The sequence below is a fragment of the Nelumbo lutea genome, chromosome 2 (assembly GCF_056320005.1).
Source record: "Nelumbo lutea isolate HS-2025 chromosome 2, American lotus-T2T, whole genome shotgun sequence".
NCBI classification, from domain to species: Eukaryota; Viridiplantae; Streptophyta; class Magnoliopsida; order Proteales; family Nelumbonaceae; genus Nelumbo; species Nelumbo lutea.
The window spans coordinates 84,147,750-84,219,838 of NC_142685.1; the positions used below are offsets into that span (position 1 = coordinate 84,147,750).

At 36.6% G+C, this 72,089-nt stretch overlaps 1 protein-coding gene across 1 annotated transcript; it reads left to right on the forward strand.

Annotated features, from left to right (window-relative positions):
• Positions 1 to 19,449: 19,449 nt before the first annotated feature.
• On the forward strand, positions 19,450 to 51,541 carry LOC148871669 (CDPK-related kinase 1-like). The gene is made up of 11 exons (XM_088970536.1): positions 19,450 to 20,743; positions 27,714 to 27,844; positions 28,916 to 28,957; positions 29,048 to 29,156; positions 38,551 to 38,629; positions 38,716 to 39,012; positions 39,104 to 39,216; positions 47,500 to 47,607; positions 47,746 to 47,808; positions 47,943 to 48,110; positions 50,972 to 51,541. The coding sequence occupies exons 1-11, from the start codon at positions 20,261 to 20,263 to the stop codon at positions 51,107 to 51,109; spliced, it is 1,731 nt and encodes a 576-aa protein (XP_088826662.1). The 5' UTR covers positions 19,450 to 20,260; the 3' UTR covers positions 51,110 to 51,541.
• Positions 51,542 to 72,089: the final 20,548 nt, after the last annotated feature.

The following is a 72,089-nucleotide window of genomic DNA, read 5'->3' on the forward strand; positions in this document are numbered from 1 at the left end:
TATCACCAAGGCCCAGGGCACGTGACCGATAGGTGTTGGCAACTCAAGTATGCGGTTCAGAGGTTGATTGACGATGGACACATCACCTTTCAAGTAAAGCAATCGAAGCAACAACCAATGGGGATCACCAGAAATCCTATGCCACCACTGGGAGCAGGACCAAGCAATAACATTCATTGCATCGAAGAAGATAGGTAGTTCATGGACCCAACAGTGTTGATTGTTCCTATAGGGACCCTACCTACAGTAACAGTGCCATGCATTCAACTACCTTTCAACACCATTTGCACTACTAGACCTCCCTTCTACATCGTAGTCCCTTCTACACAGTCTACCAATCACACTTTTACCCCTTCCATTGTATCCAATGACAACTTCCCACAAAAACCCTTTGTCATTCCCTACCCGAAACTTTGTGGAGAAAATTCATCCAAGGTCCCATGGAATTATTACATTGAGCCTATGGTAGCACAAGAAGATCAAATTGACCTAGAATGTGGAGCCCGATTAAGATATAGAAGGTTCTTGCCCCCAAGGCAAGTGACTGGGGCAGTGGATAAAGGAAAGGGCAAGATAGGGGAAGAGCTAGATGAAGAAAGAAAAGTCAAGGAGAATGATGATTTCCTAAAGGCCATCGAAAAGTCCCGATACAATGTAGTGGATTAACTAGCGAAAATACCTGCACAAATTTCAATACTTGGGTTGTTACTGTCTTTAAAACATTATAGGAACCAAGTTATGGAAATTTTCAAGAGGGCTTTTGTCCTCCCAAGCATGGAACCAGAAAGGCTAGCACAGATGGTCGACATGATTCTGGCACCTCGAGTTATAACCTTTTCAGATGATGATATCCTAGTAGATAGTGTTACTCACAATCTTTTGTTGTATATCACAGTGACTTGTAAAGGAATGAGGGTCCCTATTGTCTTGGTGGATAATGGGTTTGGTTTAAATGTTTTCACTCTTGAAACACTACAAGCACTCGGGATGGGTAAACATGATGTGAAGAAGAGATCCATTGTGGTAAGGGCCTTTGACAATTCAGTTAGGACAAATTTGGGAGATGTAACACTTAATGTGACTATTAGAAAGGTTACTTATTAGATTTAGTTCCAAGTTCTAGACATTCAAGCATCTTTCACCCTTTTACTAGGGAAACCTTGGCTTCATTCTACTGGAGTTGTGCCATCTTCCCTCCACCAGAGATTAAAGTTGGTCCATGATAATGAACCCATCACAATCCTTGGGGACAGTTAGATTGCACCAACTACAGAATCATCAGTTCAGCACCTTGAGGAAGGTATAGGTTTCTTCAGTTTGAAGAAGTGAATTCCATCGAGAAGGTTCAAGAGGAAAGGAAAGTTCAAGGGAGAATAGCGCCACCCCTCCAAATGATGGGTCATATGAAGTTCGACCCTAGCAAAGGGTTACGTATCAAGCAACAAGTGAGATTGAACCCTATTAAGGCTAAGGGATCTCTCCCTTAATTTGGAGTGGGCTATAAACCTGATGAACATGACTTGTTTGGCCCACGAGGCGAGAAGAAGAAAGGTGTACCTGTTTCAACACCACTCCATTTTGTCAAGTCTAGTAACCCAGCAACCATGCTTGAGCCAACACCAACCCTTCAAGTCAACCCTAAAACCCTCTTGGCATCCCAGACATTTTACTACTTTTTCTTGAAGACCAAGAAGACCAGAAGGACATTGGCTCATCATCAAAGGCCCAAGAAGAAAAGGATACTGAGGTAGCCTACATGCCTTGTTGTCCCATCAATTGGGGCAAGGTGGAAATCCCTATCGGACCAAAGGTAGCTAACTAGCTCAAGGATTGTGCCATTTGGGAATCCTTGGATGAGGATGTTTGCACGATAGGAGGTGAATTCATGGAAGGCCCTACCCAATCAAATGTCCATTTGCAAGAGCCTGTTCGTCACTAGATGTCTTCTCCAACTGCCTTGGGCCTAGAGGCCCTTTCACTTAAGGTTTGTTAAGTTGTAATTCTCAGACCAGAGGGTCAATGCCTTCTACCTTGTGTCTCAATCCTGAAAGTAGTTTTTGTACTCTATTGATCCAAATGAAATGAAAATCCTTTTGTTGAACTATGAATGGCCTGATCCCCCTCAAAAGGGTACGTAGGCAGCCCTAGTTCACAGCTTGGACCCAGCCACTTTTTTTGAAAACTGTCTTTTGGTCCAATTCCAATTCCCGTGTTTATTCTTCATTTTCATCTTACAGGAATCCAAACCCATCTCACTAGCTTATGACTTCGACTTTGAGTTAGACTTTGCTCTCATGGGAATAGAGAAGGAACCTCCTAAGGAGGAGATCCCTCAAAGTATCCTTGATCAAATTGAACAGAAAGAGGAAAAAAGACTAGAAACTGACTCAGAGGAAGTTAATCTAGGAACTGACGATGACCGAAAGTTGAACATAATAGAATTGTTGAAAGAATATAGGGATGTGTTTAGTTGGTCATACAAAGGCATGCCAGGATTGGGCACCGACTTGGTGGTACATAAGACTCCCAGTGGTCTCTAAAGATTCAAGAAGAGGTTAAATAGTTTGAAACAGGATTTCTAGAAGTGGCAACCTACCCTGAATGGTTAGCCAACATCGTGCTAGTGCCTAAAAAGGATGGAAATGTTAGGATGTGTGTGGATTTCCAAGATTTAAACAGAACTAGTCACAAGGATGATTTTCCCTTGCCAAACATTGACATTCTTGTTGATGACACGGCAGGACATGAAATGTTCTCTTTCATGGATGGATTTTCATGTATAACCAGATCAAAATGGCAAAAGAGGACAAAGGAAAGACGGTTTCATAACACCATGGGGAACCTTTTGCTACAAGGTCATGTCGTTTGGGCTTAAGAATGCTGGGGCATCTTATTAGAGAGCAATGATAACACTGTTTCATGACATGATTCATAGAGAATTGGAGGTATACGTTGATGACATGATTGCCAAGACCAAGAAGGCAAAGAATCATTTAAAGGACTTCCAGAAGCTCTTTGAAAGACTCATGAAATTCCACCTCAGGTTAAACCCCCAGAAACGCATATTTGGGGCATCATCAAGAAAGCTATTAGGCTTTATCAATGGTAAAAAAGGGATTGAAATTGACCCTACTAAGGTCAAAGCCATTGTTGATATGCCTTATCTCCAAACAAAAAAGGAAGTTATAAGTTTTTTGGGAAGATTGCAATATATTCGTAGATTCATAATGCAACTCACACCAATATGCGAGCCAGTTTTTAGGTTGCTAAGGAAGAATACCCCAGTGAAATGGAATGAAGACTATCAAGAGGCATTTAACAAAATTAAGGAGTACTTGACCAACCCACTAGTATTAGCTCCCCTTAGGCCTATGGAACCCTTTCTTATGTATTTTTCAGTACAAGAAGATTCCATTGGATGAATATTGGGGCAACATGATGAGGCAGGTAAAAAGAAAACAACCATTTACTACCTAAGTCGAAAATTCTATGACTACGAGACAAGGTACATTATGCTAGAAAAAACATGTCTAGCCCTTGTTTGGGCCTGCCAGAAGCTACGCCATTACCTGTTAGCTCATTCAGTGTTGCTCATTTCTAGAATGGACCCCATCAAGTATTTGTTTGAGAGACCAGCAGTTACTAGTCGAGTCTCCTGTTGGATCATGCTCATTTCTGAATCTGACATCAAGTATGTGACCTAAAAGGCAATCAAAGGGCAAGCCATTGCAAACCATTTAGCTGATAACCCCAACTCAGAGTATAAGGCAATCTTAACAAGTTTCCTGGATGAAACCATTTTGGAAATACAAATGAGGAAAAGGTAGAAGGCATATTTTGATGGAGCATCAAACTAAAGCGGATGGGGAACGGGAATGGTCCTTGTGGACCCCTGAGGCACTCACTTTCCTTTATTTATCTGTTTGGACTTTCCCAACACCAATAATACATGTGAATGGGAAGCATGCCTAAGAACAGTTAGAATTGCACTAGATTGGGGCATCGATGAATTGGAAATTTATGGAAACTCTTTCTTGGTCATTAGTCAAGCCAAGGGCGATTGGAAAGTATGAGTTGAGCGACTAGCATTGTTTCATAACTATCTCAAGAAGTTGAATAAAATGTTTAAGTGCATTTCCTTCAATTACCTGCCTAGAGAGGACAACTGCTTTGCGGATGCTTTGGCCTCCCTTGGATCAGCCATGCGTTTACCTCCCAACATGGTAGTATAACCATTTGATTTAAGTTGGGATAGTGAGCCTGCCTACATGAGTAGCATACTAGCAATCACAATAGAAGAAGAGTCAGATGGTAAACCATGGTTCTATAACATAAAAAATTTCTTGGAGCGCCAAACATTTCCAAAAGGGGCAAATCCCAAAGTGAGAAGAACTATATCCAGGCTAGCAGAGCATTTCATCTTAGTAGGGGGAATATTGTATTGAAACTCTCCTAGATTACCTTGGTTGAGATGTTTAGATGAAGAAGTGCAAAGAAAGATGGAGGAGGTACATGGTGGCATATGTGGCCCTCACATGAATGGGCATATGTTGGCCAAAAAGTTGCTCTGAATGGGATTTTATTGGATGACAATGGATGATGATTGTTGTCGACATGTGCAGAGATGTTATGCTTGTCAAGTCTTTGATCGAAAGACAAATGCACCCCCCTCAGAGCTATATTGCTTCACTACACCTTGGCCTTTCTTAGTATGGGGAATTGACACGGTCGGTCCGCTGCAACCTACAACAAATGGGCATAAGTTCATCTTAGTTGCCACTGATTATTTCACTAAGTGGGAAGAGGCAATGTCCATAACCCACCCAACAATGACCAAGATAGTTCAATTCATTAAGGGTAACATCATTGCCAGATATGGAGCACCTTGCGAGATTATCTCAAATAATGGAAAGAATTTCATTGGAAAGAAAGTCATTGCCCTTTGCAATCATTTCAAGATTAAGCAGTTGCGTACATCCCCTTATCGACCTCAAGTGAATGGAGTAGTAAAGGCTGCAAACAAGAACATTAAAAAAAAAAAAAAACTGAAGAAGATGTCTCTTACCTACAAGTCTTAGCATGACATGTTACCATATGCTCCCTTGGCTTACCGCACATAAGTTAGGGCATCAACTGGGGCAACAACATATTCTTTAGTGTATGGCATGTAGGCAGTCCTACCAGCAGAAGTGGAAGTGCCATCTTTGCATGTGATACTAGAGTCAGAGATCCCAAAGACAAATTGGGTCTGAGCATATTATGAGTAGTTGGCATTCTTAGATGAAGCATGGTTGAGAGCTATGGCCCATACTCAAGCCTATCAAAGGCAAATGACATGTGCATTCAACAAGAGGGTATGACCCCAAGACGTGCAACTAGGTGAATTAGTGATCAGAAGAACCATTCGAATCAGCCAGAGACAAGGGGCAAGTTCACTCCCACCTATGAGGGCCCTTACATTGTTAAAAATAGGTTATCTGGAAGAGCACTAATACTCAGCAAAATGGATAATGAAGACCTCAAAGAGCTAGTCAACTTAGATCAAGTGAAAAAGTACTATGCTTAAATTGTAATCCATTCCATGTACCAATTTTTATCAATGAAATGAAGGGAGGCCATTTTTGGCCGTTTTTTGTTTATTACCTTTCCTCTTGACTAGCACAATTTTAGTAATTCACTAGTTAAACAATTGAACTTTGTGACCTTTTCTTTAAATGTCTCAATATGCGGATACTAGCACTCCTCGAAGATAATGCAAAATAAGTGAAAAGGGAAGGAGAAAATAAAGGCAAAAGCAAAAAAAAAAAAAGAAAAAAGAAAAGAAAATGAAGAAAAGGGAAAAATCAAGAAGGTTTTAAGAATTTTAGCTTCCTCATAACCCATGAGCCAAGTTGTACTAGTGCCTCACATACCCTTGAGCCTTAGCCACATTTCGTCCTAGTTTAAGACCTCCCTATTCAAAGATAAAAATAGGAACATGGAATCAGATGACAAAGAAAGCATATCCCCTTCCCCTTGTGGCAATGATGGGAGGAGTGAGTGAAGAGAGAAGAAGAGAGCAAATTCCAAAAAAAAAAATCAAATACCAATATCAAATTCATCAAAATCAAAATATCAAATTCATCAAATATCAAATCAAATTATCAAATTCATCAAATCATCAAATAATCAAGTATAAAATTTCAAAATCAAATTATCAAATTCATCAAATATCAAAATCAAATTATCAAATTCATCAAATTCATCAAAATCAAACTGTCAAATTCATCAAATCATCAATCAAAATCAAATTATCAAATTCATCAAATATCAAACTCAATTCATAAAATATCAAAGTCATCAAATTCATCGAAATCAAGTTATCAAGTTCATCAAATATCAAAATTATCAAATCATCAAGTAATCAAATTCATCAAATATCAAAGTTATCAAATTCATCGAATATCAAAATTATTAAATCATCAAATTCATCAAATATCAAAATTAATTCATCAAACATCAAATCAAAATCAAATCATTAAATATCAAATATCAAATTATCAAATCCATCAAATATCTAAATTATCAAATCATCAAATATCAGATGTCAAATTCATCAAATACCAAATCAAAATCAAATCATCACATATCAAATATCAAACATCAAATATCGAATGTCGAATATCAAAATCAAATAATCAAATTCATCAAATATCAAATCATTAGATATCAAATTCATCAAATATCAAGTCAAAATCAAATCATCAAATATCGAATATCAAATATCAAATTCATCAAATATCAAAATTGTTAAATCATCAAATAATCAAATATCAAATCAAAATCGAAACTTCAAATATCAAAATTATCAAATCATCAGATCGTCAAATACCAAATATCAAATCATCAAAATCATCAAATTATCAAATAAAAAATCAAATCATCGAATATCAAAGTCATCAAATATCAAATATCAAATTATCAATTTCTCAAATTCGTCAAATATCAAATTATCAAATCATCAAATATCAAATAACAAATTCAACAAACATCAAATCAAAATCAAATATCAAATTCATCAAAATTATAAACTATCAAATCATCAAATCATTAAGTATCAAATATCAAACGTCAAAATCAATAATATATCAAAACTATCTATTTCATTAAATCATCAAACACCAAAATACCAAATATAAAAAATCAAAATCAAATAATCAAATTCATAACAAATTCATCTAATACCCAAGCTATTAAGATTGAAATTATCAAATCAAATTCATTAAATAACAAACCTCGAAATTATCAAATATAAAAAAAATCGAGAATAAGACACATCAAATACAAAATCCGTTAGATGATAAATTTTAAACCAAGTTTCCCAAAGTCACAAATATTCAAATCGTCAAATTCAAATCCAGTTAACAAAGATAAAAATTATTAATGACTTCTTATGGGATGACACCATTTTAACGTTTTTGTGATGGTTGCATTTTTCTACAAAGGTTTGGGATGGTATTGTGCCTTCCAGGCGAGGGTAGTGCACTATATCAACTTCGATCTTGATTAAAATTCTAGCAGCAAAATCTCCTCCCCTAACCTCTTGTCCCTCACAAAAACCTCTAGGTGCTTCTTTTTCCTTTGTTGTTCAGCAGCTCGCTACCTCTAACAAAGAGGGGCAGTTGTTAATGCCCAATTTTTGCTCGGTTCCTTCTTTAACCCTTCTCTTACATTCTGGATGCCTTACCAGACCACACCAATCACTTTAAAACATGCTTAAACCCTAAGAAACCAAAGTTTAGCCCAAATGCCCATAAATCCACCGCCCAATCTACTTGATTCCCTTTTGATGGTCGTGATTATGCCACATCACCATACCTGATCCCCGATCAAAATCTATCACGTGAAACAAAATCCTCAAACAACCAACCACACAAAAATTCCAACCCCAAATTCTTGGATTTAGCTAATCATCCATCAGAGATCCCATTACGATGCTCCTTGAACCTAAAACTCATGACCTGTACACATCTAACATGATCAAACCCTTCCAAAAGCCTCATAATCTCAATCCATACCTATCCACCAAATTTTATCCCAAAATTCCCTCGTTTGACTTAACGTCAAGCCTAGATTTTGTTTTGACGAATCTTATTGATCAAAAGCTCACCTGTCACAAACCCCATTATCCAAGCCCTATCTGACCAATCAGACCCCACCACCATGTTTAGTGGCCCAAAGAATCCCAGCACGTCAAATTTCACAACTAAACACCTCCATTTGACCGTTGAAAAAGCAAGATCCCATTCCGGGCCCTCTCGTTTATTGAAAAACCATAAGCCAAGACTATGATCTGAACTAAATCAGTCAATCCACACCTATGATCAAATATCAGTCACTTCCATCAAATTTGGGATGTTTGAAAATGCATACCCTCCAAATTTCATTCCAAAATTCTCTCGTTCGACCCTCCATCAAACAAAGATTCTATTTCAACAAATCTTATTGATCCGAACTTTTCAGCCACAGATCTCAATCTTCCCAACCTTGTTTGTCTGATCAGACCTCACCACTGTGTTAGAGACCCAAAAAACCATAACACACCAAATTTCATTACTAGATTCATCTATTTGACCATTAAACTAGAGAGATACCTTTTTGACGCACCTGATTAAACCAATACATCAGCTGTCCAACCTAGGATCCTAATTGGGTGGGGACTGACGTCAGACCCTTACTTAACCCCATTAAAACACATGGACCAGTGATTTTGAGCCTAATAGGCTTAAAAAACCCAAAATGCCAAAATGGCATTTAAAAGTTATTCAAATTTAAGTATTTTGCTACTATCAACCCCCAATATGGGGCTGCAACGTTTAGCATGCCCCAATCCCTCATTGGATGCACGACCCATGAAAAACCACCCAAAACTGAGAAGATTTGTTGCACAAAGAAGGAAGGGTCAGCTGCAAGCCCTTTTCTCTCAAAAATCCTTACCCATTTCTGTGAAAAAACTCTGTTGAGCTACAGGCACTATAGTTGGACGAGCTTTAGACCCATCTCCCTCCATTTTCTCTATAAATAGAGCCTCAACTCGAGCTTTAGGTGGGGAGGGGGGAGAGCTTTCCAACTCCTGTAACACACCCAGCTTGCTTGAAATCTCGATATCCTTGTAGCCGAGCTCAAGCCTCATCCTCTGTTTTCCAGTCTTAACTCCAGAAATGCCTAGCCTAGCTCCTACCTTGTTTAAGTTTCATTTGAAGTCCTTTCGGCTACTGGAAAGCTTGTTTCACGGTCGTACACGAGAGGTAAACCTCTCATTCCATCATCTCTTTGCTTTTAGTTTTGCTTTAGGTTGCTTAAAGCTTTGAAATCTTGGGAAATCTGCATTCCCATCTTCCTCCGGATTGAGAAAAAGAGGTAGAGAAGTAAGGGCCTTAGGGAAAATAGTACCTAATTCCTTATAACATCACCTCAAATCAATTGTGGGCGAAGTTGGGAACATTTTCACCAGATTTCAGGAGCTTTGGACAATCTTGTTAATGCATGTTTATGCCAGAATTTGAGCCTAAATTACTCCCGTAGTGGGCTACTATAACAGTTTGGAGAGAGGGGTGCCTAACACCTTCCCTCTCCCAATCTTTTGAGCCCAAAGTCTTTTGGTTCTGTGTCTTTCCTTGGCGGAGAACGGAGTTGCTATCAAGGCCAATAAACTGTTTTTCAAACTCGAAAGTGAGGGCCCATTTTCTTAAAAAAATGGGTGGCGGCTCCTACTCCTTTGAGCGAGCCATGAGCTTCCCAAAGCCCACAGATGTAACATAGGTGGAATTTAACATAATATTTGTTAGAAATTTGTATATCATATAAAGATGTGTTAACAAGTTTTATAATGAAAAAATGCCAAATGATTCCATAATGGATGAAGATTGGGAAATATCAGTTTGTATAAATATTTTTTACAAACTTTTTATGATGTAACTAATTTATTTTCAGGAGTTTATTATCCTACTTCATGTGTATTAGTTAATCAATTATTTATAATTAATGATGATTTTTCAAAATATAGAAATACTCAACAATTTCAATCAATTTTTAAATTATGGAAATAAAAAAAAAATTATTGGAAAACATTTATCTTTTACATTGTTTAGCTGCAACTTTTGACCCTAGAATTAAAAAATTAGGTTTAGATGTTTTACTTGATCTTTATCATACAAATATGATAACTCAAATTAGAACAATAAAACGAAGTTAATAATTTATTATTTCCAATGCATGAAATGTATGAATCTCAAAGTTCATTAAGAAATAAAGTTCAACAACCATACCACTTGAAAGTGGTGGTGGAAGTAAAATTTAGTCAATAATAAGCAATGGAAGGCAACAATCAATTACCACCTCTTCATCAAGTTCATCATTTAGTGAACTTCAATTTTATTTACAACAATCAAGTATGTATGACTACCTCGGCTCAAAGGAAGCAGACAAAGTTGATATTTTAGCTTGGTGGAGAGAAAATGGGAAAAATTATCCAATTCTTTTTTCCATGGCATGCGATATACAAACCCCTTCGGGGTCAATAATTGCATTGGAATCTTGTTTTTCTACAAGTAATCGGGTTTTGGACGAGAAGATGAACAACTTGAATGATCAATTTTGGATATGTGCATCTATTTGAAGGATTGGCTAGATGTAGAAAATAGGCTAGAAGACAAAAGAGGACATGGTGACACTTCAACTGATAGTTCACCAGATGTATATGATGGAGGTGGAACTTGAAAAAAAAACGTTGAATCCAATATTTTTATACTTTGTAATTTTTTATTTTTTATTTTATTTAAGAATTATTTGTAATAATTTCCAATAATCCGATCTAATTCTAAATTTTATCTTCAATTTTATCATTTTATTAATTTAAATTCATTGTATTATTTTTAATTTTTTTTAACTTTTTGCACACATTAAATTTGAAATGAAATAAAATTTTCCTGACTTATTGTCTACTATTCATGTTAATCTTTTGCTATTATATGATTTTTTTAGTTTTTTTTCTAATTTTTAATAGTTCAGAATAATTGGAAAATAAAAAAAGGCCCAGCTCGCAATGGCTCAGTTCCTTAGGCATGTGGCGGCACAACACGACCTAGATGGAAACTGTGTCGTAGACCGTACTAGGCCTGGCCTGTTAGAGGGACCAGGTTGCCCAGCATGGCCTGCCAAGGCTCGAGGCCCAGCACGACAAGGCATGGATGGCGTCCAGGCCACCTTCAGTCCATGTCGTGCCGGCTCGACCAACATCACAAGTATACAAATGAGAACTCACTAGGGGTACTCACGGTACCGAAACGTGGGGTGATTTTTTGGATCAAACTGAACTATTCGGTTTTTCAATTTAACCAAACCGAAATCGAATCGATGCAACCAGTTAACCGGTCGGTTAACTGTGGTTTAGTTTTTTGGGTTTTTTTATGCCTTCAATATTAAAAAAAGGGGAAATGAAAGATTGAGACTGAGAGAGAAGAGATTGAGTGTCAGTGAGCCTGAGTATCGAGTGAGAGAGAGAGACTAAGAAATGAAAGATTGAGATTTGAGAAGAGGCGCCAGATGCCGGCCTGAGAGAGAGTGAAGGTTGAACCTAAGAGGAGACACCAGACGTCGATCGGAGGCTCGCACGTCAGTAGGTCTGGCTCGTTGGGGAAGAAGAAGAGTATGAGAGGGAGAACACAAAATAGAGAGTGAGGTGAGACAAACACAGTTGGTCGGAGTGTCGAACGTCGATGACTCAACAGTCAGAGGCTGCTAGTGATTCAGTTGGAGGCCGTTAGTCCGTTGGGGAAGAAGAGAACTGACTATTGAGAGTTTGATTCGAAGAGTAAGGATGTAAGAGAAAAGATTGAGAGAGTGAGAGAAGGTTTAGTTTAGGTTTCTAATTCGAGAGAAGAAAGGCTTGAAATTTTTACTAAGAGACTGGTAGTCTCCAGTCTAGTAGTCTAGCACTCTGGCAGAGGCAGACTGCTGAACTTTCAATTTTCAAATTAAAACTTTCAAAGAGAAAATTTAAAAGTCTCTTAGACTGTCGAAATTGTTTATTCGATTTTCAAAAAAAAAAATATATATATATATATATATAATATTATATAAATATATATTACTGTATATATCGATCGATTCAGTCAATTTTTTTAAATGGTTAACTGAAATCAAACCAAAACCGAACCAACCGGTTCAGTTTCGATCGGTTTTTCCGTTTTTTTTTGTTTTTCACCCCTAGCACTCACCCAACCTTAATCGTGTTTATTCCATCCGGCATTTCCCCAAATATACAAATGAGCACTCACCCTCACCCGAAGTTAAGTTTTTGGGATAATACAAAGAGCATCTCAAATCCCTAGAAAGTCCAACAAGCAATCTTCCGGCAAATACGCAAAGAAAGGACCAAGTAACGGAATGTTCACTATGTGGCAATCGACAATTGGCCCCACCGTGCAGTATAAAATGGCATAGAAGGTGGAAGATTCAAGGATCAGACCCCCAAGATGGTGGTCCCTCATGATATGAACCGGCCTAGAAAGTGAGAATTGACCCTTAGCCTTACCTGTTGCGGGTTAGCACCAAACAACGTTAACAGTGTAGAGAGGATAAAGTGGGGCTGCCCCAAGTAAGAGAGGACAACAATTAGGAAAAGTGGTCAAAGAGCTAAACCACTTCTTTCTTTAGTTTTGATTCATCTTTTCAAATTAATTAGTTGTGTGGAAAAAAGTTTGGCAACCAAGTTACATGAGAGATTAGTTTATCTCCAAGTCACATTTTCCTTCTCTTGTTTCTTAAAAGATCACTTTCAAGGTATATCTCTCTCTAAGGGCCCATTTGGGAAGGTTGAACTGAAGATTAAGCTAATTAAGCTGCTTTGAAGTGCTCCGGATAAAGCTTATGTTTGATAAAAAAAGCTTGAGATGACTCCAAATCAGCTATCACTTATTTGAAGGGATGTCCGCTTCAGCTTTAAATTGCTTATCTGGAGTCTTCAAAGTGGCTGAACTAGCTTAGCTGAATGTCAGCTCAGCCCTCCCAAATAGGCCCTAAATTGAATTTTGGATTTATTACATAAAAATCAGAAAATGCATTGAAATATATTCAGTCAACTGTATATATTTTAAATTTATTCTGACTTGTGTTTTTATATCCCTTTTTTTGGTTCTCAAGTAATCAAATTATGGTTGTATAATTGTATATTGATGCATCCAACTTTGTTATTTAACTTATATAAATTAATTAATTATAACATTTAGCTTCTTTTGTTTTTATTTTTTCCATACATGTTTTCGGGTTTCTGCTGGTAAAGAAATTATTAAAAACAACTGGTGAGGAAAAAAAAACATTAAGCACATGGCCTATGGAGGATTAGAAATATGTCCTAATCACTTAATATTTTCTTCAAAGTGACATTGCTCAGCCCAAGAAGTCTCCCTTGGTAACCCTAAAAGCTTTTTTTTTCCATGAAATTTCAGAACTTAAGAAGCTGCTACTGTTAGAGCAAGAGTCTAAAACACCATAGCCTCAGGGCCTAGGGTTGTTATGGACTGCATTGAAGTTTGAACATACCAACAAGGTCATTATCAGATTAACAGTCAAGATTTCCAATTCATCAAGAAAAATGGGTTCAGAGAGAGAGAGAGAGAGAGATACTTAACTTTGACAAAACAGGATTGGCTAAGTCAAGTATTCCTTTCAGGGAGCACTGAAACACCTGTAAACCATGTTCTTGCATGTTCACATTCAATTTTCTTTTTAATTCTCTATCAGTTGTATAACAAAAAGTGGATTCTCTTCCTTTATGCCCTACTAGCTTTTGTTTATTAGCTTTATTCCATGGACGAAAGGAAAAGATGTGGAGGGAAGAGGAATGAAAGAATTTGAAATCCCTTGTCTCACACAATGGCCCTATCTTCATAAAAGGGCATCATTTGGTAGGCCTTAGCTTTGCTTTTCTTAGGTTGGGACCTCTGATTTTGGCTGCCAAATAGACCTAATTGAAATCTTTATTTCAGTTTTGTGGTTCAGAGTTTAGAAGCTCTCTTGCCCATCAATTTGTCACCACTCAGAGGGTCACAATGAGTGTTTCCATTTTACTTTTTTTTTTTTTTTTTTTATTTACCTTGTTTGTCTGCAAATAATTGACTCTTTTAGGTACAAAGGCCACGGAGGGAGAGATTTAGAGACCAGAAAATACCAAATACCAACTTTTCCATTTCTTCACTTCATCCAATAGCACTTGTGATTCTTTGCACTCCAATTAAAATATTTTCATAACGTTGGGATTATCAAGAATATTTGAACTATTTTTGTTTTTTGGGCTCAGTTTGGAAGAAGTATAAATACAAATATGTAGAAAGCAAAACTTTGTATTTTTCATTTTTTTATATGAATTTGCACCATATATTTGTATTTATACTCTTTCCAAACTGAGCCTTGTTACAAAATTCATTTGCGCTGGTATAGATATGTGAAAGTGCAATTATGTTGAGCATAAATTCTGATTTACTTTTGCTTCGGATTTGGCTTTCTCTTATTTGTTTGTGATAAACAATTAAAATGATGTGATTCCTACCTCATATGAAAGAGAACGGAAGTAAGAGAAGGGTTATTTGTTTGTAGGGCTGCAACTTGAGCAACATGGGTTGGGGTTTGTCAAAATTTGAATGGGCCTGATTTCAAGGTTCAAAGTATCAACATATTGGTCCGTATTGGCCAATACGTATCGTTCCGGGACTCTTTCGATACGCCCTTATAGTGGATGTATTGGGGATAGCTGACCGGTTCGGGGGTGGAGGAGCCCTAAACCAGTTTCAGAAAAAAAAGTAAAAAAACAGTATTGATTCTCCCGATATGCCCCTACCGACGTATCGGGCATATTGATATTTTGAACCTTGCCTGGTTTGAAGGCCCAAAACCAAAACTGAGTAAAATGATAACTCCGACCAACCCGAGTTGCACCCCTATTTATTTGGTAGTGAGATAAGAAGCAAGATAATGTGGTCCCCACTTTAAAGGAGAGAGAATTGACGTAAGAGGAACCGAGGAAGGTGGTGAAGTTTTTCAGTTTTTTGAAGCAAAATCTGCATTGCAAGTGAGTACAAATGAGAAAGAAAATAAAGATTTTGTATGAGATATGAGTACAAACCATATAATTATAATTTACAAACAAACAAATGCAAAACTGTACGAAGTACATAATTTGCCACAACAAATAAAAAGAGCCTAAATAGCATTAATCATCTCTAACTGCTAGCCAATATTGATTTTTTTTAAACATTTGATATTTAAATCAAGGAAAAAAAACACAACCCAGAATTAAGGGGATACTCACACAGTCAGAACCTAATTAATTGACTGCAGATTTTTTCTACTGATTATAATAGAAATCATTAGCTAAAAAATGTTCCAAATGTTTCCAGTTTGCCATGATTTCCTGCACCTACTCTTCCAACCATGTGACAAACTATTTAGGGTATCTTGATGGATAAACCACTTCATGCTTAGAAGGTTCATTATTGGTCATTTTCTTTTGTTGACCAAGGCATTCTTCAGTAGGAGCAGCAATTATTGACCTCTCAAGATGTTCAATTCCTCTTTTTTTTTTTTTCTCTCTTCTTCTTCTTCTTCTTTTTTTTTCATTCAAGGGTCTGAGTTGACCTACACTAAAAATAGGTTTAATATTTGATTAAGTAGTTGATTACTGAACTACTTGAGCCTCCTATTCATTTCCAGGTGGCTTGCTCCAATCAGTTTCGTACTAAGGTCAGAGTAAATTAAATCCCCTGTCTCTAAAGAATAATGATGGCTATTTTTTGTTAATACCGGTGATGATCATTACTAAATATTAAGGGTAAATTGTTGAAAGTTGAAACCTTCTCTCCCTCAAGTTTTTGAACATTGCTAAAACCTTTAGTTTAATAATTGCAATAATTTCATTTGGACTTTTTAATATAATTATAAGTAAATCTTTTCTGTTAGAATTTTCTAAAAACATAATTACAAGTAAATCCCTTTTGTTAGAATCTTCTAAAAAAAGTATGCAAATGTCTAAAATATTCATGCAGTTAGTTTTTACCAAAATGTTTATTTTTCAATATTTTTCTCATATGACTGGTTAGCCTAAACCTTTTCAATCTTTTTTCTAAAATTAATTTATTTTTCAAAATTTCCCTTCATATCAATAGCTCAAGGGGAAAGCTGTAACTTTAGATTCTCTATTTTTTTGTTATAAAGGTTATTTTGTTTTCCTTTTTCTATATAAACTAACCTCAATAATAATTGTATGGGTATTTTGAACATTTTTATGCCTCTTGTTAGAAGATTCTAATAAATAGGGTCTACTTGCAACTGTCAAAAAGTTTAGGGGAAGTAATTGTAATTACCAAACTTCAAGAAAAGTTTCAACAATGGTTAAAAACTTCAGAAAAGGTTTTAACAATTTACCCCAATATTAATAATTATTATAAGATTAAAAGGTGGTGGGTACACTTGTACCAGTACTTCTGATACAAAGTGTTGTATGATTGTATGTTTTTAATTAATTTTTGAAATTACAATCTCAAACTGTTTCAAATTCTAGCCTTGCTGGTTTAGATCGATCTAGTTTTGTTCAACTAAAAGTTGTTAGATGTGACAAGAAGTAAAGCCAGGAAGTTAAGAGACTGTATCTGCTCCTCACAAATGGGTGCCTCATATGCATATCCACTCTACATTGGTAACATCTCCCATGAATAATAATTAATAAGTACGAGAGATGTTCCTAATGCATGGTAGGATGTGCATGTGAGGCGCCTAATTAATAAGTACGAGAGATGTTCCCAATACATGGTAGGATGTGCGTGTGAGGTGCCTGTGAGGCACCAGGTGTGAGGAGCAGATCTGGTCTCGAAAGTTCATTGGGTCACAATTTTAGTGAATTTTTTGTTAAGCCCATAAATAAAAACCCTATATCCGTGTTTGGTTTGAAAGAAAAGATAGGAAAATAAAGAACACTACCTTTTTTTTGGTTTTTTTAACATTGTTTAACGGTTTTCTGGATTTTTAAGCTATGTAACGAGAGAAGCCGCTGTATGAAAGCCCTCCCAAGAGGTCACAAGCTATGTAACGAGAGAAGCCGCTGTATGAAAGCCCTCCCAAGAGGTCACTTTATATAAAGTCATAACTCGTTGGATCACCGGATATATATATTTGAAAAAAAAAACAGTAAAGGTGCATAGTTTAAAGTACAGCTACACCTCTACTGTATCAAAGGTTCAAAATATCATTACTTATCATCCGATAGAACTGATACGTATCGTATCAGGGCCTTCCCGATATGCCCCTATAAGGGATGTTTTGGGTCGACGAGTGATTCAGGGGGTAGACCGGCCTGCCCCTCTGAACCAGATTTAAAAAATAAAATAAAATAAAATAAAAATAGTACCAATACAGGCTGATATGCCCTACTGGTGTATCACCCTGTATCGATATTTTGAACCTTGGGTGTATCGATACTTTGAACCTTGGTTTTAGAAACTGACAGAGAAATGAAATTGTTTCTTTTCTGAGTGATGGTCAGTAAATTCAACCATTGCAATTAAATGGGTTAACCTTGCTGAAACCCCCCTGAAGTTTAATAATTGCAATTACTTCTTTTCAATTTTTTTTTTTAAACACTTGCAAGTAGAACCCCTCTATTACAATCCTCTAACAAGAGTCACAAAAATATCCAAACTACCTATGCAATTACTTTTCTAAAATTAATTTATTTTTCAAATTTGTCATTCATATCAATTATTCAACTGTAAAGTTGCAAGCCTGTAACTTTTAAACTCTCTTTTTGTTGTTCATAACATGTATATTGTTTTTCTTTTTTCAATAGAAACCAGCCTCAATAATAATTGATGAATATTTTGGACATTTCTGTGCTTCTTGTTAGAGGATTTAAATAAAAGGGGTCTACTTGCAATTATATTGAAAAATTCAGAAGACACATTTGCAATTACCAAACTCCAGGGAAAGTTTCAACAAGATTAAACACGTTAGGGGAGAATTTATCAATTTACCCTTTCTTTTATTGGTGGGGCTCACGGAGAGACCGAGACCACCACAAGAAACTCGGATTCATAATTAAAGAGGCAAAGAGAGGGACATCATGGTTGAACCGGCGGCGATTCACATGAGATGCACCAGCAAGGTAGCAACTTATTGAAAACACTTGAAAAGCTACCAAGTACCAATTCCGTAACATTTGAACCCAAGTCTAGATATATGAGGCTACAGTTCGTTGTTCAAAATAGTCAGTGGTCTGGCCCAGTGCTCAACTCAAATGGGATGGGTTGATCCGATAAAACCAAGCTGACTGAACCGGTTATATCATTCCGGTTCTGAGTTTTGTGTATCCACTATAGAAAGGGTGAGACCGGTTGTTTCTGTTCAAAATTGATTAAGATCTGGGCTGATTTTATAATTAATAATATATGAAGGTTTCCTTGTTATCTTGCATTTTTATTATATTTTGTCTAAAGGATGATTTTATACACAATATTTTGGTTAAAAGGGTCAGACCCAATTGTATTGATCAATACTTAAACAGTTCTAGATCTATTTTGCTGCCATTTGACAAGTCTGTAGGAACATCTTCCGATGGTTCATAGGTTCAAAAAGACATACTGAATTTTTAGGGTTTTCTCTTTAAACATCACAGTTTGAGAAGTATCCTAGCGTATTGTGTTCTATTGGGCTGTTGAACAAATTTAGGCTAATAGGCTTCATTTGAAGCTTCCTAATTTTTTGTCATTTGACTTTCAAGTTTTAAAAAGATTGAAAAACCACATGAAAAGATTTGTCATATACTTCCTTATAAAATCCATTAATAATTGGTTGAGGACTGATTCATCCAATGTCGAATCATACTGGATTTAGACTAAACTCTATATTAGCAGGTAAGGTTCAAAATATCGATACACGCTGATATGCCGGTAGGGGTGTATCGGGCTGTATCAACCCTCGTTCTTTTCTCTTCTTTTTTTTTTCCTCTTTTAGAACCTGGTTCAGAGGGGTCGATCTAAAGCCCTTCTATCCTTTGAACCAAGTTAAACCCCGAAATATATATAATATATTATAAATATATATAATGCCTATTTATTCATTTATAATATATATAAAATATATATATATATATATAATATAAAAATATATGTATACAGGTCAATTCGATTAACCATGATTTTTTATATTGGTTAACTAAAATCAAACCAATACCTTCAGTCTTGAAATCGAAACCGAACCGTCGGTCGGTTCGGTTTTTTTCTCACCCCTAGCTGAAACCTCAGCACAGAGCCACAGAGACTCAAGCACCGATAAAGGGAGAAGAAAGCTTTTCAAACCCCAAAGCAAGTCAAACTTCAATCCAATAAAAAGTATTAAAAGGTGATTATAATTTATAGATGTAAAATGACCAGCACAATTCCTCTGACGTGCGCATATAAAACGCGTTTCCATGGAGTTTCTCTGGGATCAAATTATCAAAAGAGACAGCCTGTAACCAAAGAATCCACAGTTCCTCTCTCACGCTTCCCTTAGAGGGCTCTGTAATAAAGCTAATTTTCCATCAAAACCCCTTCAGAAAAAAAGCTAAAAAGCAGAAAAAAAAGGGAGGGGGAGTGGGGAGTTTGGGTTTTCTTTTCTTTTCTTTTTTTTTTTTTTTTTTTCTTGCAGCCCCTTCTAAGCATCTTTTGTTTATGGTCTTCTCCCTCCTTCCCTTCTTTCCCTTCTTGTTGGACTTTTCTTTGCTGTTTTTCTTTTATTTTTTATTTTTTGTTTTCCGATTAGATTGAACTGGTTGAGAATTTTCCTAATTCGGTATTCTTCTGTTTCTTGGTTTGATCAGTTGAACAGCACAAATTCTTTCTCTTCATTTTCTTGTAAATTTGCCATCTTTTCTTCTGTTCTATTTTATATTTCTTGGTTCTTTCTTCTGATTTGAGGCTTTTGAGCTCTCTTTACTTTGTTTGATTTAAAATATAAGTTTTTAACTTGGTTTTCTGTTTCCTTTTTGAGTTTATGTGCCTCTCTCTTTTTCCTTCTTGTTGCTTTAGTTCCCGACTGTTTTAGCACGTTGGGCTAGTAAACTCTCGAGTTCTTTTCCTTGTTCGGGTTTTTCGATTTGCCTAGCATTTCGATTTTCCTTCTTCGGCTCCTTACAAATTTCTCAGTTTTTTGGTATTTTTTTTTTCGCGACTTCTGTGATTACATTCTTGATTCCATGGGACTCTGTCATGGAAAGCCGATCGAAGTCCCTTCAAGCAATGCAGAGAATTCTGTGGTTCCGGGCAATAGCGAACATGCAGCGAATTCGGATGCCACTAAACCTTCGAACTTTCCATTCTACAGCCCCAGTCCGTTACCGAGTGGTTTCAAGAACTCGCCAGCCAATTCAAGTGTGACCTCGACCCCTCTGCGCTTCTTCAAGCGACCATTTCCACCACCTTCCCCTGCAAAGCACATCAAGGCATTGCTTGCTCGCAGGCATGGCGCCGTGAAGCCAAATGAGGCCACGATTCCTGAGGGAAGCGAATGTGAAGTTGGATTGGATAAGTCTTTTGGATTCTCAAAGCATTTCCTCCAGAAGTTTGAGCTTGGTGAGGAGGTGGGACGTGGGCATTTCGGATATACCTGTTTGGCAAAGGCGAAGAAAGGGGAATTGAAGGGACACGAATTGGCTGTCAAGGTTATTCCCAAAGCAAAGGTTCGTTTTTTTGCTTGTTTATACTGATCTTCCATCTATTCTGCTAATATGTTGTTTCAGAAATTCTTTCAAATTTAAACTATCAGTCTTTGCTTTTTCGTGCGAGTTTTATTTTTTGGGTTTTCTGTTTCTTCTGCATTTTTTTTTTCATAAACTTTGTTCTAAAAGGCTCAGTTTGGAAAGAGTACAAATGCAAATATGTACAGTGTAAATACATACAAAATAATACAAATATAAGGTTTTGCACTCTACACATTTACATTTGTACTCCTTCTAAACTGAGCCAAATTTGCAATGCACATTTTCAAATTGATGTGGTATCACTGCTCTTTTTGCAAATCTCATCTGGGACTTTTTTTCCTGTCTGTAGTAAATATTTTGCATTAAATGCCCTCATCCGGTGTTTATGTGGATTATCGCAATGGGGGTTATGGCTCTGTTGAAAGAGTGCAATCTTGGAATTAGGTTGTTGATTGCACATTGGATCTCTAATTTTTGAGGTGTTAATGATGGCATCTTGTACCTAAACCCATGTTTTACCTTCTCTGCATTATGGGGAAGAAAACTGAAACCTGTAACTAGTTGTCAGAGGTATTTCCCTTCCGTGAGATGGGGAAAGATCCTTGTGTAGCCAGGTATGTTACAGGAGAATGTGTGAGACTCTCAGCATGTTTCAAGGTGGTGGGTCCTTGTGCTAAGTCATTTTTTTTGGATAAGTTCATTTGAGAAAGTTGAAGTTTGTGGATGATTTCATTCTTTTTTGTGAGGGAGGCAATTATGAAAATCTCACAAAATTTGAAAGAGCTTATTAACTCCTTCGAAGCCATCTCAAAATTGAAGGTAAATTGGGGAAAGAGTTGTATAGCAGGTATCAATGTGGAGGAGGAAGAGGTTAGTAGTTTGGCAGAGATATTAGGGTGTGCGATTAGACAATGGCATATGGAGTATCTAGGACTACCCCTAAGAGGAACCTGAGATCTGAAGTGTTTTGGAAATTGGTGGTTGAGAGATTCACTAAGAAGCTGGCCCTTTGGAAGAGGAACTACATTTTGATGGGTGGGAGGATTACTCTGATTAGAGCAACTTTAGCCAATCATCCAATTTGTTTCCTGTCCACCTTTAGAATTCCATCTAGGTTAGCAAGTCAACTAGAAAAACTTATGAGGGATTTTCTGTGGGAGTCTGGGGATGAGAAGGGGGACCATCTAGTGAAGTGGGAACAAGTTAGAAAAGCAAAGGAGAAGGAAAGACTAGGTATAAGGAACCTAATTATTAGGAATACATCTTTTCTAGGAGCGTGGATCTGGAGGTTCTTATTGGAAAGAGATGGGTTGTGGCACAAGGTCATTGAAAGCATTCACAAGATGATGGACAATGGTTGGGATGTAAGGGTGGCCATTTCTTCAACCTCAAGTTCCCCTTGGAAACAAATTCAAAAGGTATACCCAACCTTTATTAATTTTATCAGGTATGATGTGGGGTGTGGGTCGAGGTCTCTCTTTTGGGAAGACATTTGGCTGGCTGATACTCCTCTTAGTTCCCTTTTCTTGGGCCTTTATTCAGTGTCTGACTGCAAGTACCAACCAATTTTGAGACTTGTCACTTTCTCTTCTCTGGGTGTGAGTTGGGATTTTGGCTTCAGAAGGGGATGAGAGATAGTGACTGTGAGATCCCTATTCAGTTATTGGTTAAATTCCAGTCTGTTTTCTTGGTTCAAACCATGGAGGACACTAGAGCTTGGACTACCTCCCCCGATGGTATTTTCACTTGTGCCTCATTTGTCAATTCACTTTTGCAACCATTAGAGGTGGGAGAGAATTTCCCAGTGAAAGAAATTTGGAGTAAGCCCATACCACCTAAAGTTCAAGCACTGTGTTGGGAGGTATTTCTTGGAAAGGTGAACACCTATGATTTGCTTCAAAAAAGGAGGCTGAATAGATGTCTTTCCCCACACGTGTGCTTTCTTTGTTTTGCAAATGGTGTATCCTTACCCCATTTATTAATCTCTTGTCCCTTTGTTGTTTATTTGGGAGTCTTTTTGTTCTCTTTTTGGTTGCAAGTGGATAGCTCCTCAGGATGTAGTGAGTCTTTTCAGTCCAAATTTCCTAAGATAGCTAACAAAAAGAGGAAGAACAGTGTGGAAGGTAGTTAGAGCTGCTGTGGTGTGGTTCATTTGGGAGGAGAGGAATGCAAGAGTATTTAAAGAGAAGCTCAGGTCAAAGGAGGAGTTAGTGGATTTAATAAAACTTAGGGTAGGGTGCGTTTGGTTCGCGGACAGGACCGGAATTGGAATCCCCAGGAATCAGAATCAGAATCACCTATTCCTGGCATCCATTTGGTTCAGTCAGGAATCGAATTGGATTCCGATTCCTGCTGTTTGGCTCAACTAGAAGCTGGAATCGGAATCAGCCAAAAATTCCAATGCTGCCCCTGTTAAAAGAACCTCAAAGATTACTAGTACATCTTTAAGCGTAATACTGGTTTACCATTTGCTTGTTGGGAAACTTTTGCAGATATAAGCTTTTGCCATCTCTAGTGCCTCATCTGGACTTTTGCAGATATAACCTCAAAAAAAAAAGAAAAAAAAATCTTGTGGCATAGTTGGTGGTCAGCATCATCTTGATCATGAGATCATCATATTCCCAAATCCAGGTTATTCTCCATCCAACTTCAAGGCTCCAGCTCTGGCTAAATGGGGTTGCAACCACATTGCAATAAAGATATATGTCCCAGTCCAGGCAACCAAAAAAAAATAAAAAAATAAAAGATAAAAAGCAAAAGAATACGGTAGAAGAAGACCTAACCTTCAATCATTGTTTCAGCCTCATAAACATTAGATTGTGGCTTCAGCTGAATAAAGTCTTTCATCACAGCTTCTATCTGATTAAGAAAGATAACATGTCAAAAAAAAAGGTATATGTGTTAATTTTCAAGATTAAGTACCACTCCTAAACCACGGATTAAAACTTTAGTGGTTATCGTTGAAAACTGTCTTAGCAAAGTCATAGATGATGTACAAAGTTCAGACCAACGCCACAATTTTCACTTATTATGTGCTATAAGGTGCTTGAAGTTCTACTCTTTTACTGCTTTAACAAGTGTTCCCAAAATGTAACTAATTCAATGTACTATGCTTGAAATATATAATTATTTGCTTTCTGGGGATGAACCAGAAATTAGATGTCTTTTAAACCAGGGCATTCAGAGTCCTTGTTCTCTAAAAGAGGTTTATTTCCAATGGGATTTTTCAGAACAAACCATCTGCCAGAACAAACTGGCAGAAGAATCCAAATTAGAGCCAGTGATGCTACAGTAGGAAAGTAACTACAAGGATTGCCAAAATAAATTCCATCAAGATGATTATTATGTCTTGGAAACTTCGTTTTATTCCCTAAAATTCACATTCAATTTCTTATCATTCATATAGTCTTAGCAATAGAATACAAACAAACAACAAATTAATTTCTTCTGTTTTTTATTGGTAACAAGATGAAAGAGATTTTATTTAAAATTAAAGGTGGCAACCCTTCTCAAAAGTCTGTGGTAGAAAAAGAGATTTTATTAAGAAAAGAAATGAAATGTAGGCAAAAGGAAAAACGTCTCAAACTAAATTTATTTTTTGGATCAGTATATTTCAAACTAGAATTTGCTTTCTATGTATCAGGTGACTTGAAACTAAATCTCTTTGTATCAGTAAAAGGAATGCATTGATCAGGAAGAAAATGAGAAGGTTGAGACCAGTGCATCCTATTAGTTTTGAAATTGGAAATGTATAAATTGGGAAAGGCTTGGAGGAGTTTCAGACCAGGTAATTCATTGATACACCTTTGCTTCAGCCTGACCAAAGCTAACCTGAACAAGGAGAGTTCAGTGTAAATTGTTACCAATATAATCATTTTCTAAACACAGACAATTCATGTAAGCTTTTCTTAATATATAAGTAATAAAAATTTTGAGAGTACAAACCGGGAAAGCCCCGCCTTGCCTTTCCACCCATTTGGAAATGGAGTCTTTGGAAGCCCATTCTTGGAGAAGAATTTGCTCTCCTTTCATAACACAAATATTGAAATTAACTTCAGTCCACTTGTTCACTTCTTGTCTTAGAAAAGAAAAATTTTAACTAAAACCCAATCAACAGAAGAAACTTCTGAAACTCTTTTTATGTATATATATATACATACACATATTCTTTCTAACTGCCTAAGAACTCTTGACTTTTTTCTGAGCATCAAAACAACCCAAAATGGGAATGAAAACTAGAAAGAATCTAGTAATACATATATTCTTTCTAACTGCCTAAGAACTCTTGACTTTTTTCTGAGCATCAAAACAACCCAAAATGGGAATGAAAACTAGGAAGAATCTAGTAACAGAAATCTGACTTCCAGAGCTGTCAAACAGATCCAAAATGGAAAAGAAAATAAGGGCATCTTCTCACCTGAAGCCAAGAAGGGACGTTGCTGCGGTACCCAGTTGCCAGAACAACTGAATCAACATCAAGTTTTTCTCCATCGACAAGCTCCACACTATCACGATTGAACCTTTTGATTCCAGTGATGATATTAATGTCACTGGATTTGATCTTCGACAGTGCACCAATATCCAGAACAGGGGTCTTTCCAGCAGAGTTCTTGAGCTGTAAAGGACCCACTGAAGGTCGTTTCAGCCCGTATTTCTCAATGTTTCCAAGCACTGACCATGCCAGAATCAACAACAGCTTATCAACCAGCCACAGAGGCAACCATTTCATCATCAGAACCGTCAATTCGAATGTTGATTTTCCGAGAACCTCCCTCGGCAAGACATGAACCTGTAGATTGAAGTCAAATTCATCCTCAGTTAGAAACAAGTGTTTGAATTGAACAAGACGAGTGGGAGTGAGTGAGTGATATGTCATGGATTACTCACCGAGCTTCGAACCACCATGGATGGGAAGGCCTCGTGGTTGCAGGGATCAAGAGAGACTTCCATGCCGGAATTGCCACACCCAACAACTAGTACTCGCTTTCCACGGTAGTCCTCGCCGGACCTGTAATGACAGGAATGAAAAAGTGTGTGAGAGAGAGAGGAGAGGAAGAAGAAGAATAGGAGAGGAGAGAGAGCAAAATCGACGGTGACTTACCTTGCCGTCGCTGGAGCTTCAGTCCAAATCTGTTCTTCTTCAGCTGCAAGGAGAGAGAGACGAAAGATGAGTGAGAGAGGGGTTTGGAACTGGGTAGTGAAAAGGGTTTGAGGGCTTCCAATGTAATTTTGCTTTTTGTTATTTTAAGAAACGGGAATGGGATTCCGATTCCTGGGGGGTGGGTCGGGAATGGCCATTCCCTCAGATGGGGGATTGCCATTCCGCTCAGAATGGGAATTGGATTCCGATTCCACCCAACGAAACGCCTGGAATCGGAATGATCCGATTCCGACTCCGGACCCTTATTCCTGCGAACCAAATGGACCCTTAAAGTGGCTAGATAAAAACCCTTGACATCTTCCAATGCTTTACAACAACTGATATAATAAGGGCTTGGAATGAGGTGGCACACTCTTCAAAACAAAAGGAAAGAGAGATGATGGAATGGAAGCCACTAGCAAGGGGTAAGGTAAAGTGAAATTTTGATTGGAGTTCAATGGGAAATCTGGGGATGGTAGGTATTGGTGGTATGTTTAGAGACTCCTTACATAAAGTGCTGGCTATGTACTCAGGACCCATAGGAGAAGGGGACTCATTAAAGGCTGAACTGATGGTGCTGTTACAAGGCTTAAACTTGCTAAGCTATCCAATTTTAGAAAATTGGAAGTTGAAGGAGACTCAAAAGTGGTTATTTCTTGGATCACTTTTATTTACAATGTACCTTGGGCTTATAGACATGCCTTAAGGGAGATAGACAGTCAGAAAGGGGACCTGAATGCTTCCTTTACTTGGACATGCAGGACGACTAATGGGATGGTCAACCTGGTCAACACTTTGGCTAAGAAAGAGGTACTGGGGTAGTGCTTATTCTGGTCTCTATTGTAAATTAGTTATATGGACCTTGTTGTTTTCTGTATTTTTGGGTGAATGGATACCCTGTCTGTTGTAATTTCTACCCTCCCACTAATAAAATCAATCCTATTTGCTGATTAAAAAAATGTTAAAGTTTTGAACTACGTGATGTTTTTTATTGCTTTAAAAACTTAATTTTTCGATACTATAATTAGGTTTATTATATGAGTTTGACATCCAGTGAAAATTGTGGGTGGCACTAGTTTCTATCATAATGAAGACTACTCTATTGGGTACTAGTTTCATCCGCAATTATATTGGGCCAGTGCTATAACGAATGCATGACCAACAAAATAGGATTGCTGCTGAAAACTCAATTTGTGTTCCTTAATTAATTATTGCCTGATGTTTCTTTTAGCTTGCTCCATCTTGACTATGTCTACATCAGAGTTCCATATGAAATGACAAGATTTCACAATATTTCCGTTTTCTCTTGGTAGAAGTATCACATTAATTACCAAACTCATGTTATCATAATTGGTAATTACTAATTAGGTTCAGTTTGGGAAGAGTACAAATACAAATATGTGCAGTGCAATTTTGAAATACAAAATACAAGGATTTGCATTGTACATATTTGTATTTGCACTCCTTCCAAACTGAGCCTTAGGCTGTGTTTGGTTGCAATAGAAATAAATTTGTACTGATGCAAAACCATGGCAGTGCAAATGATTTGAGTGTAAATTCTGACCTATTTTTGTTTCAAATTTTAGCTTATTTTGTTTGATTACAGTACAAATGAAGTAAATTAAGACATGAAGTAGAATAAAGTAAAATCCAAAAACAAAATTAAACAAGAATTTTCATTTTTTACATTCGCACTCCCATGCATTTGTACTAGTGCAAATAAAATTGCACTGCAACCAAACACTGCCTTAGGCAAAAAGTTTGTGTCAGGTCTCTTTTGTTCTTATAAGATTGATGGTGTCTTGACAGATGACCACAGCAATTGCTATTGAGGATGCAAGAAGGGAAGTGAAAATACTGCATGCTATAACAGGACATAAAAACTTGGTGCAGTTCTATGATGCTTATGAAGATGATGATAATGTGTATATAGTGATGGAGTAAGTTTAATTTTCTCCACTTCTTTTGTTGAACTCGTTGTGTTACATTTGATGCTGTTGCTGCAGGAGTTTTTAGCCTTCTGCACAATAATGATGGTCAATAATTGCTAGGACTATTTCTAGGTGAGGCACACATATGACTCTCTCTCTCTCTGAAGGACAAACTTAGTGCCATTCTGTGACTTGGCCAACACTTAGAGGCTATTTGATAACGATGAATTGGCTGAATTTAATTGCACGTCACTTTGTCTTTTGGTGAATAAGCTATTAAGTGGGGTGTGAGGTCCTTAATTGCTGAATGACATGTTGGGTTGTTTACTTCATCACTAAATATTTCACTTTATGACTGTTATAAAACAGTCACTTGAGCTGATACTGGTTGATGTGATGAATGACAAAAGCTAATTATCAAAATAAGAAAAATAATGGCAAAAGCTCTGGGTATATTGACTGAAAAGTATATGAAATCAAAATTTATGGTTCGTACTAGGTTCAGGGCCTTCAGGCATGCTGGGCTTTACATGTTTTAATGTCTGATGGATAAGAGATGAGGGAGGGAAGGATTTGTGGGGCCTTTACCATGCATACCTCTACCTGAATTAACAGGTCTCGACTTTAGGTCCTTAAGCTAGTCCTCTCATGACATCATATGACACCCATGTGTCAGAGTTTCTTGTGACTTGTTCAATGGTAAACATTTTATGAAATTTAATGTGATAGAATTAAATCACTTTTGGAACTGACTCTTGGTTAAAGTATGTACCCTTGAATATAGTATACCATTTGAATGCCCATCCATGGAATCTCTTGTGTTGGAAATTGGCTAATTTGAATCGCCCATCTATTAATGTCAGAATTCTATAATCTGTAGATTCTCCTAGATGTTCACCCTTATCGTTATCTCGTCTTCCAAAGGATTATTGGGGATCATTTGAATGCTTGAAGTCTTGAAGATTTTGAATTTATCTCACACACACATACACACAAACATATATGTATTCAGGAAGTTGGAAAAATTAAATCACATTTAGATCTTAACTCTGTTATTTCCTATACTCTTCACTTTTCCAGGTTATGCAAGGGAGGAGAACTTTTAGACAGGATACTCTCAAGGTACTTTGATTTGGTATATGTTTAAATTTTTCCTGAAATCTACCGTAAGTATCACTTTCTAACTTGGGAGATTTTCATTTATGATTTTAGGGGTGGAAAATACTCAGAAGAGGATGCCAAAGCTGTTATGGTCCAGATTTTAAGTGCTGTTGCTTTCTGTCATCTCCAAGGCGTGGTTCACCGTGACCTCAAGCCAGAGGTAATCATCCTTTTTTTAAATGACTGAAAGTCTCCATATTGGAATCCATATAATGATCATCATCGATAACCGTGGATGCAGAAAATCCAGTTAATTCTTCTATCCTCTTTTTTTTTGATATTGTCTCTTGTTGGTTGTTCTTGTAGTTTTGTTATATTGTTTGTTAGCTGTCCTTATAGTTTTGTTATATTTAGAAGACTTTATTGTTTAAAGTTTCTATTCAAGGTTTCTCTAAGTTGTAAGGTTTAGAGATGTTGAAGAAGAAGAAGTGTCGAGAATGCCTGGTGTGGCACTGTTCACACCAAGAGACTTTTCATTTTTTCTTCACAAGCAAAATTACAAAGGTGCCCTTGAATAGGCACCCAAATATAAAAATTCACAAAAGGACAGAAATGCCTTCACACTCTTAAACACTCCCCCGCAAGCTGAGCATAGATATTTATCATGCCCAACTTGTTCAAATTGTTGTCGAACTTTGACTTGGGAGCACTTTTAGTAAGACAATCAGCCAACTAGTTTTCAAACCTCACAAGGTAGACAAATCTCTCCACTGGCAACTCTTTCTCTAATGAAATGTCGATCAAGTATGATCATGTTGAACAAGGTTGTGGGCTATGTTTATGGCAGCTTGATTGTTACAATATAATATCATTGGAGTATCGATTTGCACTCCCATTTCTGTTAAGAAGTTCTTCAATTGCAATAATTTTGAGACTCCATGTGCCATAGCTCTGCATTGCCTCTGCACTAGATCGAGCCACAACTGATTGCTTCTTACTTCTCCAAGATACAACATTACCACCTAGAGGTGTAAAGTGGGCCGTGCTGTCTTCTCCGGTGGAAATTTTGGGGGTCGGCCCGGCACGGCCCATGGCCCAGGCCCAAGCGGGCCCGTACCGTGCCGTACCGGCACACGGACCTGGGCCGAGCCAGGCTGCAAGCCGTGCCATGGGCTTAGACCGTGTTGGGCTGGGCCATAGGGCGGGCCTTGAGCCTAGGCCGAATCGGGCTGCATTATTTATTTATTTATTTTTTATTTTTTTTGAAAATTTTGATTTCTTTTCTAAGTAAAATTGTAAAACTAAAATATTTAACTTTCCTATGAACTTTGGGAATTGGGAACTATTTAAAAAATTAAGAAATGAGAAATCTAAGTTATTTAATACATAAATGAAAAAAAATACTTAACCAAATTGAAATAAGAATGATGGAATAACAAATTGGAAGAAAAATAGGAATTTTATTTCATTTAAATTTGAATGGTACAAATTAGTGAATTACAAATACAATGATTGGATCATTGCATACTTGGATAAATGAAATATAAAAATGGAATAAATTAACAAAATATAAAAAATACAATATGGTTACAAATTGAAAATACAAAATTACATTGTTAAAAAATTAAAAATTATATCAAATAAATTAAATAAAATTTAAAAAATTTACAATAATTTGAAAAAATGAAAAATTCTACAAATCAAATTCAAGAATCATCATTCATTACTTTCATCATCTGCTTCGGGTGAAATGTTCGGTGTTGTATCATTCCCTCCCTTGTCTTGTAATCTATCTTCTGCATCTAGCCAATCCTTGAAGTAGATGCACATCTCTATGCTCTCATCGTTCATGCAACTTCTTTTGTCATCCATCACCCTGGTACCTGCACTAAAACAAGACTCCGATGGAATTGTAGACACCGGAGGGGTTAGTAGATCACGTGCCATGGCTGTGAGAATCGGATAATTTTTCGAGTATTCACTCCACCAGGCTAAAATATCAAAATTATTTGATACTTCACCTAAATTAGAAAAATTTGCTTGCAAATAAAAATTAAGTTTAGTAAATGAACTTATTGTAGAACTAGCAGATTTCTACCTTCTACTTATTAAATAAAAAAGCTTTTCTCTTCTACTACTGGGCTCAAAGTTAGAAGGAGAAGAAGAAGAAGATGAACAAGTTGTAAGAATATTTCCTACAACTTTAGATTCATACAAACTGTACATTTCAAAATAATAAATTATTAATTTCTTTTTTATTTCCTATATCAATATTCATATTTTCATAATATGTTTCAAGTAAAATATCTAAACCATCTTTCCTAATCCTAGTGTCTAATATTGTAGCTAAACAATAAAGGGGAGAAATGTTCTTCCAATATTTTTTAAATTTATTTTCCATAATTTCAACAATACATTGAAATTGTGGATTAGTTTCTATGTTTGACAAAACAATCACCAATTACCATTAATTGATACGGTAAATTACAACTAATTGGATAATAAATTCCAGATAATTCATTTGTTGCATCATAAAAATGTTTTAAAAAATCTCTTATACAGATTGCCATTTCCCAGCCTTCCTCAAATATCATATCATTAGGCATTTTTAAATTATAAAAGTCAGAAAGAATTTGTTTATGAGATAGATAACTTTCTAACATAGCATAGGTAAAATTCCACCTATGCTTTACATCTAATATAAAATGTTTATATTTTAAACCATAATTTTGGCATAAATATTTAAATTCTTGTTTTCTTGCCCCTAAACTTTTTATATATATAATACAATTTCTAATTTTTGAAATATGATTTGAAATAATATTCAAGGCATCTTGAATACATAAATTTAAGATGTGACATGCACTTCTAATATGAAATAATTTACCATTTAAGCATGGTTTTAATTGAGATTTTAAAATTTTTATTGCAGAATCATTATTGCTAGCATAATCAAACTAATATGAAATATTTGTTTTCTATTTCATAAGCATGCAAAGTATTTAAAATACTTTCTGCAATAGCTGGACCACTATGTGGCCATTCAAGCCTAGTAAAACTTAAAATTCTTTTATTCAAAAGCCAATTTTCATCAATGAAATGGTCGGTAACACAAATATAACTAATATTAAATTTGGATGTTCAAACATCCGAAGTAATTGCAACTTTAGAATTAAGATTTGCTAACAAAGAAATTAAATTTTGTTTATATGAATAAAAAATTTTTAAAGCATCAGTTCTTATAGTATTCCTAGAAACTTTTTTTATATTGTGGGTTTACATAACTACGCAACCATTTTTCTATCTTTGGATCTTCAGCTAACATAAATGGTTGTTCTGCATGTACAGTATACTTGGCAAGTTCTTATATCATTTTTTCTTGTGAATATCTAAAAGTACCAAAACTAGTCCCCCTCCCAATCTATGTTTGGGTTGTTTCTCTCCCTTCATCTTCCTCTCACTCATGTGTGAGCAGATGTCTGCTCAAATGACTCGTACCACCCTTGCTACAATAACTAAAGTCTTTCCTACAATTTTGGCAAACGACCCTTTTCCCATTTTCCTCAATATCCTCTACTTTGAAAACTTTCCAAACCGGGCTACTTAGCTTAGAAGCCCTCCTTTTTCCCCTAGTATCACTACTAATCGGGGGTGAAAGTTCCACTTCCATTGACATCAGTTTTAACACTAATACTATCGTGATGCAATTGAATGTCATCCATGGTGAACATGTTGGGAAATCGGTTTTGAGAAGGGCCGGCCTTTTTTTTTAATTCTAAAAAGATAAAAATTAATTTAATTCGACTAACCCAGTTTGCCGGTTCAAAATCCCAACTTGATTTCAATGGTTGAAGCCTTTCAACGTCCAAGCCTCCCGAATTGAGATACTTGAGCTGATTGAGCAAGCCTTCTTCTTGTTGAAAGTCGAAACTTCGATAAAGTTGAGACTTGAGAATTGGAGAATGCAGAATCAAACAATCAGCTAATCAGAATTTCTCAAATTCCAGATAATTGAGAATGTATGAGTATGAGAGAAAATTAAGAGAATTGTTGAATTGGTGTGATGAGAATGGTGGAGGATAGGGCTATTTATAGGAATTGAACATAATTCAATTGCCCAAAATACCCAAAAAACTATCTGTTATTTAGTTGTTGGGAGGGTATTTTGCTCATTATAAAGTTACTTATAACTTTACCCAAAATTCTCCCTTAAACTAGTTGTTATATAATTGTTGGAGGGGCATTTATGTCATTTTCTTCAGCCCCCATAAGCAAAATACAAAAATACTCCCCTAATATGGCTGTTTATAGCTGTTGGGGGGGTATTTCTGTAAACGCCCCCCCAAAAGCTGAAACTAGCCATTGGGCCCCTTTGGGAGGGGGACCCAACGGCTATATTCCCAGGCGGGCCGTGCTTCGTGCCGTGCCCGCACGCGGGCCGGTCTAAAATCGGGTCTGGAATGGCCCGTTAGCCGTCGTGCCGGGCCAGTCCAAAATTGTGCCGTCTAAAATCGTGCCGGTCAGAATAGGCCTCTACCTACCTTCAAATGTCCATGATTAGAATATAATATCCCCTTTCCTAGACATCTCTTCAATAGGCAAGTATTCTATTCATTGCTTGCATATGAGATGATCTAGGGTTGTGCATGTATTGGCTGACCACACTCACAGCATATGGTATATCTGGTCTAGTCAGACACAAGTAAAGAAGGCGATTGACAAGTCTCTGATACACACCTTTGTCAGGAAGGACATCTCCATCATCAACTCCCAACTTATGATTGGGATCAATTGGAATTTTAGCCAGTTTACAATCCAATTCTTCTACCTCTTGAAGCAAATCAATGACATATTTCCTCTAAGAAATGTAAATGCCCCTCTTTGACCTTGCTACCTCAATCCCTAGGAAATACCAGAGATTTCTGAGACCCTTAATTTCGAATTCAGTAGCAAGGAAAGACATTAGTTCAGCAATCCCAAAGATGTCATCCTCTGTGATAACAATATCATTGACATATACTATCAACATAGTTATTTTTCCATTTGCTCTCCTAATAAACAGGGTATGGTCAACTTGTGATTGTGAGAAGCCAATTTTTAAGTTAGCTTTCCTGAACCTGTCAAACCAAGCTTGAGGGGACTGTTTAAGGCCATAAAGGGATCTTTTCAAACGACAAACCTTTCCTTCACTCCCAGGGATGTTCACTCTTGGAGGAAGTTCCATGTAAACTTCTTCTAGAATGTTTCCATTAAGGAAGGCGTTCTTAACATCCATTTGATACAAGGGCCAAGAATAGTGGGTAGCAAGAGACATGATAACTCGGATTGAATTCATCTTGGCTACTGGTGCAAACGTTTTTTGAGTGCCTCCATTTCTTGGTTCATAGCAGCCTTCCAATGAGGGATCTGCACTGCCTCAGTAACACTGTGAGGGATAAAAACAGAAGCAATAGAAGAGATATAGGCACAATAAGAGGGTGATAAAGTATCATAAGAGACATAGTTTGAGATAGGATAATTAGCACATGTTTGTCTTGCTTTACGAATTGCAATAGGAAGGTTGAGGTTAGAATCTATAAGAGAAGGCTCAACAATAGATTCAACACAGGCATCGAAAACAGGAAGAGAATCCAAATTACCTGAGTCTGTGAGGTCAAATTGTAATGGACATTCAATCTCTAGAGTCATCCTCTTTCTTCGTTTGATGAACCACTAATGCCAAGACCGAGGAATAGGAGGCAAAGGAGGAGGCACGAGAGGAGAACTACTACGACCATAGGGAGGAGGAGAAGAAGGATTGACAACATCGGTTGCAGGAATCAACATACAAAAGGGAGTCCGATCTTCACTAACATCCTGTCCTTGAAGAGAAGGACGAGAGACGGAGAAGAAGGGAGTAGATTCAAAGAATGTGACATCTTTGGAAACATACCTTTTTCCAGAATAGGGGTCATAACAACGATACCCCATTTGGATTGAAGAATATCCCAAGAAGACTCATGTCATAGACTTTCAATCAAATTTCAGCCTAGAAGGAATCATGTCATGGACGAAACAAACACACCCAAAAACCTTGGGAGGAAGATGTAATGTATCCTTATCACAAAAAAGAAGCTGATGAGGAGACTGGAGATGCAAGGTCCGTAAGGGAAGTTTGTTAATAAGATATACAACTGTTTGAGCAGCATCCCCCAAAAACCGAGTTGGAAAATGCATTTGGAATAGCAAGCCTCTAGCAACTTCAATCACATGTCTATTTTTCCTCTTCGATACCCCATTTTGTTGGGGAGTACAAGGGCAAGAACTTTTGTGAATCACTCCTTTTTCTTCAAGGAAGGTTTGTAAGTGCTTCTCAAAGTACTCCTTGGCGTTGTTAGATCTAATAACCTTAATCTTCTTTTCAAACTATGTCTCCACCATACTAAAGAAGCCTTTCACAATTGAAGGAACTTCGTCTCGGCTCTTCATCAAATACAACCAAGTATACCATGAGTAGTCATCAACAAAGAGAGTGAAATATTTATAGCCACCCATACATGGAATAGAATAAGGCCCCCAAACATCAATATGTATAAAATGAAAAGCAACATTACTTCTTTTGTTACTTGCAAAAAAGGTTTTTCTACATTGCTTTGATAGTTCACAGACTTCACATTGCAGACCAGAACTAGACAAGGACTCAAACAAACTAGGAAATAAAAACTTCAAGGAACCAAAAGCCACATGCCCAAGACGATGATGCCACAATTTCAATTGACTTAGTTTCTCGTCATGACAAGACACAGACTAACACATCAACCCTAACATTGGAGACTGATCAAGAAGATAAACTCCATCGGCTTCATGTCCACTGCCAATTGTCTTCCCCGTACTCAAGTCCTGAAAGACACAATGAGATGGAAAGAAGGTTACAGAGCAATTATGAGACTTTGTAAGAGAACTAACGAATAAGAGATTTCTATGCAATTGTGGAACATGGAGTACAAAGTTCAAAGAAAGGCTATTGGTAAGCTCAACTTCATCCAAACCCGATATTGGGGTCTGGGATCCATCGGCAACGATAATTGTACCTTTCCTTGAAAAAAGTCTATAAGTGGTAAAGTAGGAAGGCATACCGGTCGTATGATCACTGGCTCCTGTGTCAATTATCCAAGAGCTGGAGGGTGGGACATGACACACAAGTGCAGTACCTGATTTTGCAAAGGCACTAGAAGAAGCATTTGAACCAGTAGATGTAGGCAACCCGCTCTTTTCAAGATGGAATAAGGTGCCTCTCAATTTTTTCATCACATCAGAGGTGTCATGAGTAGATGCTGGAGAAGGAGGATTTCCCTTAGGCATGTGAGTATGAGAATCATGACTTGCAATAGCAACATGAGCATTTACTTTCTTTCCAGTTTTAAACTTTTCATGTTTCAGGTGGGGATTTAGTTTCCAGCATCTATCCTTGGTATCCTTCGGCTTCTTACAGTATTTACAAAATACCTCTTCATGTTTACCAAAACTCTGCTTAGGCTTTGTGGACACAAGAGTAGTGTGCTCACCTATAGACACTTGCATCATATCATTCCTCCTCTCTTCATTTTGTACAAGAGAATATGTCATGGAGAGTGACAAAATATCAGCACTAAGGATGTGTTGCCCGGTGAAGTCATAATCAGCATTTAGTTCAGCAAGAAAATCGAAAACTCGAGTTTTTTCAATGTACTTCTTGTATTGTTCAGCATCAACAGGATCTTTCCACTCCAAAGCCTCAAGATGATCAATTTCTTCCCAAATTGATTGTAAGGAGGAGAAATACATGGCCACTGATTTCTCCCCTTGTTGCATATTACATGCTTCTCTTCGCAACTGATAGATTCTAGCAGTGTTTTTCGCTTGAGAATAAGTTGCAGTTAGTTTGTCCCAAATATCTTTAGCTGTTGGAAGGAACATATAGTTACGGGTGATGTGTGGCTGCATAGAGCATACAAGCCATGACATAACCAGTAGATTATCTTGCTCCCATTTGTAATAGTTTGGATCTTCAGGCTTCGGCTTAGCTTCCTTGCCGGTAATAAATCCGAGCTTACCTCTTCCATCGATTGTAAGCTTGGCTGATTGAGACCATTCAAGAAAATTTGTGCCATCAAGTTTTACATTAGCAATCTGTCCTCCGGCATTGTCATTGCTTCCCGAGAGAACATAGGTAGGTATGTGGACGTCTTTGTGTGAGTCCATTGATCACAGCTCCTCCAAAAAAAAATTTCTCACCAGCACCATAGTCTTCCAATAACAGCTGAACTCCCAAACACCTTTTCCACAAGGCTAGACACGAGTTACAACTAAAAAACTAGGAAAAATAGGTACTGGTGGCAAAATATGGGAAGAAAAAAATTCCCAAAAAAAGTTTTAGGGTTCTAAAAAATTCAGGACTACTTCCTACAGTCCCAGGGGCTTACCACGACTAAAACACAAGAGGTTTCAGCAGTAACCAATCCTCCATATGAGCATGCAAGCCCTAAATTCCAGATCTGGATTTTTCGCCAATTTTCATCCGAAAAATCCAAAACAACTTCAAACCACCATGAAACTTATACCAAAATTCCCCTAAAATCAGGGCAAATTAGCAACCATGAAAAACCCATGAAGATACCGCTGACTATATGGACACCAAGAGACTTTTCTTGATCGTGCGTAGCTCTGATACCAAGATGAAGAAGGAAGTGTTGATAATGCTTGGTGTGGCACTGTTCACACCAAGAGACTTTTCATTTTTTCTTCACAAGAAAAATTACAAAGGTGCCCTTGAATAGGTGCCCAAATACAAAAATTCACAAAAGGACAGAAATGCCCTCACACTCTTAACACTCTAGATTCTTTTTTATTCTTGCCTATACGATCAATGATTGCTTGGATTGCAATCTGTTCTTTCTATGTGATTGCTTACTATGTCATTGTACCATCAGCTGTGGTTAATTCCTTCTTCCTTCTGGAAAGGCCAGATAAATGTCTTCTCATAGATATCCATATCTTGGGTTCTATAATGGAAAAGCATCCCATAATGAATGATATTAACTGAATGACGTGTTGAGGTGGGTAATGAGGTCAGCCAACATAGCAACTGATAACTTTCCAAGGTGGAGGGGGAGGGGACAATATTAATTTAATCTCTATTTTTCATGTAGCATGTCAAGATGTAGGCTTGTCAGCTTATGTGCTGTTGTTCATTTATTTAACTGAACCAAAATCATGTTATTGTTGTTGATAAAAATGATTTGTATTAGCTTGGTAGTGAATGTGCCTTTATGTAAATCTCTGTAGTTTTTTTTTTTTGTTCTAAGTCACCCATTTTCCATCCCCCAAAACAAAGATCATTTATTGGATGCTACAGTCATCGAATTACTGCAGATTTTCTATAATCTATCCAGTATGGGCTTTGTCCTGGTTTTTTAATTACAATTTTGATGCACTAATTGTGTGATGGTGTGGCATACTTCCATTCTTATGCAATTTTATAATGCCTCTATATCAACCAAGTATTTATTATAAAATAATTGCAAAATGTCTTAACTATTGAAGCATGCCTCTATTTTCTTAACTTTTATTTTGATATGTTTTTTTTGCTGCTTCAGAATTTCCTTTTTAGTTCGAAGGAGGGGGAGTCTCAGCTCAAGGCCATTGATTTTGGATTGTCTGACTATGTAAAGCCAGGTCAGCTGTAGTGTATGAGATTTATTCCTTTACAACTGCTAATATATGGCTTAGACACTTAGCATCTGACTTTAAGATCTGTGCAGATGAACGATTAAATGATATTGTAGGAAGTGCATATTATGTAGCACCTGAAGTTCTCCATAGAGCATATGGCACTGAGGCTGACATGTGGAGTATTGGTGTGATTGCCTATATCCTTCTGTGTGGAAGCCGCCCATTTTGGGCTCGGACAGAATCAGGGATCTTCCGATCTGTCCTGAAGGCAGAGCCCAGCTTTGAAGAAGCTCCATGGCCTTCATTGTCTTCTGAAACAAAAGATTTTGTCAAGAGGTTGTTGAATAAGGATTACCGTAAAAGACCTACTGCTGTTCAAGCTCTCAGTAAGTTATATGACCACTATTAATTTATTTCTAAAACCTTTCTTTAGCATCAGAAATTCCTGAAACTTGTAGCTTTTTCTTTTGTGCTTAGGTCATCCGTGGCTCTCCAACAGTCATGATGTCAAAAACCTATTGGATATATCAATATGCAAGCATATAAAAGCTTATATATGTTCTTCTTCTCTCCGGAAATTAGCTCTCCGGGTACGTAGTTTTTCTTTTGCAGAACTTTATACATTCAATGTTTGGTTAGTAAATATACTAAGGTAGATGGGTCTTTATTTTTAGTGTTAACTTCTTGACTGAGTGTCCCGTAATTTTGTGTTTCACCATATTTCTTCTTATTATATTCACTGGTTGGGTGGCACATGTAAGGGGAGATAGAGAGAGATGGGTAGAAGTTGAATGGTGAGAGAGCGATGAGTAGACTGAACTAGTGGAGCAAATTTGATAAATTCCAAGTCCCTTGACTGAAAAGGAAAAGGAATTTTAATTAATGAGCTGAGTGGGGCCAGTCCTAAAGATAAGGTTTTGTCTGTTGGACTGAATGGGTTCGGGCCAAATAAGTCTTTGGTTGTCTCGACCCTACAACAGTCTAGTCTTCTTCCTTCTTTAAACAGCGATTGTTCAAGTTCAAGTAAAGTTAATGAATCCACAGAAGCTGCTGAAAGAAGTTTGAGAAGACTTGGAAGACAACAAGGGTAATTGGAAAAGGTGATTTACAAATGTTTTATCATGAATTATTCCTACACTAATGGTGAAGCTCTTGGGAACAGACGAGAATCTCTCCAAGAAATCATAAGACATAAACTGACCCTGGAGAAAACAAGTGAAGACCCTGGAGCTAACAAAGGTTTAGGAGCTGCTTCCGGCTCACATCATCTGGGTAAGGTTGAGGAGATTTCGATTCTGTTATTGGGTCAGAGAAAGAGCTGATTGATGGCATTGCTTTCAGTTGATGTACCTCAGATATTAAGTGCTCTACGATGGAGGCAGGTTCACAGACTCCTTTCTAGTTTCTGAGTTTGATAAAGGGAAGGGTTTTGAGATTAAGCAAACAAGGAAGTTGGGGGATGCTCTTACTTCGACGGTGTCTACAATCCAGTTCCTAACTATGAGTCCTGATGGTGATCGGGGAATATTAGAAGAGGGGCTTCAACCTTCAAGCTTGGAAAGGACAGAAGAAGAATTAGAAGAGGGGTTCCACCCTGTTATGCGTGGCCCTGAACCTGTAGAAGGGGGTAGAGATAATGAAAGAAGAAGATTTAAAGGGAGCTTGCTGGTTGACTCTTCTTGTAAGATGTATTCAAGGAAGAGATCTTATCGTGGAGAACCTAAATCCCTTCTTGTTATAATGGAGAAGTGCTTTTTCCTTTAACAAATGTTGGTTTTGATCGTTTTTATTAATTGGGTCATCTGTCGTTCAGAATCACATGCAAAACTTCACAACATTTATAGTGAACATGATGAAGAGGGAGAAGCTTTTCGCATCACAGGGAGGCCCTATCATCTTGGCTCAGGCAAACGTAACTCTTTAAGGCTATTTCAGCATTTTTATACGAGTATGGAGCTAGATCGACGTTGATGTTTGGAAGATGGAGGCTTAGGTGATTCTTTCAGGAGGTAGGTTGTTATGGACGCCTTCCTCGGGAAGACGTACCATTGCCGCCGACAGCAACAGGCCCCGGGCCCACCGCCAGCAGCAGCAAGGATTCAGTGATGCTCATCCTACCCAGTTCGGCAACAACAATCTTATCTAGATTAGATTAGCTCATTTTGCTTGTTCTTATCTTATTGTTCTTATCTCTTATCTTATCTTGTTAATAGCTTATCAGATTAGGATTAGCTTAGCTTATCTTATCTTGTTAGTAGCTTATTAGATTAGGATTAGCTTATCTTATCCTTAGCAAGATAGAACTGGAAGTCTCCCTATTCAGCAAGGAGACTCCCTTTGATTAGGACTCTTGTAATCTCCTATTTAAGGAGATCCCATTATTGAATGAGATATCAAATTATTCAGTCAAGAGTGAGTTAGGAGAGTTGGTGATCTCTTGGACAAATCACCGAAGGCGCCAAGATAGGTTCATCACGAGCAGGAAGGAAAAAGGGAAAACAGGAGGTTTTCCCCGTGGACCGACCCGTGACGAGATCCTATTCCCGGGCCCTCAACAACTTGGTATCAGAGCAAGGCGTCATGGGAGATCTGGAGCAGCTACCTTCTAGGGTCCACGACCTTGAGCACCAACTCGTGGAGACCAGCTCCGAAGTTTGTGAGATCAAAGGTGAAGTGCGAGAATTGCGACGACTAATGGAGATGTTTCTTTCCAGCAGGGAAAGGAACTTTGACGGAGGGACAACAGCTAATGACCGTCGACCAGATCTGCCGGAGTCTTTCGGTGAACAGCAGTCCGTCGGCCATGGAGCAGCCATCATCCCCAAGTACAGCAGGCTGGAGTTCCCATCGTACAACGGCAACGGAGACCCCCTAGGCTGGCTGTATCGCTGCGAGCAGTTCTTTCGGAATCAACGGACAAATGACCAGGACAAGGTAAGCCTAGCCGCCTTTCATTTAACAGAAGAAGCACAACTTTGGTTTTATCGGTTAGAGCAAGAAGAACCCGGGCTCAGTTGGCCCCAATTTAAATTCTATTGCCTTCTTCGGTTCGGACCCCCATTGACCAGCAACCCACTGGGCGAGCTAATTAACCTTAAACAGACCGGAACAATTGCTGAATACCAGCAACAGTTCCAAACCCTCCTTGCGGGGGCATCCTCCGTGCGACCAGACCAGCAAGTGAATATGTTCACAGTAGGGTTAGCAGAACCCCTGCGAGTGGATGTCGAGATGCAGAATCCCCCAAATTTGGTCACAACCATGAACTTAGCCCGCGCATTTGAGCGCAAGCTGCAGCTCAGCCGCGAAATTTTTAATGTGGGTCGTCCACCGAACTCGTGGGTGCCCCCAAGACCAGCAGCAACGACCCCCTCTTCTGCTACCAGTAGGGAAATGAAGCCTCCCACGACCGCCACCTCTAGAGTAGTGACAAGTACAGGTAGTAACATGGTCACTCCTCCCATCAAGCGCTTGACCAGAGCAGAAATGGCAGAGCGCCGAGCGAGAGGTCAATGTTTCAACTGTGATGACCTCTACTCGGCAGGACATAGATGCAAGAGGCTTTTTTGCCTTCTCATAGATGAGCAAGAGGAGGAGGAAGGGGAGCCCGTCACAATCGAACCAGAGATCTCTCTCCATGCGATCACCGGTATTAAAACCTCTCAGACCATGCAGTTACAGGCACAGATCGCAGGTCAGCCGGTGTACATTCTCGTCGATTCAGGGAACACACACAACTTCATAAGTGAGCATGCAGCCCTGCAGTTAAAACTACCAATGGAACTCCGGCCGCGACTACATGTAGCAGTCACAAATGGTGAAAAGGTTCACAGTCTAGGGATTTGTAAGGACGTCCCAATACAGGTCAATTCTGAACTAATTCTTGTTGATTTATTTGTACTCTCGTTGGATGGGTTCGATATTGTTCTTGGGGTCAAATGGTTAATTACCCTAGGCCCGATTTTGTGGGACTTCAGCGCACTCACCATGACCTTCCACCTGAATGGCAAGCAGGTTTCATGGCACGGTTGCAGGGTTAAAGAAAAGACACCGCAGGTTCATGCACTCCAGACAGAACTGGCAGCCATGGAAAAACTTCTCGCCGAGAGGGCCTTCCCCCTTCCCGAACTTGCGACCATCGTATTCCTTTGGTGGCTGGTTCAGCACCAGTCGTTGTCAGGCCTTATTGCTACCCTCACTTACAAAAGGATGAGATAGAAAAACAATGTACAACGATGCTGAACCAAGGGATCATACGCAAAAGTCACTCCCCCTTCTCTTCGCCGGTTCTGTTGGTGGCGAAGCAGGATGGAACGTGGAGGTTCTGTGTTGACTATAGAGAACTCAATGACCGGACGATCAAAGATAAGTTCCCTATTCCCATTGTGGACGAACTGCTGGACGAGTTGCATGGTGCCCAGTATTTCTCTAAGTTGGACCTTAGGTCCGGATATTTCCAAGTTCGCATGGCTCCCGATGACGTGAAGAAGACTGCTTTTCGCACCCACCATGGCCACTTCGAATTTTTAGTCATGCCATTCGGACTCTCCAATGCACCATCTACATTTCAGGCACTAATGAACGAGGTATTCTAGCCCCATCTGCGCAAATTTGTTTTAGTTTTCTTTGATGATATCCTCGTTTACAGCAAATCATGGGTAGAGCATGTCCACCATCTGAGGACCGTTTTCATACTCCTACGCCAACACAACTTATTCCTGAAACGGTCCAAGTGCTCCTTCGGGGAACGACAGGTTCTTTACCTCGGCCACATCATCCATGGGCAGGGTGTAACAATTGATAGTTCCAAGATTCAAGCTATAACAGAATGGCCCAAACCTCAATCCGCCAAGGCCCTACGCGGGTTCCTCGGTTTAACGGGTTACTACTGCAAATTTGTACAGAACTATGGAGTGTGCAGCCCCGTTAACCAACCTGTTGAAGAGAAACTCCTTTCGGTGGGACGACGCAGCTGATGAAGCTTTTCTGTCACTGTGAAATGCACGGTCTTCAACCCCTGTCCTGCAATTACCTAATTTCGCCCTCGAATTTACAGTCGAGTGCGATGCTTCCGGAGTGGGTATCGGGGCCGTACTACAGCAGCAAGGGCATCCGATCACTTTCTTCAGTCGCAGATTGGTCGACCAGCATCTGAAGCTTCCAGCCTATGAGCGCGAACTTATCGGCCTTGCCCGAGCCATCCAGCACTGGAGGCCATATTTGTGGGGGCGGTCGTTCATCGTCAAAACTGATCATTACAGCTTCAAATACCTGTTAGAGCAGCATTGGGTTAGCAAACTGCTCGGGTTTGACTTCCAGGTGGAATATAAGGCGGGATCCTCTAATCGCGCAACTGATGCCTTGTCTAGGTGAGAAGAAGATGCGATGGTTCTATGTAGCATTTCCCAACCTCAGATCTCTCTGTTTGACAACATTAAGAAGTCAGCACCACAGTTCCCGGAATGGTGACTCTTACTGCAGAAGATCCAGACCGGCACGGCTGACCCCGATTGGTCACTTCACGACGGGTTGGTACTGTATAAGGGACGAGTCCATCTTCCAACATACTGCCCGTTGATTCCCACCATCATCACCAGCATCCATAACTCCACCCATGAGGGCATTCAAAAAACACTACACCGCGTCCAGACTGATTTCCATTGGCGAGGTATGAAGACTTCTATTCGAGATTTTGTCCAGAATTGCTCCACATGCCAACAACACAAATGGGAAAACCTACACCCGGCAGGCCTCCTTCAGCCCCTTTTCATCCCATCGCAGATCTGGGCCGACATCTCCATGGACTTCATTGAGGGACTTCCCAAGGTAGGGGGCAAATCAGTTCTCTTTGTGGTGGTCGACCGCTTCTCTAAATACGCACACTTCATTCCTCTATCACACCCGTACAGTGCCACTTCGGTTGCCCTCGCCTTCTTTACACATCCTTCGCTTACATGGGTTGCCGGAGTCCATCATCAGCGATAGAGACCCGGTCTTCACTAGTGCCTTCTGGAAAGAGTTATTTCGACTTCACGGCACCACCCTGGCCTACTCATCAGCTTACCGGCCACAAACCGACGGTTAGACGGAAGTGATTAACTGCACCATCGAGATGTATCTCCGCTGTTTCGTAAGCGATCAACCTTGGTGGTGGTTGAAATGGCTTCCTTGGGCCGAGTACTACTACAACACAGCCTACCATTCCTCCCTCGGCATGACCCCCTTTCGCGTCGTTTACGGTAGGGATCCTCCCCGCTTGCTGTCCTACGAGCCCGGATCTACTCTCTTGGACGCAATCGATCACTCCTTACAGGACCGCGACGCCCTCCTCGCCGACGTCCGCATTCGCTTACAGCAGGCCCAGCTTTGCATGAAGCTCCACTATGATGAGCACCACCGGGAACTGTCGTTCGATCCAGGACAATTTGTTTGGTTGAAGCTCCAGCCCTACCGGCAGCGCTCCTTGCGCCACAAGGCTGCCCCCTAAGTTCTATGGGCCCTACAAGGTTCTGCGACGGATTGGCAGTATGGCCTACTAGCTGGAATTGCCAGAGACTAGCCGAATTCATGATGTCTTCGGCATCTCCTTGCTGAAACCATTTACGGGTGTTCCCCCAGACCAAGTTCCCTCCCTGCCACCCTTGAAAGATGGCAAACTGGTCCCCCAACCTAAAACTGTCACCCGCTCTCGTTTCAATCGTGGAATCCTTGAAGTCTTGGTGGAATGGTGTGATCTACCACCAACAGAAGCCACATGGATCCCATCGGCAGAGTTCCAAGCCGCATATCCAGCTTTCGAGCTTGAGGACAAGTTCGTAGTCCAGGAGGGGAGTAATGTTATGGATGCCTTCCTCGGGAAGACGTGCCATCGCCATCGGCAGCAACAGGCCCCGGGCCCATCGCCAGCAGCAACAAGGATTCAGTGATGCTCATCCTACCCAGTTCGGCAACAACAGCCTTATCTAGATTAGATTAGCTCATTTTGCTTGTTTTTATCTTATTGTTCTTCTCTCTTATCTTATCTTGTTAATAGCTTATCAGATTAGGATTAGCTTAGCTTATCTTATCTTGTTAGTAGCTTATCAGATTAGGATTAGCTTATCTTATCCTTAGCAAGATAGAACTGGAAGTCTCCCTATTCAGCAAGAAGACTCCCTTTGATTAGGACTCTTGTAATCTCCTATTTAAGGAGACCCCATTATTGAATGAGATATCAAATTATTCAGTCAAGAGTGAGTTAGGAGAGTTGGTGATCTCTTGGACAAATCACCAAAGGCGCCAAGATAGGTTCATCACGAGCAGGAAGGAACAAGGGAAAACAGGAGGTTTTCCCCATGGACCGACCCGTGACGAGATCCTATTCCTGGGCCCTCAAAATAGGTGGTTTGGGAAGGTTGCATAAGAGGGAAGATGACCAGGAGCTGGATCGACGTTGATGTTCAGAAGATAGGGAAGATGGAAGAATGAATGGGGATGCTGGGTGCAAGCTTAGCAGGAAGATTTGTCAGAGTGGATGTGGAAGTGGTTAAGGTGGAGATTTGGGCGAGGTTTGAATGGGGTAGGGACTAGGGAGAACCTGATGGGGGTTGGAGGAGAAGGAGAATGAGGATGGGAAGGATTGCTACTGTGCAGAGGATAAAACTGAAGAGGAAAATGTGACCGAGGAAGAAGGAACTATAGCTGCTGGTGGAGGTGAAGGTGGCCACTGTTGCTTTGAGGAGGTGATGGTCGGAAAACTGGGTGTAGACTTAGGTCGAAGAAACAAGATTGAGGAAAAGGAGAAGGAACTGGCTAATGAGGAGACTATTAAAAGATTGCACAGCACAAGAAATCATAATGTCGTGCATGTGACAAAAATTTTTTCCAGGCTGAAACTAAGTCTGGTAGGGACAGGTCCTACAAAGAACTTGAAATAGGTTTACAAGAGAAAAGATGCGAAAGGCAATACGGCAGCTGAAAGTGATCAAAAGGGGTCTATGGCGCAGGATCAATCATCGGATTCCCACTTAGGGAAGGAGCAACTAGTTAACAAGGCGAGTGTGGTGGTCCTGATCTGGGAGAGAACTTGCTGTTACAAACTAGCAACAAGAAGGACGTTGATTCAGGCTGTGGGACTCTTCAGGAATTAGTGGATAGAGAGGTCACAATTGGAAAAAGCCTGGGCTTATTTTTTTGAGAAGCTGAATAATAAAGTTTGTTTGGAAGAGGAGACAAGGTATGGGACGAGGAGGATACTGGGCAAGAAGGCAATCTCGTAGACGAAGAGTAAGGCTTTGTTTTTTGTGCTAAGTTGATGCATAGTTGGTTCAAGGGTCTGGCGATTGGCAGTCTCGGCTCAAGGGGTTTCCTTGTCTTTCCTGGGGATGATTGTTGTTCTTCGGTAGAGTTTGGCTTTGGTTTGTTGTGTCTGTGGGTTTAATCTGGGTTTGGTTTTATCACTGTAGTCTGTAGGGGTGTTTGGTTATGTCTCTCTCTCAGGTGATATCTTATCACCTTTCTTTTGTATTCCTTTTTCTTTTTAATGAGTTTTTCTTTATTTTTCAAAAAAAAATATATTTTGGCAAGAAAAATCATTAAACAGTAGTAACAAATTTGTTTCATTTATAACATCTGGAATAAAATAACATGATGAGAAGGGAAGCATTCACAGATATATACATTTGCAAACCTAGGCTCTATTGTTTTGAGTTTTGATAAGAGTTTTTTTAAGAACATAACAATCTGAAGCCAAAAACTTTCAAGTCCCAAAGCACAGAACCTAGAATTTGGGCTTTAAAAGCACAAATCCTGGATCCTATCCAAATACAACCTTAGTTTCTTCTGTAAATCTTGAAATAAATAAACATACTGAGTGATGACTGTTACTGTCACAGGCTCTTGCAAAGACATTGACAGTAGTTCATCTAGCTTATTTCCAGGACCAGTTCACGTTGTTAGGCCCAAATAAGAGTGGGGTTATATCTCTGCAAAATCTTAAGACGGTAAGTACTATTTCTGGTCCTTACCTGGCTTATCCATTTTTCTACTTATGTAATTCTTAGTGATTTTATTTTCATGAAACTTAAATTTTTAGCCTATCAATAAAAGAAAAAAATTCTAAGTGATGCTGGAATTGGCAGGCCTTGCTGAAGAATTCTACTGATGCCATGAAGGATTCCCGGGTGGTTGATTATGTTAATGTGGTAAGTATTCCAGGTCCTTGGCTATATATTTATTGCTTGATAGTTGGCAGGAGACCACCTGACCAAGCTAATGTGTAATAAATAAAGCTTAGGAAAAGAGTTTGGAAGTTTACAATTTCTCATATATTTTATAGGTGAGCTCGCTTCAATATAGAAAGTTAGATTTTGAAGAATTCTGTGCTGCTGCATTAAGCGTGTATCAGATGGAGGGACTGGAGAATTGGGAGGAACATGCACATTCTGCTTATGAGAACTTTGAGAAAGATGGCAACAGGTCAATCATGATTGAAGAACTTGCCTCGGTATTATTGCTCTCTCTCTCTCTCTCTCTCTCTCTCTCTCTTTCTCTCTCTCCACATATGTGCCTATTTAGATACATGCATGCACAAGCAGTTGATAAAAAAAATGCGTGCACAAGCAAGCTTCCAACTGATGTCATGGAATCTAGACTTGATGGGATTTTTGGATCATCACCTGGACCATTGAACTGATTTAATAACCCACAAATTGGGAAGTTGTCAAGAACAGCTCTAATGAAACCTGGATAGTGTTAGTGTACTGAAGGTTCCAAAGAAATTTTCTTCTAGAAAGCTTTTTAATGTGATAAAAAACAAAATTCTCATTAAAAAGTATTTTCATTTACACCATAACAGAAAACTATTAAAAACCATTTATTGGAATCAATTAAATAAAATTCTACTTTGGTTTTCTTTTCATTGCTATTGTAACTTTCTTACATAGAATTATTCAGATCACTGATCACCAAGAACCTTGCAAGATAATTTACACTCCTTAATTTTTGTTGGCAATTTAAACTCTTTAATTGCCTATCATTGTAAAATTTATTTTCAGCCTCCCGACTTTCCTCCCCTTGCTCTCCAATATCATCCCTATATAGGATTATTCACATCACCAGAAATCTCTAATACAACTACACACCTTACTTACCTGTTATAATGCCACTTCGCCTTGCACCTTGCACCTTGGGTGCAAAAAGCCATTTGTGCTTTTTTTTTTTTTGCATCTTAACTAAAGCACTGATTCTCACATGTGGTACTTTTTAAGACAAAGCAGTATGTTATGATTACTATATTTGATAAGTTAGAAGCAAAGAGATATTTTTGGGTTTAGAGAGACATTATGAGAGATTTTTGAGCATAAATTATTTTTGTTTTATTTATAACAAACTAAATTACCAAGTTTTCTTGAATTTGGAAACTATCACATATTAATATACTTTTAGTTTTTTCACATTATATTTGATGCTGTCTAGATGGGCAAAAAGCCCTTTGTGCTTTTTTTTTCACCTTACGTTTTAAAGCAATAATTCTCACATGTGGTACTTTTAAGACAAAGTAGTATGTTACGATTATTATATTTGGTAAGTTAGAAGCAAAGAGAGATTTTTGGGTTTAGAGAGATATTATGAAAGATTTTTGAGCATAAATTATTTTGTTTTATTTATAACCAATTAAATTACCAAGTTTTCTTGAATTTGGAAACTATCACATATTAATATACTTTTAGTTCTTTCCCGTTATATTTGATGCTGTCTAGATGAGGTATTTGCTTCATCAAATGGTTCACACCTCATCAATGCAGTTGAGGCATGGTGGTTTGCCTCTGCTTCACCTTGAGGCATACACCTCACCACCTTGCCTTGCGGTTAGGGGTGGATTTGAGCTGAGCCGAGCCGAATAGTATGAGGCTCGAGCTCGATTCAAGCTAGAACACTAAGCTCGAGCTCGGCTCGAGTTAAAAACTCATAAGCTCGAGCTCGATTTGAGGAAAAATATTTTATAAAAATAAAAAATTATATATAAAAAATATTTTTTATTTGATATTTAAAAGTTAAGAATTATAATACTTTTATTATATATATTATTTTCTATGATTTTATATATATATATATCAAGCTTGGTTTGCGAGCCTCACGAGCCGAGCTCTATTAGGCTCGAGCTCGGCTCGTTTATTAATTGAGAGTGTAAATTGGGCTCGAGCTTAGCTCGAAGCTCGGTTGAAACCGAGCCGAGCCGAGCCGAGCTCGAGCAGCTCATGAAAAGTTCGGCTCGTTGCCACCCCTACTCACGGTCTTCTAAAACTGTTTAATGTATTTAATCTTCCAAGTTACAATTTATTTTTTAGTTGTTTGTTTATTTACTTATTTCATCATGTCTCAGCCTGAATGTGACCAACCTGAACTAGCCTCAGCCTGGATTCTTTATTTATTTGCTTGCTTATTTACCTAAGTGTATCTCAATCCAAATTCTAAGCAACCTGAACTATCATGAATCAACCCTTGTGCTTGGAGAGAGAAAGTTTGGTATACTACACAAACATCAGAGCCTTAGTGGTCTGTGGAGAGCATGTCTTTTGATGTTTGAATCTTTATTGAAGATGTAGAGCTCACATGTAGTTTGGTTGTTATGTTCCTTCTAAAGATTGGAGATAATGAAATGGCATTGTTCTGAGCTATTTTTTGTTCAAGTAACAGCAAAATTAATGATCCTTACTGCCTCGTTTGGCCAACTCAGTTATGGGCATAATATCCACTACCATTACCTGCTGCTTAGAAAAAGCCATCAAGTAGGCACTTCTTGGGTGGTCTTACATCGAATATACTTGTAACAGCATCTTCAAGAGAGGCTAGTAAAGTATAGAAACCTAAATTACCTCAGAAGACACTAAATTGCCTATTCAGAGACAAGTATAGAAATCTTAACCTAAACTTCCTCAGGAGAAGACAATTGTAGATGGCCTCGGGAGAAGAAGCTAAATTGCTTGTTCAGAGATACAGTGAGAAACACTATTTCACCATGAGATATTTTCAAAATGTGGTGGGATTTAGTACTAGTAAATAAGATAAAGAAATTAGAAAGTATACAAGCTGAAGGTTATGAAGATAAGTAGTTGTATTTCCTTGATTTGGTCATTAGTTAAAGGAAATTAAATGCTTTCCATAATATGATACTGATACACAGTTTTGCAAATGCAAATGTGTATAAATTTCTGAAGCTTGCATATATAAATAGTTCAATGGAAGAAATGTTTTTCCTGTTGCCACGGGTGTAGGAGGGTGGGGGCATGTTAGTTCTGTGAATTCCTTTTTCATCACTATGTTTACATTTCCTTAAACCATATTTTCTTTAATTTTTTTTATCAGGAACTTGGCCTTAGCCCATCAGTCCCTGTGCATGTTGTTCTCCAAGACTGGATAAGACATGCCGATGGAAAGCTCAGTTTCACGGGGTTTGTCAGACTTCTGCATGGGTTTACTTCACGTCCATTGCACAAGCCTTGAAAAGTAAACTCCAAGGCTGATCAAGAGATTTATCATTCCATTATTGTCGCTCTCCAAAGTCTGAACTCTAAAAATGACCCCATGGTCTGCCTGATTCGAGAGGAAGACAGAGCTGGCTTGACCACTAGGCTGCACATTGAGAAAAGGAAAAGGCCAGCTAAGATCTAGAGCTAATGCAAACCAATCGGACATAAGCCATGCCTGGTCTATTCTCATAAGCGATTTGTACCTTTCATTTTTTTAGTTATACCTTCTTCCCCATGTTTTGTGTATTGAAGTTGTAAGAGGATTGTACAGATGAGGATAGATCAAAGCTGTAGCTGTAGGAGAAAGTTCAAAGTGAGTTTTGTGCTTTGTGGATTGTTCCCTTGTGTACCCATATCACCAGTTTCTTAATAAATTCCTTATATATATATTTTTTCTACAAGTTAATTATATAGAGATCAACAGCATAATCAAGTACAATGACTCCGTGATTAAATATAATGTGCAAAAGCTAGAATTATCTACATCCTTTGTATTATATTTCTTTAAACACCAATAATTGTTATCATTTCCCAATGGACTTTGTTAGAAGAAACAAATCATGTAATTTAGGGTAGATACTTCGAAAAGGAATCATGCTATCTGAGTGTTCAATTCTCTTATGTGATATTCCTGTTAGATACAAAGAACATTGCTTAATATTTTGGTATGCAATCTGGTGCACGAACGGTCAGTAACGATACTAGAGGACAAAAGGCCAGTAACGATAAAGTGGGATAATTCGATTCTTTCAAGTTTTATCGTAGACTTGGTTTTCAGGAGAGTGGCTTCAGTGTTCATAAGACCGTACTCATACCGTTCGTAGGTTTTTTGCTCCTACGATTTGTTTAAACTTCCAAGCTTCCAATACTCCAGCCTTCCCAAACGATTTGTTTAAACGTAGGTTTTTTGCTCTCTGTCTAAACGTAACGTAGAGAAAGAATGAGTACTATAATGGAACGTGTAGGAAGTTTTGATTTATAAATCATCATTGTGATTGACTTTTGTTGCCAAATTCGCCTTTTGGATCACCTACTGGGATTGGGACATATGTGGAACCCTTGTTTTTTGAAATCTGAAACAAAATCCACTACCTCCCCTTTGAGTCCAAACGACTGCAAGAAAATAGAGTTCTAGCGGCGGTCGATTAAAACTGCCGCTAGAGTCCAAATTATTCACGCCTCTCCGGCCCCTCTTTCTCTCGGTCTGAATCATCCCTGTCTCTCACTCAGTCGTCTCTCTCCTTTTCTCTCTCTCTTAGTCTGAATCGTTCCTCTTGCGCTCTCTCTTCGCTCGGTCGTCTCTCTATTTCTCTCCCTCAGTCGTCTCTCTTTCTCCCGCTCTCTCTCGCTAAGTTCTCTCTCACACACGATTGGACATCAGCGATTCTCTCTGTCTCTTACGGTCTCTCTCTCAGATACATCCACAGCATTTGATTCACATCACAGGTAATTCCTGTATATGTTGTATTTTTCTCTATTTGTTAGGGTTTCTTCATTATTTCCACCACTTATGCTCTGTATTCTTTGATAAATGCTAGTTTAGTCCAAGTACTGAAGAACTCTAAAGGACAGCTTCGATTTGCCAAAGAGGTACTAAACTTCTCTCTTGCCGTCTCATTCGCATTCCTCTATATTTTTTTTTTTTATTTTGTTCATGAAAATTATACTAGCTGTTATTTTGTTCCTAGTCAGCCAACTACATGTGCGATGGCAATAATTTGATTAACCTAGCTTGGTGGTAATAATTTGGTAAATCTTGTTATTGTTATTGTTATTCAATGTATACGAAGGGGCTTGCGACTAACAGAGCACTGCCTTATCAACATAATTCTTGTTTCGTAGTTGCTGTTGGAACCCTGTTTTCTGAATTAATTCTCGACAAATTTTCAATTAAATTGCGTATTCTGAAAGACAAAACCCTTATTACTGTAGTATTTTTTAATATTTTGGGAATTTGTGACACCAATCGATTCGGCGATACAAGAGTAGTCTTGTACATGGGGTTGGTACATGTCCATGGATGATTTGTGATACACAAATCTTCTAAACAAATATGTAATCAAAATCCTTGCTGTTTTCTTTTCTGAGGAAAAGAGGGGGATGACAATATATAGAAGCCAGTGGAACCACCGCCATATAAATGTGCCTCCAGATCACACAACAAAGATTTTTGGAACCATCCATTGCAGCTTTGTTCATGATTAAAAAATGAGGGAAAGAAGTCTTTCTGAAATTTCTAACAAGAACAGGTAAAGAATTACTCCAAATATTGATTGCTCTATGAAACCTGCGGTAATGATGTTCCACACAAAAGGAATGGTCCTGCATACAGAAGAAAACAATGAATTCACATGGCCACACTCACACAAAAATGAAAATTACTAGACTTTAAAGTAGATACTATCATAGGATCGGTGGTGGTTGCAGCCATGGCGGCACCCCCTATGTTGCAGCTGCAACTTCAATTCCTTTGGGATCGATGGGTAAATGGTTTGATCCACTTTGGAGGGATTACGAGAATGCATTGAAAGGACAGAAAGAGGTTATTAACTCAATGCAGGCAGGCACTTTCTATGTCTTATAATGGCATTGATCTATTTAGTTAGTGATTGATTAGAATCATTATTTATGTTATCTATGTTTAATCACAGTTATCTGTTTAATTAATAATTATTAGCCTCATTAAATTCATGCCGGGAAACACGTTAACCCGAACTCTTCCATGAACAAGTGGATATTCTGCAATTGTCATGAACATAGATGAGTAGTAAAAGCATAAATAAATAAATAAACACGTAATATGGCAAATTAAAAGAGATGAATATAAATTTTGGCACCATAAACGTCCTTGGCATTCAGGAAGAAAAGGAGAAATCATTAAAAAAGGACCAATTTACTTGAATTACTGAATTATGTTAACTGGATATTTACATATTACACTAACGATTATATTTAATCTCCATAATTGATAATATTAAATATTATGTTCAGCAATTAAATACCACAACATTATAATATCATAACACTAAAAAAATATAATTATATTTCAATGTTTTCAGTCATTCAATAATATTTTATACCCTTTAAACCTTAGCTACTAAATTTAGCTATTTCAGAAATCGGAATTTTCAGTAATTATAATACTAAGAATCATGGTAATGTTGAAAATAATTACTCAATTCAAAATTAACTAAAAATCCTGAAACCCCTGATAATTACCAAATGCAACCTTATTTTTTTCTTCCGAAAAATGCTGAAATTAAAATAATTGTTGAAAAAAAAAGAAGAAAATGATAATACCATTCACGATTTCAGAATTAGTGAGTTCCTACATCTGTTTGATTTCGAAATCCCATTTTATCCATATAATTTTGATTCATAAATCCTGTTCTATTTATGTAATCAAGCAAAATATCCATTGGATCTTATTATCCGATTTCGAAATTCTGCTTTATTTATATAATTAGGCCAAACTTCTATTTGTCAGATTTTGAAAATCCGCTTTATTTATTTTCTTTCTTATCTTTCTTATTGATATTATGGTCCGATATTGTTAGTGACTCTATGAGTGGGTCTGACCCAAACTTGACTTTGACCAATCCAAAATTCAAATGATTAACTCAATTAACCGGGTTAGTGTAGTTCATTGTTATTTAAATTAATATATATTCTTATTTGCCTTATTCTTCTTTTAATGAACGGGAATTGTTGTTATTTTCATTTTGTTAAATATCAAACATCTCTGCGCCTTAGCATTTCTTTTAGGAGGCATTTAAATGAAAAAAAAAACTTGTCCTGAGATTTTAGACTAGGATCACTGTCACTTGGAAAGCTCGCTTTAGATGAATTGTTACATTAAAGAATTTCCCAGACCTTGTTTTCCAGATTTCCGATTTATTTTCCTTTCTCTTCCTCTCGGTTATGAAAATGGTTGGCAACGGGTTTTAGTTGATTTCACCAAACCATAAAAATCTGGTTTTAATCGGTTTTATCCTGTTTAGACGGCTGCTTATTTCAAATGAGCCTTCAAAGCACTCTTTGAAAAATGGTATTAAAATCTGGGACATTTGCTATATTCGTTTGTAATTTGTAAGCTCATTTATTCATTTACTTTGTTTTGCATACGGTCATCATTCTTGTTTTCTCTTAAAACATATATTTTTTTCCCTTGCATCAATAAATATACGTATTTCGAGCACAACCTTTTCATCCTTGATCATTTTCTCAATAAAACTAGGCTTATATGGATTTTGTTCATCATTTCCCTTGATCAGTAGCATATTCGATCCCACTTTTCGACCCGAAGCCCTAAATATGTAAGTTTGGCTCTTATTGTCTATCCAAAACCGTGTGTGATTTGAAAACATGCTTTGACATGTGCAGGTTTGCAATGAAACCCAAACACACAGATTTGTGATGAAATCCGGACACACGGATTTACGATGAATCCAAACACACGTAAAGATGCGATGAACCCGACACCATTACAAAACTGTAGAACCACGGTGGAACGGGAATATATACCGGTTACATGTATGTCTTTAAGTTACGCATGTGAGTTCAATAAAATACACCCGCCAAATGATAACGTCACCCACGCCACATCAATATAACAGGGTCACATATGGAGAGAATTCAGAAGGGATAAGATTCTCTAATAATGATCTCTTAATAGTCAAATTAAAGTATATATCTCCCTCCCTAACAAAAGGGATTCCCTTTCCTAATAGGAAAGAACTTTTTCCTTGATAACCTTAACTTTCTCTTTATAAAAGGAGGAGAACAATCCTTCCCCAGGGGTGAGAAAACACAATCATAACCCTGACCTAGGGTTTTTCAAGAGGTTCATCTCTTTTTTCTCTTTTCCACCTCTTCTCTCATTTCGGTCGCCATCTCCGGACTTTCGGAGATTAACTGATTGCCAGGAGTCTACGGTGATTACAGTAGGCCTGAATAAATTTTCAATAGTTGTGAGAAGTGTTAAAATGAAGATTCTTCTAATGGTTAACGGTTAGTGTGCACATAAATTTAAACCCACTTTTGTGAATATCAATGCATAGAGATAAAATGATGAGAAAAATGATTATTTGGTAATAACATGACGACGTTTTGATAATTGTTTATTACAAAAAGTAAACAAATAAAAACACATTATCGTATGATTTTCAAAAAGTATTCAAGATTTTGACTCGAAGCTAAGTAGGTATTTTAAAACATAAGTTTAACTAGGTGTTCAACCGTTAGAGGAAGTATTAAAATTAAGTTTCTCCAAACAGTTGGTGTGCATATAAATCAAAACCCACTTTTATAAATATCGTTGTGTACAGATAAACAAGATGATAAAAGTGTTGATTTGTTGATAACATGACGATTTTTTGATAAATGTTTATCATGAAACGTTAACAGAACAAAACACATGCATCATCGTATGTTTTTTAAAATATATCCAAGTTTTTTAATCGAGATTAAATAGGTATTCTAAAATTAAAGCTTGAACCATTGAGGGAATTGTTCAAATGAAGATGCTCCCAAAGGTTGGTGCATATAAATCAAAACTTACTTTTGTGAATATCAAGGCCCATATATGAACACAATGAGAGAAATGCTAATTTGTAATGAAATGACGTCATTTTGATATATGTTTATCACGAAATGTCCACATAACAAAACACACAAATCATAGTGTATTTTCAAATGGTATCCTAGATTTTGAGTCAAACCTAAGTAAGAATTTTAAAACATGGTGTGCATATAAATCAAAACATACTTTTGTGAATATCATTACGTACAAATGACATGTTGAGCAAAATGCTTATTTGGTGATGACATGGTGCATTTTGATAAATGTTTATCACAAAATGCTTGAATAACAAAACAAATACATTATTGTATGTTTTTCAAAAGGTATATAAGATTTTGACTTAAGCCTAAGTAGGTATTATAAAACGTAGACTTAAATAAATGTTCAACCGTTGAAGGAATTGTTAAAATAATGTTTATTTCAGTGGATGGTTTGAACATAAATAAAAATCCACTTTTGTGAATATCAATTTACACTCGTGAACATGATGGGAACAATATTGATTTGTAATGAAATGACAATATTTTGATAAACACATATATTGAAATGTCCACGAAATAAAACACACGCATCATATTTTGTTTTTCAAAAGGTATTTAAGATTTTGACTCGAGCCTAAGTAGGTATTTTAAAACATAGGGTTGAATAAACGTGTAACAACTTGGAGAAGTGTTAAAATGAAGTTTTTCCGAACAATTGATGTGTATATAAATTAAATTCCAATTTTTTCAATATTAATGCATACTGATGAACTTGACAAAAAAAATGCTTATTTGGTGTTGATATAACATCATTTTGGTAAATGCCTATCACGAGACGTCCACGAAACAAAACACACGCAACATCATGTGTTTTTTAAAATGTATCTTGGATTTTGACTCAAGCCTATGTTTGTATTCTAAAACATAGGCTTTAATGAATGTCCAACTATTGTGGTTAGTGTTAAAATGAAATTTCCTCTAATAGTTGACATGCACATAAATAAAAACCCACTTTTATGAATATCAATGCGTATTAGATGAACATGATGAGAAAAATGCTTGTTTGTATTTTAAAACATAGGCATTTTGGGGGTTTTTCAAAGGTATCAAACATTTCTACTCATATCTAAGTACGTATTCTAAAACAGAGGCTTAAATAAACTATCAACCATTGAAGGAATTATTAAAATGAAGCTTCTCGCAATGGTTGGTGTGTAGATTAATCAAAACTCACTTATGTGAATATCGAAGCGTATAAATGAATAAGATATTGATGAAACAAAACATAACATATCATGTGTTTCAAAATATTTACAAGATTTTCAATCAAGCATAAGTAGGTATTATAAAACATATGCTTAAAACGAATATTCTACTAACGTTTGGAGTGCACGTAAATCTTAACTTACCTTTGTGAATAAAAGTGAACGTTTTGATAAACAACAATCACAAATGATCAACAAAATAAAACACACATTGTCATGTATTTTTCAAAAGGTATCCAAGATTTTGACTTGAGCCTAATTAAGTATTCTAAAACATAGGCTTGAATAAATGCTCAACCATTAGGCAAATTGTAAATATGAAGTTTCTCCCAATGGTTGGTGTGCACACATAAATCAAAATTCAATTTTATGAATATCAATGTGTAGAGGTGAACAAAATAAGAAAAATACTGATTTGGTAATTAAATGAAGGCATTTTGATAAATGCATTTCACGAAACATAAAGTAAAACATAAGCATCATTGTGTGTTTTTCGAAAAGTATCCAAGATTTTAAATCGAACTTAAGTATGTATTTTAAGACATATGGTTGAATAAATGTTCAACCATTGGGGGAAGTGTTAAAATGAAGCTTCCCCCAACAGTTAGTGAGAACATAAATCAAAACTCACTTTTATAAATATTAACGTGTACAAAGGAACATGATGAAAAAATTGCTAATTTAGTGATGGCATGACTGCGTTTTGATAAATGCTTATTACAAAATGTTTATGGAAAAAAACATACGCATCATCGTGTGTTTTTCTAAAAGTATCCAAAATTTTGACTTAAGCCTATATATGTATTCTAAAATATAAATTTTAAAAAGCGCACAATCGTTGGAGAAAGTATTAAAATGAAGCTTCCTTCTATGACTGGTGTGCACAAAGCTTAACCCACTTTTGTGAATATCAATACGTACAAATGAACATTATAAGAAAAATGCTGATTTGGTGATGACCTTATGGCACTTTGATAAATGCCTATCACAAAACATGTGATTTTCAACAAAACAAAACACACGCATTATCGTGTGATTTTCAAAAGGTATCAAAGATTTTGACTTAAATCTAAGTAGGTATTTTAAAACATAAGCTTCACTAAATGTTCAACCGTTGAAGAAAGTGCTAAAATGAAGTTTCTCTAAACGGTTGGTGTACACATAATTCAAAACCCACTTTTGTAAATATCAATGTATATAGATAAACAAGATGAGAAAAATGTTGATTTGATGATAACAAGACGACGTTTTGATAAATGCCTATCATGAAACGTCAACGGAACAAAACACATGCATCATTGTATGTTTTTTAAAATGTATCCAAGATTTTTAATCGAGCCTAAATAAATATTCTAAAGCATAAGATTGAATGCTCAATCATTGAGTGAATTATTCAAATGAAGATTCTCCCAACCGTTGGTGTAAACATAAATCAAAACAAACTTTTGTGAATATTAATGTTCATAGAACAAAACACACGAATCATAGTGCATTTTTTAAATGGTATCATAAATTTTGACTGAAGCCTAAGTACAAATTTTAAAACATAAGGTTGAATAAACGTTTAATCATTGGGGGAATTGTTAAAATAAAATCTTCGAATGGTTAGTGTGCACATAAATCAAAATTCTCTTTTGTGAATATTAATGCGTACAGAACAAAGCACACGCATTATTGTGTATTTTCAAAAGATATCAATGATTTTAACTCGAGCCTAAGTTGGTATTATAAAACATACATAGGCTTTAATGTACGTCAAACTATTAGGGTCAGTTTTAAAATGATGTTTTTCCTAATGGTTGGTATGCATATAAATCAAATCCCACTTTTATGAATATTAATACACACAAATGAACATGATGAGAAAAATGTAGATATGGCGATGGCGTGGTCGTATTTCGGTAAACGCTTATCATGAAATGAACACAAGATTTTTCAAAAGGTATATAAGATTATAAGATTTTGACTCATGCATAAGTAGGTATTGAAAACATAAGCTTCTATAAAATTTCAACCATTGGGAGAAGTGTTAAAATGAAGTTTCTTCCAATGATTGGTGTGCACATAAACCAAAATCCACTTTTTGAATATCAATGCACAAAGATGAACATGATGAGAAAAATGTTAATTTGGTTATGACATGACAGCAATTTGATATACTTTATTCACAAAAGGTTAACAAAACAAAACATGTATCATTGTGTGTTTTTCATAAGGTATTTAAGATTTTTAGTCGAACCTAAGTAGGTATTCTAAAATTTAAGTTTAGATAAATGTATAATCGTTAGGGGAAGTATTAAAGTGAAGCTTCTCCCAATAACTGGTGTGTACATAAATTAAAACCCACTTTTGTAAATATCAATGCATACAAATGACACGATGAGAAAAATGATAATTTGGATATGACATTGCAACATTTTGATAAACACCTATCACAAAAACGTTCGTGGAACAAAACATATGCATCATCGTGTGTTTTTAAAAAGTATTAAAAATTTTGACTCAAACCTAAGTACTTACTTTAAAACGTAGGTTTTAATAAATGCCCAACTGTTTGGGGAAATGTTAAAATGATATTTTTCCACTAAGTGAAGGTGTGTGCATAAATTAAAATCCACTTTTGTGAATATCAATGCGTACAAATAAATATGATGACAAAAAAGATGATTTGGTGATGACATGACAACATTTTGATAAACGTTAATTATAAAACATTAATGAAACAACACTTACGCATCATCGTGTGTTTTGAAAATGTATCTAATATTTTAACTTATACCTAGATATGTACTATTAAACATAGACTTAAAGAAATGATCAACTAATGGTGAGCAGAACAGAACATAAGGTTGATAAAACAAAACACACGCATTATCGTGTGATTTTCAAAAGGTACCAAAGATTTTGACTCGAACATAAGTAGATATTTTAAAACATAAGCTTGACTAAATGTTCAACCGTCGGGGGAAGTGTTAAAATAAAGCTTCTACCAACAGTTGGTGTGCACATAAATCCAAATCTATCTTTGTGAATATCAATGCATATAGATAAACATCATGAAAAAATTGTTGCATGATTAAAAGTCGACATTTTATTAAATGTGAATCACAAATGGTCAACGGAATAAAACACACATTATCGTGTGTTTTTCAAAAGGTATCCAAGATTTTAGCTTGAGCTTAATTAGGTATTCTAAAATATGGGCTTGAATAAATGCTCATCCATTAGGGAAATTGTAAAAATGAAGTTTCTCCCAACAGTTGGTATGTACATAAATCAAAATCCACTTTTGTGAATATCAATGCGTACAGATGAAGAATATGAGAAAAATGCTAATTTGATGATGAGAAAGTGACATTTTGATAAATACCTATGACAAAACATCTATGAAACAAAATACACTTAAGCCTAAGTAGGTATTCTAAAACATAGTCTCTAATAAATGCTCAACCGTTCAGAGAATTGTTAAAATGAAAACTCACTTTTGTGAATATCAATGCATATAGATGACGTGATGAGAAAAATAATGATTTGGTGATGACATGACAACGTTTCGATAAATACCTATCACAAAACGTCCACAAAACATAGCATATGCATTATTGTGTGTTTTTCAAAATGTATTGAAGATTTTAACTCGAGCCTAAGTTAGTATTCTGAAACATAGGCTTCAATAAACGTCTAACTATTGGGGTTAGTGTTAAAATAAAGTTTCCCCCAATGGTTGGTGTGCAGATAAATCAAAACGCACTTTCATGAATATTAATGCATACAAATAAACATAATTAGAAATGTTGATTTGGTGAGTGATGAACCTACAATTTATCTATAATTTTTGAGGACTTTAACATGGATTTTTATGTCGATTTTATTAATTTTTGCCTTAATTTAACTTAATGCTAAGAATATGTTTCAGGGATAATTAATCCAAGAAAATGAAGGAAAAAGGTAAAAAAAAATGTTCAAAAAGACCAATTTCAGCCTAGTCCAGTTGTGGAAGTAAGAGAGAGCACTTTGGCCCAAGAAGAGCAAATGGATTTCTTGAAAAAGCCCAAGAAAAGAAAACCTAGCTAAGAGTAGAATTTACCCCAGCAAAGAAGGCCCATTCTCAACTCAAAAGTGCAGCTCAAAGTATAGCTATCATATGTTAAGAGAGAGCCTAAGTGCAGCCCAAATAGCAGCCCTTAGGAGGCTTTCAAGAGAGCACTAGAAAGTTCAAGAAAAGGCTGTAATACACCCCATTCTAGAGGCTTCAAGAAGGGCAAGAGCCCCCTTGAAGAATTATATAAGGAGGCCTCTAGGAGGGGGGAGAGGTGTCCAATTGCTTGAGAGGAAGGCTTTCCCACTCTTAGAGGTCCGGCCACCTTGAGAGAAGAGAAGAGAAGAAGGCTAGGCACAAGGAAGAAGAAGAATGGGTGAAAGAGTTCAAGTCAAGCTAAGCAAGAGTGAGATAAATGCCTATTACGAAATATCCACGAAACAAAACACACGCATTATTGTATGTTTTTCAAAAGGTAGATAAGATTTTGAGTTGAGCCTAAGTAAGTATTCAAAAAGTATCTAAGATTTTGTTAACATGAAACTTCTTCCAACGATTGGTGTACACATAAACCTAAAACCACATTTGTGAATATCAATTTGTACAGATGAAATTGATGTGGTATTCTAAAAGTATCTACAATTTTGTGTAGATAATCTTGTGTTTTGCAAGATAATCTTGTGTTTTAATGAGATAAACCTAAAACTACATACATAATCTTGTGTTTTGCAAAAAATATCTATAGTTTTGACTCTAACCTAAGTAGGTATTCTAAAATATAGGCTTTAATAATTTTTTAATCATTGGAGGAAGTGTTAAAATGAAGTTTATCCCAATGATTAGTGTGCACATATATCAAAACCACTTTCTTGAATATCAATGCGCATAGAAGAATAATATGAAAAAAAAGATGCTTGTAGATGAACAATCTAAGATTTTGACTTATGTAGAAATATGCATTTTAAAACATAGGCTTCAACAGACGCCTTAGCATTGGGGGAAATGTTAAAATGATGCTTCTACCAAATTATAGTGTGCACATAAATCAAAATCCACTTTTATAAATATCAATGTGTACAAATCAACATTATGGGAAAAATGATGATTTAGTGGAGATACGGCGGCATTTTTGTAAATGCATAACACGGAACCTTAATGCAACAAAACATACACATCATCATGTATTTTCAAAATGTATCAAACATTTTAATTCATGTCTAAGTATGTATTCTTAAACATAGGCTTAAATATATGCTCAACCTTAATGCCTATCATGAAATGTCCACGGAACAAAACGCACACATTTTCGTATGTCTTTCAAAATGTATCTAAGGTTTTGATTTGAGTATAAGTAGGTAGTTAAAACATAGGCTTGAATAAATTTTCAACAATTAGGAGAAGCGTATAAATAAAGATTCTTCTAATGGTTGGTGTGTATATAAACCCAAACCAACGTTATTGAATATCAATGCACACAAATGAATATAATGAAAAAAATATTGATTTGGTGATGACATAACAGTGTTTTGATAAACGCAAATCACAAAAGGTCTACGAAACAAAATACACGCACTATCGTGTGTTTTACAAAATGTACCCATGATTATGATTGTAGTCTAAGTAGGAATTCTAAAATATATGCTTGAGTAAATATTCAATCGCTGGGGGAAGTGTAAAAATGAAGATTATCCTAATGATTGGTGTGCACATAAATCAAAACCCACTTTTGTGAATATCAATGCACACAGATGAATAATATGAAAAAAATGATAGTTTTAGATTAACAATTGACTTGAACTTAAGTACGTATTTTACAATATAGGCTTTAATAAATGCCCAACCATTGAGGAAAATATTAAAGTGATGCTTCCACCAAATGATTGTGTCCAGATAAATCAAAACCCACTTTCGTTAATATCAATGCGAATAGATCAACATGATGATAAAAATAATGATTTGGTGATGATATGGCGGTGTTTTAATAAACGTCTAACATGAAATATCCATGGAACAAAACATTGGCATCATCGTGAATTTTTCAATATGTATCCAACATTTAAACTCGTGTCTAAGTACGTATTCTAAAACACAGACTTAATAAACACTTAGCCGTTGGAGGAAATAGTAAAATGAAGTTTCTCGCAAATGTTGGTGTGCAGATAAATCAAAACCCACTTTTGTGAATATCATTGCGTATAAATGAATAAGATAAGAAAAATGATGATTTGGTGATGACATGGCGATGTTTTGATAAACGTTTATCACAAAAACTCTATAAAACAAAATACATGCATCATCGTATGTTTTCCAAAAGTTATACAAGATTTTGAATCGAGACTATGTAGGTATTCTAAACTATAAGTTTAAAATGATGTTTTTTCTAATGGTTTGACATTTTGATGAACAATTCTTGTAATGAAAATGTGACATTTTGATAAACGCCTTTCACGAAACGTCCACAGAACAAAACACACACATTGTTGTGTGTTTTTCAAAAGGTATTCAAGATTTTGACTCAAGCCTGAGTATGTATTTTAAAACATAGAGTTGAATAAACTCCAACCATTGGGGAAGTGTTAAATGAAGCATCTTCCAATGATCGGTATAAATATAAATCAAAACCTGATTTTGTGAATATTAATGTGTACAGATGAACAAGATGAGAAAATTGTTTATTAGGTGATGATAAAGCAATGTTTTCATAAATGCCTATTACAAAATGTTCACATATCAAAACAAACACATCATTTGTATGTTTTTCAAAATGTATCCAAGATTTTAACTGCAACTTATGTAGATATTTTAAGACATAGGATTGAATAAATGCTCAATCGTTCAAGAAAATGTTACAATAAACTTTCTCCAATGGTTGGTATGCACATAAATCAAAACTCACTTTTGTGAATATCAATGTGTATAGATGATGTGATAAGAAAAATGATGATTTGGTGATGACATGACAACATTTTGATAAACACATATAACAAACCATTTATGGAACAAAACACATGCATCATCATGTGTTTTTCAGAGGGTATCGTAAATTGACTCGAAATTAAGTACGCATATTAAAATGTAAGTTTCAATAAACGACCAACCATTAGGGAAAATGTTAAAATGATGCTTCCACCAAATGATGGTATACACATAAATCAGATTCCACTTTTGTGAATATCAATTTGTACAGATTAAAATGAAAAAAATGTTGATTTGGTGATGACATTGCGGCATTTTTATAAACACCAATCACGAAAAGTGAACGGAGCAAAACACACACATTATCGTGTGTTTTTCAAAATGTATCCATGATTTTGACTCTAGTCTAAATAAGTATTATAAAATATAGTTTGAATAAATGTTCAATCATTTGAGTAAGTGTGATAGTAAGTTTATCCCAATAATTGGTATGCATATAAATTAAAACCCAGTTTGGTGAATATTAATGCATATAGATGAACAAGATGAAAAAAATGCTTATTCAGTGATGATAAAGCGTTTAGATAAATGCTTATTACAAAACGTCCACGGAACAAAACAAACACATCTTGTATGTATTTTAAAATGTATCCAAGATTTTGACTTGAACATATGTAGATATTTTAAGACATATGGTCGAATAAATGCCTAATCGTTTAGGGAAGTGTTAAAATGAACTTCCTCTGACGGTTGATGTGCACATAAATCAAAACTCACATTTGTGAATATCAATGCATATAGATGATGTGATGAGAAAAATGATAATTTGGTGATGACATCACAACATTTTGATAAATGCGTATAACAAAACATCTACGAAAAAAAACACATGCATCATCATGTGTTTTTTAGAATGTATCAAAAAATTTGACTCGAGCTTAAATACTTATTTTAAAACGTAAGATTCAATAAATGACTAACCATTGGAGAATGTGCTAAAATGATGGTTCTACTAATGATTCATTCGGTGATGACATAGCGACATTTTGATAAACACCCATCATGAAACGTAATACAACAGAACATACGCATTATCGTGTATTTTTAAAAGGTATTCAAGATTTTAACTCATTCTTAAGTATGTATTATAAAACATATGTTTAGAAAAAAGACTCAAGAATTAGAGGGAATATTAAATTAAAGCTATTTGGAATGGTTGGTGTGCGTATAAATCAAAACCCATTTTTGTGAATATCAACGCATACAAATGAATAAGATGAGAAAAATGCTGATTTGGTGATGAAATGACGGCGTTTTGATAAATGTCGATTACAAAATATTCACAAAACAAAACACACGCATCATTGTGTGTTTCTCAAAAGGTATATAAGATTTTGAATCGAGCCAAAGTAGGTATTCTAAAATATAGGTGTAAATAAACGTTTAAACATTTGGAGAACTATTAAAACGAAGCTTTGTCCTAACAGTTGGTGTGCATATAAATCAAAACTTATATTTGTGAATATTAATGCGTACAGATGAACATGATTAGAAAAATGCTTATTTTGTGATAACATGATGGGGTTTTGATAAATGTTTTTCATAAAACGTATACAGAACAAAACAAATGCATTATAATATATTTTTTAAAAGGTATCCAAGATTTCAACTTAAGCGTACATAGGTATTCTAAAACATATACTTGAATAAATGGTCAACGTTAAAAGGAATTGTTAAAATAAAGCTTTTCCCAATGGTTGTAGTATATATAAATTATAACCCACTTTTTTGAATATCAATGCACACAAATGAACATGATGAGAAAAATGTTGATTTGTAATGAAATGACATCATTTTGATAAACGCCCATTAGAAAATTTCCACGAAACAAAATACACGTATCATAGTATGTTTTTAAAAAGGTATTTAAGATTTTAACTCGGGCCTATGTAGGTATTTAAAACATAGGATTGAAAAAACTTTAATCCGTTGGAGAAAGTGTTAAAATGGAGTTTCTTTCAATGGTTGGTGTGCACATATACCCAAATATATTTTTCTTAATATCAACACGTGCATATTAACATGATAGGAAAAATGCTTATTTGGTGATGACATGATAATATTTTGATAAGCGCCTATAACAAAACTGCTCGGAAAAGTGTTAATAAGAAACTTCCCCTTATTATTGGTGTACACATGAATCAAAACTCATTTTTTTGAATATCAATGCGTATAGATGTTATGATAAGAAAATTGATAATTTGGGGATGACATGGCAATGTTTTGAAAATGTTTATTAAAAAATGTCAGTGGAAGAAAACACACGCATCATCGTGTGTTTTTCAAAAGGTATCCAAAATTTTGACTCAAGCTTACATACGTATTTTAAAACGTAGGTTTTAATAAATGCCAAACTGTTAGGGGAATTGTTAAAATGATGCTTCCACCAAATGATAGTGTGCACATAAATCGAAACCCACTTTTGTGAATATCAATACGTACAAATCAACATAATGAGAAAAATGATGATTTGGTAATGACATGGCGATGTCATTATGTGTTATCATAATGACATACGTCCATTGAATAAAACATACGTATTATCATGTGTTTTCAAAAGGTATCCACTTTTGTGAATATTAATGCATACAAATGTACAAGATGAAAAAAAAATGTTGATTTGGTGATGACATGGTGGCATTTTGATAAACATCTATCACAAAATGTTAACGAAACAAAACACGCATATCATCGTGTGTTTTTCAAAATGTATACAAGATTCTAAATCGAGCCTAAGTAGGTATTCTAAAACATAGGCTTGAATAAACGTTCAACCACATGGGGAAGTGTTAAAATGAAGTTTTCGAATGGTTGGTGTGCCATAAATCAAAACTTACTTTTATGAATAACAACGTGTACAAATGAACATGATGAGAAAAAATCTGATTTGGTGATGCTATGGCGGTGGTTTGATAAACGCCTATCACGAAACGTCTGTAGAACAAAAGAAACACATTATTGTTTGTTTTTTAAAAGGTATCCAAGATTTTGACTAAATCCTAAGTAGGAATTCTAAAACACATGCTTTAAATAAATGCTCAATCATTGAGGGAATTATTAAAATGAAGCTATTCTCAATGGTTAGTGTGCACATAAATCAAAACCCACTTTTGTGAATATCAATGTACATAGATGAACATGATCAGAAAAATGTTGATTTGTAATGAAATGGCGGTATTTTGATAAACGTCTATCATGAAACGTCCACAGAACAAAACACACGCATCATAGTTTTTTTTTTTCAAAATGCATCTAGGATTTTAACTCAAACCTAAGTTGGTATTTTAAAACATAGAGTTGAATAAACGTTCAACCATTAGAGGAAGTGTTAAAATGAAGCAATCCAAATAGTTGGTGTGTACATAAATCAAAACTCAATTTTGTGAATATTAATGCGTACAGATGAACATGATGAGAAAAATACTGATTTAGTGATAACGTTGCGGCATTTTGATAAACACTAATCACAAAAGGTCAACGTAACAAAATATACGCATCATTGTGTATTTTTCAAAATGATGTGGGAATTGTTAAAACGATGCTTCTACCGTGCACATAAATCAAAACAACTTTTGTTGATATCAATGTGTATAGATTAATATGATGATAAAAATGATGATGATTTGGTAATGACATGGTGGTATTTTGATAAACACCTAACATGAAATGTTCATGGAAAAAAACATACGCATCATCCCATGTTTTCAAAAGTTATCTACTTTTGCGAATATCAATTCGTACAAATGAACACGATGAATAAAATGCTGATTTGGTGATGGTATGGCGGCATTTTGATAAACGCCTATCACAAAATTTTTACGAAACAAAACACACACATCATCATGTGTTTTACAAAAGGTATACAAGATTTTGAATCAAGCCTAAGTTGGTATTTTAAAACATAAGCTTGAATATTGAATAAATGTTCAACCATTTGTTGAAGTGTTAAAATGAATCTTCTCCTAACGGTTGGTGTGCACGTAAATCAAAACTTACTTTTGTAAAGATCAATGCGTACTGTAGGTACATAGTTTTCACTCATTCCTTTAGAATACAAAGAACACTAAATTGATACCGTATGGATGCTTGCGATCGGTGTATAGCTCATCTTTCCCCTGCGATGAACTTATAGCACACCACAGGTTTGCGATAAACACATGGTTCATCACACGGTTGCGATGAACCTACGCTTGATGCAAGCCCAAAACAGATTCTAGTTAAACCTGTGTTAAATTTTATATGTATCTGGTTCTGCGATGAACTTTGAACTATGTGACTCTGGGATAGACCTCAGACATACAAGGTCCGGTGATGAACTTTGGAAGAGTGCGGTGTTACGATAAATCCTGGATCGCTAAGTATGGTGCAAAAGGCAATAGGAGACGTGGATTATGAGAACATGTGGCAAAACCCTAGTAATGCTCCTTAATGACCAACAACGGATATAATATTCTCTTTCCTAATAGAAAATGAAGACTTTTGGCTCCTTCCCTTCGGGACCCCGAGATCCCTACCTATAAATAAAGATCTTCCTCATAACAAAATTCATTCATTCAACCCTTAATCAACCTTATCATTGGATTCCCTACTTAGTCATCTCATAACTCCCTTTGCCCTAGCCTCCCGGTTGATCCTCTGCTCCCGGTCTTCCTTTGCTCTTCAAGGAGACCAATCCCGCATTGCCTGACCGCCTCCCACTTACATGTATAGATGAACATGATAAGAAAAATGCTGATTTGGTAATGACATGACGGCTTTTTGATAAACGTCTATCATGAAATGTCCGTAAAATAAAACAAAAACATTATCATATGTTTTTTAAAAGGTATCCAAGATTTTGACTCGAACCTAAGTAGGTATTTTAAAACATAGGCTTAAATAAATGCTCAATCATTGAGGGAATTGTTAAAATGAAATTTCTCTCAACGGTTGGTGTGCACATAAATAAAAACTTACTTTTATGAATATCAATGCACATAGATGAGCATGATGAGAAAAATACTGATTTGTAATGAAATGGTGGCATTTTGATAAACGTTTATTACAAAATGTCCATGGAACAAAACACACACATCATAGTGTGTTTTTCAAAAGGTGTCTAAGATTTTGACTCGAGCTTAAGTAGGTATTTTAAGGTATTTTAAAACATAGGATTAAATAAACTTTCAACCACTAAGGGAAGTGTTAAAATGAAGCTTCTTCCAATGGTTGGTGTGTACATAAACCCAACCCCAACTTTTGAGAATATCAATGTGCAAAGATGAGCATGATGAGAAAAATGCTGATTTAGTGATGAAATGAGAGCGTTTTGATAAATGTCAATGGAACAAAAGACACACATCATCGCGTGTGTTTTAAAATGATCAAAGATTTGACTCGAGCCTAAGTCGGTATTCTAAAATATATGTTTGAATAAATGTTCAATGATTGGGTGATGTGTTAAAATGAAGCTTCTCCTACGATTGATATGCATATAAATCCAAACCCAATTTTGTGAATATAAATGCATACAAATAAACAAGATGAGAAAAATGCTTATTTGATGATGACAAAGCGACACTTTCATAAATGCCTATCACAAAATGTCCATGCAACGAAACACACACATCATCATATGTTATTCAAAATGTATCCAAGATTTTGACTCGAAATTAATTTAAGTAAGTATTCTAAAACATAGACTTAAATAAATGTTCAACCATTCAAGTAAGTGTTAAAATGAAACTTCCACCAATGGTTCGTGTGCACATAAATCAAAACTCACTTTTGCGAATATCAATGCATATAGATGACATGATGAGAAAAATGATGATTTGGTAATGACATGACAACATTTTGGTAAACGCTAATCACAAAATGTCCACGAAACAAAACACACGCATCATCGTATGTTTTTCAAAAGATATTCTATATTTTGACTCACGTCTAAGTACATAGTTTAAACCGTAGGCTTCAATAAATGACCAGCCATTGGGGGAAGTGTTGAAATGATGCTTCCACCAAATGATGGCGTGCATATAAATCAGAGACGACTTTTGTGAATATCAATGCTTATACATCAACATGATGAGAAAAATGATGATTTGGTGATAACATGGCGGCGTTTTGATAAACGCCTATTATGAAACGTCATGGATAAAAACATATGCATCGTCATGTGTTTTTCAAAAGGTATATAAGATTTTAACTCGAACCAAAGTAGGTATTCTGAAAGATAGGCTTGAATAAATGCTCAATTGTTGAGCAAAGTGTTAATATAAAGCTTATCCCAACGGTTGGTGCGCACATCAATGAAAACCCACTTTTGTGAATCCCTTAATGAAAATTCTATACTTTTGTTACTTCAATAGTATAATATTCTTCGATTATTGATAGTATGCTTTGCACTATTTACGTGAATTTTGATGCGAAGAGGTTCTAGAAACATGAGTGCCTAGAATTCGCCAGTCTTGACTTGATTTTTGGTGATACCACAACTTCTGGATCAGATGCAACTTCATAAGCACAAGGTGTGGTGTCAACTGATGATGCGTATGAGGTAGAGTAATTTATTAATCTTCTAGAGACACGTAGGAAGGAATGGTTGATATGGATGATTTAGAGGGGAGAATGAGGGTGGATAGCTAGGGAAACTAGTTAGATAAACTCTGACTTATGCCGATGGACCTTATGTTTTTTTGTTTGTTTTATGATAACATGTTGGATCCTTACATTTTGGTTTTTTGAAGGATTTTAAACCTTATGCTTATGACTTTTGTGTTGGTGATGAACTTTTGTGTGTGTGCATGTTTATTCTATATAACATAATGACTATTATGGCTTCACACATTATGAACATATTCTAACTCTAATTTTATTATAGCTTAAACATGTCTAAAATATTTGAACCTAACTCACATGCAAGTTTAAGTAGTGAAAGAGGCACTGATAGTATATTAGAAGATAATGGTGTTAGTGATACCAATAATAGTGATGATGAACTTTGGCATGATAAAGCGGAAGATGATGCCATCCTATTTGTAGTTATGGTTAGTGTCGAGTATTTTGTGAAGAGAAATCTGCATAGGATAACCCTATAGAGACGATAGTTTGATAAGGGCAGAATACATTCA

Bases quoted from the DNA above. Each gene is read 5' to 3' on its own strand.
- LOC148871669 (XM_088970536.1), top strand. From the start codon at position 20,261: ATGGGACTCTGTCATGGAAAGCCGATCGAAGTCCCTTCAAGCAATGCA. The intron at 28,958-29,047 runs GTACTTTGATTT...TTATGATTTTAG, and splicing joins TTAGACAGGATACTCTCAAG to GGGTGGAAAATACTCAGAAG. The intron at 39,013-39,103 runs GTAAGTTATATG...TTTTGTGCTTAG, and splicing joins TACTGCTGTTCAAGCTCTCA to GTCATCCGTGGCTCTCCAAC.